The 59,753-nt window shown below is 38.9% G+C and overlaps 5 protein-coding genes across 23 annotated transcripts; 1 reads left to right on the top strand and 4 right to left on the bottom strand.

Annotated features, from left to right (window-relative positions):
• Positions 1–2,662: 2,662 nt before the first annotated feature.
• Positions 2,663–33,910, top strand: cast (calpastatin). 18 transcript variants are annotated; one of them, XM_026168565.1, is made up of 37 exons: positions 2,667–3,051; positions 4,565–4,654; positions 19,518–19,586; positions 21,940–22,053; positions 22,417–22,497; positions 22,895–23,005; positions 23,594–23,740; positions 24,102–24,146; positions 24,230–24,331; positions 24,499–24,579; positions 25,216–25,254; positions 25,919–26,002; positions 26,183–26,254; positions 26,351–26,470; positions 26,659–26,781; positions 26,855–26,959; positions 27,078–27,194; positions 27,413–27,523; positions 27,602–27,670; positions 27,820–27,936; positions 28,064–28,168; positions 28,264–28,380; positions 28,506–28,616; positions 28,778–28,891; positions 29,079–29,153; positions 29,279–29,383; positions 29,596–29,712; positions 29,844–29,954; positions 30,041–30,148; positions 30,247–30,351; positions 30,451–30,543; positions 30,977–31,021; positions 31,116–31,253; positions 31,606–31,692; positions 31,963–31,992; positions 32,262–32,368; positions 32,473–33,910. In XM_026168565.1, exons 1-36 carry the CDS (start codon positions 2,992–2,994, stop codon positions 32,358–32,360), a joined length of 3,417 nt encoding a protein of 1,138 aa, XP_026024350.1. In that variant the 5' UTR covers positions 2,667–2,991; the 3' UTR covers positions 32,361–32,368; positions 32,473–33,910. The 18 variants fall into 18 exon arrangements, with proteins under 18 accessions (XP_026024368.1, XP_026024350.1, XP_026024361.1 ...); XM_026168567.1 differs by lacking the exon at positions 2,667–3,051 and adding an exon at positions 3,726–3,831; XM_026168566.1 differs by lacking the exon at positions 31,963–31,992 and having other exon boundaries at positions 2,668–3,051.
• A 104-nt stretch (positions 33,911–34,014) lies between these two features.
• Positions 34,015–36,464, bottom strand: cd8a (CD8a molecule). The gene is made up of 6 exons (XM_026166445.1): positions 36,201–36,464; positions 35,765–36,085; positions 35,573–35,671; positions 35,359–35,469; positions 35,158–35,197; positions 34,015–34,718 (listed from the first exon to the last, which is right to left on the bottom strand). Exons 1-6 carry the CDS (start codon positions 36,247–36,249, stop codon positions 34,667–34,669), a joined length of 672 nt encoding a protein of 223 aa, XP_026022230.1. The 5' UTR covers positions 36,250–36,464; the 3' UTR covers positions 34,015–34,666.
• A 5,232-nt stretch (positions 36,465–41,696) lies between these two features.
• Positions 41,697–46,293, bottom strand: cd8b (cd8 beta). The gene is made up of 7 exons (XM_026166446.1): positions 46,099–46,293; positions 44,712–45,068; positions 42,987–43,070; positions 42,737–42,826; positions 42,516–42,549; positions 42,306–42,352; positions 41,697–42,225 (listed from the first exon to the last, which is right to left on the bottom strand). The coding sequence occupies exons 1-6, from the start codon at positions 46,151–46,153 to the stop codon at positions 42,334–42,336; spliced, it is 639 nt and encodes a 212-aa protein (XP_026022231.1). The 5' UTR covers positions 46,154–46,293; the 3' UTR covers positions 41,697–42,225; positions 42,306–42,333.
• A 2,607-nt stretch (positions 46,294–48,900) lies between these two features.
• On the bottom strand, positions 48,901–55,219 carry zmat1 (zinc finger matrin-type 1). Of its 2 annotated transcripts, XM_026168586.1 has the most exons (8): positions 54,165–54,194; positions 53,145–53,220; positions 52,493–52,599; positions 52,312–52,383; positions 51,949–52,084; positions 51,553–51,840; positions 50,868–50,958; positions 48,901–50,475 (listed from the first exon to the last, which is right to left on the bottom strand). In XM_026168586.1, exons 1-8 carry the CDS (start codon positions 54,183–54,185, stop codon positions 49,509–49,511), a joined length of 1,758 nt encoding a protein of 585 aa, XP_026024371.1. In that variant the 5' UTR covers positions 54,186–54,194; the 3' UTR covers positions 48,901–49,508. The 2 variants fall into 2 exon arrangements, with proteins under 2 accessions (XP_026024371.1, XP_026024370.1); XM_026168585.1 differs by lacking the exons at positions 53,145–53,220; positions 54,165–54,194 and adding an exon at positions 54,857–55,219.
• Positions 55,220–55,377: 158 nt separating this feature from the next.
• gnrh2 (gonadotropin-releasing hormone 2) lies at positions 55,378–57,538 on the bottom strand. The gene is made up of 4 exons (XM_026166447.1): positions 56,764–57,538; positions 56,038–56,183; positions 55,849–55,932; positions 55,378–55,587 (listed from the first exon to the last, which is right to left on the bottom strand). Exons 2-4 carry the CDS (start codon positions 56,170–56,172, stop codon positions 55,549–55,551), a joined length of 258 nt encoding a protein of 85 aa, XP_026022232.1. The 5' UTR covers positions 56,173–56,183; positions 56,764–57,538; the 3' UTR covers positions 55,378–55,548.
• Between the last annotated feature and the right edge of the window lie 2,215 nt (positions 57,539–59,753).

A 59,753-nucleotide genomic window follows, 5' to 3' on the forward strand; every position in this document is an offset into this window, starting at 1 on the left:
TCATGTGTTGGTCAGATTATTGCTTAGCTGAAGTAATAGTGCGACATTTTTACACAGACATGCTGTGCAGACAAAAGCTAATAAGACCTGTAATACTGCCCTGTAAATGTACTACTGAACATCCCAAAATGTAATGTAATCTGTAATGATGATTTTCAGATAAAGCTCTTGGCCGAAACAAAAGTTTACCTATGTTAGTTTGGTTTCTAGGAGATACTGCGGTGTTGTGTTGCTATTAGGAGAAAACACTACAAGTGCAATTTAACTAGTCATCACTGAGAAATGTCCCCAGCCACATTTTGCAATCTGAACCTTGCTTTGTGCAGGCAATGTTGCACTATTTTGACGCAATGTTTGGCGTAATCTTTTAGCTATTGTAAATGAATATAAGAAAACCTAAACTGTTAACCAAAGCAAAGGTTAAGATTTTGATTAAATCATTCACGTCCCCAAAGTTCAATCAACGCTGCACAAATGCCATGTGCTATCAGAGGGTGCTGTGAAATTCTCTTTCTGGTGTCAGACAGATTGAGATTGATAGAGTGAGGAAACAGTTGATTGATGTGGGGGTGTGATGGAGTTTAAACTGTTATCGGGACGTGCAGGTGTCAAACGGACTTTGTCTCTAAAGGCCATCAGAGTGTTGTTCGGACATGTTAGTCAGTCACGTCACTTCAGGGATGTCAGCACTGAAAAACAGAGATGCGGGAAGCATAGATTTACAGGAAGTAGATAAAATGTGGAAAAGGCTTGGTGCTGACGGGTAGATTAGACAGGAAGTGCAACTCATTGGGGTGCAATCGTCTTTGTAGACTTCTTTGGTGTCTTATCTAGTGGTCTCTTTTAATTTACAGAAGAAGATGTCAGTCAAATCGTCTGTTCTGATAGTTTCTCATTTTTTAAAGTAAACAATTTCATAAACACAAAAGCAGTCCTGAAAAAAATTACCCTGTAATGATCCATACATTTAAAACGAAATGTTTTGAATTGATGTGTCACAGACATGAACATATTAGGTATGGAGAACAATCTCGCATTAATCTGCAAAAAATTCAACATCTAGCACGTCAGAAAATGTGCTATTAGGAGTCGCTGGAGAAAGCAAATAGATAAAAGAGACTACAGAATATCCAATTCAGGCTCATTTAATCTAATCTGCATGTCCGCTGCATACAAAATTTTGTTTATGCCAGTATGTATCTATGTATGTATTGTTGACAGTTTTAACGTTATCATTACTGCCTATTATGGAAAAACAACTCTCAAAGAAGGATATATATTTATATTATACATTAGAGAAGTGCATTCAACAGATCATCTTTAAACGGTCTTCATCTTGTGTGATATTTCATTTGCAGTGTGATCAGTAACCTTCTTAATGCTACGACCAACTTAGTGCTTAAAGGGTGGAAAAAAGCTGACATAGCTAAACCCTAGTGAGTTGGTGCTTGTGTAAACAAAATATTTTTCCATGCTGTCACGTCATTGAAGGAGCCCCATCACCTGATATTTACTGAACATGACTGAGTGTTGGTTTGCACATTTGCCCTACATGTGAAGCACCCCAGTTTGTGCCAAAAAGTGTTTGCCTTTATTTAAACTGTTGTAAATGACTTGTTGACCTATGAGCAGTCACACACATCCTTTATGAATAATATCAAGTCATTGTGAGCCAGAAAGAATATTCATGTCAAGTTAAAAGATGCAGCAGTTTTTTGCAACATGATTTTGTCCTTTATTTATACAGATAAGAAGTGCCACTGACACTTCTTTTCAAGGTTTGGCCAACAGGGAAGCAGAAATTCCCAAAAATATATTATCACAGTTCTATAAAGAATTTTAATGGCCAAAAAACACTGAATTTATTATAATGTAGATTTTGAAAAAGAGTCTTAAAGATACTTTCTACATCTCTTTATTTTATATATAATCCCTTCATAAAACATGATGACTACATGCTATCTAGAAGAAAATATGGAGTTTTTTTTTTCTAAAGAGAACTTTTTGGCACAAAACCGTAAAAGGGACACAAATCTCACGGAGGATTGCCTCGTGAAGGCCATGCGGTGTCTGCCGATTCAAATTCAAACGAGATTCTTTCAGAGCAATCAAAATAAGCCTTTGTTCTTTCCCCCCCCCTGAAAATGTTGTCTGTTAAATGTTTTATGTTCACTCGGGTGAAGGCCAAAACCAAAACCTCTTGTCAAACATTCGCATTATTCATTATACTGAAAGCGTTGCAGCGTTTTCAAAATAAGAGCATTACTTATAATATGATTAAATGCAATTATAAGTAAATAAATTTTAACACTGGACATTTTTTCTGTCACGTAGAAACTAGATCAGAATGGACAACCAGTAACATCGCCATAGAAAAGGCTAATTTCGTCACTGAACACTGTATTCAAACCTGCTGTTGCTGCTGTTGTTTCGTGTTGACCCAGACTGTACTCGGTTTAGCCAGCAGAGGGCAGCATTGTGTCAAGAAAAACATCTTGCTGGGAAGGGAAAAATAACCAGGGGTGAGTCAACTCTTCCTGGAGCTGTGGGGCGTTTCCTCTCACACACCCAAACTGAAGCGAATGTGTTGGATACTTGTTTAAAATGCAAAAGAATACATTTGTGAATGCCAACCGATCCCAGTTATTTCCGCTGAACACTGAGTTTTCCCATTCACGTGATCAAATTAGAGTTTTGTGTGTACTTTGGTAACTTTTGGCTTAGTTTCTGAACCAGTCTGCACTATAAATCCTAAAAAGCAGCAGACCAACGAGACCTTACATGCTTACGCGATTAAATAAACTCCACGTTGAGAAATTTTCTGGTTTTGCCAACTACTTTAATCATCAAGGACGAAAGCTCTTTCAGCGGGAGGGGCAGCCTAATTAAAACCAAAGGCTGTGTGTCAGTCTGTAGAGTTTGATTTCCCAAACAGAACTGAGGGCACTAACGAAACTTTGAATAGAAGTTCATCCATTTAGATTTTTGAAGATGCCACATAAGAAGAGAAGCCATGGCCATCATAAAGCTACAAAGGAAGCAAAGGACGAGGTAGGATTTTTCCGTTTTTTAGAGACATGCGGAATTCAGTTAATGTGTTTAAAGATGTAAACATCTCCGATATATCACAGCTGATTATTCTTAGACAAAGCTGCAGAAGTGTTGATACTGATTTAACCTGATAAACTGCATCCCATTGCCATATATGTGCTCAAGCGAGAAACTGTTCTGCACATGTTAGAGCTTGGCTGTGTCATCGTTTGCAGAGGAATTGCTCAGGGCTCGTTGATTTATTTATAATGTCAGTAATTGGTTTTACTCGGCGTCGCGAATGATTTGCCGGTGCCAAATGCCTATAAGGCTTTCATGTCATCTTTTGTAACTATGGGCTATTGCGTAAAGCCCCCCTTGGTAGCGCGCACCACTGAGCCAGAAACAAGCACAATAGAGATCTACGAAGTTCCTTCTTTGGAAATAAAACCGTGTGTGTGTGTGGTGATGTGAGTCAGTGGGGTGGTTTAATGCCAGGCCTACAGGTTAATGCTGGATTGTTTTTGTTTATGCGAACCAGAAAATTTCACTGGAAAAAAAAATTAGAGAGTGAAATTCTTTTGTAATCTCTCTGAGTCAGAAATTGCACCCCGGACAGAAGTGTGTGGCGATAATTTGGTGTCTGCTGGGAGTGGCGCTCTGTTCGGCAAGGTATGAGAAAAGATATCTGTCAGTGAAGACAGGAGAGAGCGGCATTGTAGCAGAGTGGAAGTTTTATTTCGGACAGTTGTTTTCACCTCCTGCTCTCTCATGGCGTATGCGGCATACTGGAGCAGTACTGTGAGTACATCGCCCTCTTTTTTCCCCTTCACCTTCTTCTCCCTCTTTCTTTTATTTGAGCCTCTGGCATTAGCACTTTCAAAGTAAATCTTGGCACCCTTTTAGACGCCAGGTGTGCTTTTATTGCAGAAAACCCGAACAGCTAGTCTGAAAGTGTAGGAGCGGTTCTGGATGCTCTGTGGGCTGTACAAGATATTGTTAGAACCGAAATAAAGTGCTGAAAAGACTTCGCCCACTTTTTGTCAAACACTATTCATACATGAGGGCGTGTGGCTGTTTAAACGGCCTTCAGCCCTCACGTTTCACATCTGGATTATCTCCAGTTATTGTGTCTCGGTACTGTTGCATATCAATAATGAACATTTTAGCATGTTAACTAATGCAATTAATGAGCTGGTGTTACCTTGCTTACATACCTTAATGCTACAAACTATGAAAATCTATTTGAGCAGAACTTTTTCACAGTTAAGAATATTACAAAAATGTTACAAAAAAAAGAAAAAGAGGAAAAGCTAGAAAATAAGGCACCAACACAGTAACACAATAGACTGAAATCACTGCTTCCTGTCCAGAAGTTGTGTTTAATTTAATGCCAACAACTGACTCACCCTAAAAGCCCTAACAAACTGTTGTGTGTGTGTGTGTGTGTGTGTGTGTGTGTGTGTGTGTGTGTGTGTGTGTGTGTGTGTGTGTGTGTGTGTGTGTGTGTGTGTGTGTGTGTGTGTGTTTGTAGCATGGAAAAGCAGATCCTTGCACAGCCGAAGTCAAAAAGAGTAGACAGACTTCAGCCTTCTATCCCACTGCAGGGTCCTACTATGGCAAGGTACTGACTTCATTTTCTCCTGAATGACACAATGCCTTCAGCAATGTTCTGCAGCTCAAGGTTAAAACAGGGCGGGGATGCAGTCAGCTACTTTGCTCCATGTAAACCTCACAGGATACATTAAAAGATAGGGGCTGCTGTGTGATTTTTGTCTCTCAACACTGCCCAGTAACTGAGAGTGGATACAAGTAGAAGTGTAGCTGTAAAAAAGAATCACCGCTGAACCCACTGGCCTGTTAATGTAGATGCAAACAAGTAGGTGACAATATTTACAGTTTGAATTTTCAGCTGCAGTTGCTATCAGAGCCTCAAAATTAGACTGTGATCTTTCCAGACATTTTGAATATTTCACATCTATCTTATCTTTGTTTTTCTTTGTGGGTCAAGCGTTGGAGTTGCAGGATGGATGGGAACAAAACTCAACTCTTTGTGTTTGTCTCCCTCTGCTGAGGGCAGTGCTGCTTTTGGCTGCAGATGTTTAAGGACTGCATGTCTTTTTTGTTACCCAAAAATCAGGAGACACAATGAGCGTGCACGCTTATTTAACCTGCTACATAAATAAAAAAAAATGTACATGTTTGTGATTGTTAAGAGTAATTTACTGTGACTGACAACTTTAGGAATCACACGTGAAGCCATTTATCAAGGATCACTTTTACCTGTAATAACTTTTAAGTATCTTTAGCTGCAGCACAATATAAATTCTGTTATTCTTGTTTTCTAAAAAAAGAAAAGAAAAACAAAATACAGGCTTCTGTCGACATCTGATCATGGTCCATACATTTGATGCAGCTCGACAGGAGGAGCTTATAGGTGACTGAAGTGCAGCGTGGATCTAAATATAAAGATGAATGCCACTTTGGTCACAGGGAGTCCAGTTACCCACTTTATGCTCTCTTACACCAGCACGTTGGTGACAACATCTGCTATTTTGTTTTCTGACACAGTTAAATATGTTGAGCATACTGCTATCTGCTGATTCTCTGATAACCTCAGTCTAGGTGAAAAAGAGTTTTTAAAAAAAAAGACTACCACATGCCACACAACCGCTGCAGGTTCACACCAGTTTTTGTGAGGTTATGGGAACGGATAGTTTGCTTCACATGGCCGATGAGCTAGTTTTGCAGGTTTGATCAGTTGACACTTTGAAAGAGATATGTCAGTCTCAGAGGGAGTGTGTAATGAGTTATGGACAGCCTGTGTGTCTCTGTGCATGCACCATCATTGCACAATATGATCCTGGAGACACCTCATATCTCCCTGAGTACTTTCCCAATAATATATTAGGTACAATAATATAAATATTCACAGGTACAGATGGTCTCTAGCTCATAGTGTTTGTTGATTTAATCTGTTTTTAATAGTGTCAGATGGTATGCATTTACAATGTTATGTCCTTTTTAAAAAAACAAAGAGGTGATGGGGTTTCTCAGGCGAGAGTGTTATCATCAGTATCGCATTGCATTGTTGAAAACAAGCGGCTTATCCTCAAAGTGTGCTTTGTGCATAAAGGGCCGATTCACCACTTGTAGCTTTTTGCAGATCAAATAGGAGTGTCAGTTTCTGTCTGTTTGATTTAAAGTGATTAGTGGTAGGGTGCGTGATTGTCATATTTTTCCAAGGTGTGCCGTTAAAACGCTCAAAAAGTGAAAGGCTTGCCTGTCAAACTGATTCCATCACAGTGATTCACTCAGGGGCTGCACTGTTTGCACACCCCACCCAAGAACTACCCAGAGAGACAGATAAACTCACACTTTACAGGTGAGGTACAGCCCCATAGGTATGGATGGGATTGCACTTTCATTGGTTTTCATCACCTTTGCAACTTAATTGCCTTCCGATGTTTCTCAGTTTACTTTTCATGTTTTCCACAGTTCTTCTGGGATAATTCTTATTAATAAAGTTAAAAAAAGGGACCACACTGGTGAAGTTTCAGAAGCCCAACACCCGTGTTTCATGCTTCAGTCATGTGTTCACAGAGACACTCCCTACATTCCTCTTTAACACACCTTGTTTGTTGCTCAGGCCGTGGTGCAGAGAGACATGATGAAATCTCTTCTGTTGTCATTAGACAGGTTTTCTTTGGCTCAACTAGATGTTGAGATTAGCCTGCATCTAATCAGTATCTCTTCCTGCTATTATCCTTCGCAGATTTTATTACTGCAATGCAGAAAAGAATTGAAGATTTCAGCTTCGGCCTCTTCTGTCATGGAAAATAGCTGACACAGGCAGAATATAAAAGTTGGTCTCTTGTTTTATATATGCAGTGTGGATAGACGTATGCGCCCATGTGTGCTCAAGGCTCGTGCACTATCATATATCTAAATGTGTTCTTGCTAATGTGTAACTTGAACATTGTCCCAAATAAAACCGGTTCTGTTTTAGGTATGCTGAGTAAATTTTTTAACACCACTGCGTGCATATCTTCTTGCATGTGTGCCCCCGTGTGCGTTAAAGGATCTATTTCCCCAAGCAGAAGCTTACATGTTGCCCCCCTTTTAAGTGGGTGTCAGCCCATGGTCAGCTCACTTCCTAGTATAGCCCGGAGAGTTACGCCCCTCCCGGTTGTGACTTCCACATCAGATCCTCTTCTCCCTGACTACGCCCAGTTTAGTCCTTCTGCCCTCCCCTTTTCTCTGTCTGGGTCCATTCCCCGTTTGATGCAGGGAAACATGCTGCAAGCCGACAGACAAGGCAGAGGCTGACACACGCGCGCACACACACACTCACACAAACGACACGTTCAGCCAACATGGGTCAGATACTGAGCTGGATCCGAGGCCCACGGGACACCCCGGCTCTGCAGGATGTGGCAGTGGAGGAGCAGGTGTGTAGTAAAAGTGTGTCTGTGTGCTTGTGTAATGGTTTGTGCTGAGTAACAAAAGTATCCACGTGTGTTTTGTTTTGTTTGTGACCCCCATCTCTATAGATATAAAAGCATGTCTGCTGTTACTGTTTTGTTAGCTGTCCTAGTCTTTTGTGTACTGTATGTTTAACAAAGGACTTATAAGGGAAACTCACACAAGGAGGAAAACTGTCTTGGAGCCAGTCCAAATCCAGCCACACGCTCTCTCTGCTGGAATGTCTGAGGCTCCCGGTCAGCCTCTGTGAGTTCAGTGTTCTTACTGTAGTGGGATATTAAACCAAGGCTGCAGGAAGGCCTCCAGTATTTGCTATGAGGTGCTTAAACCATCAAACTACATGGGAAACTGATAGACTCCTATAAGTGATAATGGTTGTTTTGAAGGATATACCAGTTTTTTCTTTGTGAAGGCTCCCACCCCAAATAGCATTCTCCTGTGATAATCCAAAGCTGCAGATGGAGCTGTCTGAAAGGGTGTGTTTAGCTGGAATGAGCTTAAGTGCTCTGTTTTTTATTTGGACAAGTTAAAGTTGAATGCAATGTAGGTCATATGCTGCAGGCTTTTGTTAAATTTTCACTCGTCTGGCAGAGAATGTGATTGCATGCTGATGTGTGACAGTTCAGCATTGGCTGTCCTCATGTCAGTGCTCTGTTATCAGGGCTGTGTTCGTTTGCTCTGAGTCATTTTATGTGTTAAAGGTCAAAGAATAAATGTGTCCCAGGAGGCTGACTGCACACAGATAGCCTTTGGACTTCTGGTCAGACCATTTTTGTTGTGTTGCATTTTCCCAGCTCTGGGCTGCAGAGATCACCCTCCCTTGGGGTCTGGCAGCATTATCATAAAACTTAACAGGAAATGGCCACTGGGAAAATATATCTTGCCTGCACATGCATAACCATTACAACAAAGTCAAAGACAAAAAGGCATAAACAGGCAGGAGGGGATACTGTGCAAGTTAGTCATGACATACCTGTTTTTACATGGTGTGGTACATTAGAGGGCTTTACAACTATAGCGCGAACTTATATCTTTAAATTAAACTAAACAGAAACTGATGGCTCACTTTCAGTCCATTGTTTAGTCACTCGGCTCACTGCTGTACTGTTCTGGTTCACGCTCACAGAGCTTTGTCTTGTTGTCCTTGGCTGCAACGTGTAGCCGAACATGCTATAAATACCTGCTTCATACCTGCTCTCAGTAGATGGACAAAGATAAAGAGACAATAGTGTTGGAAATGAAAAACAGAGCTAAAAAGAGATTTCTGGACTGGCATTTTTCAAGCTTGTATCTGCTTTGTCAAAGAAAAAGTTTGATCTACAAACAACTGTTATCATACACATTCTTTATTTTTAAATAAGGAATGTCGATGATGAATTACCTATTTTAAAAAAAAGAACTGGGAACTCTTTTTCTGAGACATATTATTAGTTGGAAAATCTAACCCTGCTGGTAGGAACGCTGTGTAATGAATCATGCATGTGGCTACTAGTGCTTGATAAACAAAACTAAGACCCAATGAAAAGTGTCACTTCATAGAACCGCTATAAGGCACCTTTAAATACAATATCATGCTGTTTCCTGTTGCCTGAAGTTACCTGTGTTACTGTTGTATTATTCATATTAGCTTGGCTTAAGCAGTATTTGTTATTCTAGGTTTTTGACTTTTATCCTCTTGAGACGTCTCAGCCTCCGTATGTATTTTTCATCTTTAAGTTCGATGTAGTCATGTGAAATGATCCCCTCGGTTTTACGGTTGGGCATTTGAACAGTGAGTTACACTGTACGGTTCAGTTATGAAGGACTATAGCACTGTGTGCAACCAGAATACAAAGTACTGAGCAATCACTGAGACAGTGAGACACAACTGACTCATGTTATTAAATCACAGTCTGATGTCAAGCGTGCACCTATCTGCCCCCACTGTCAGAAAATGCTGACACTCAAATTTCCATCTTTCATGTTTTAATATTCAGCAAATCACAAACAGTTCAACTAAGGTGGTTACTAATGACATCATGACACACAGTGCCCGATTGCTTCAGTTCATACGTCATAACCACCTCTGACTGCCTTCTGAAGCCACACCTCAAAAAGATCATTTCAGACCACGGTACTAAAGCCCAGTTTGCACTGGAGTGGAGGAACACACTGTGTATGAGACCATATATATACACAGAAACTTTGTTGACACATATCCTGCTCAGCTAAATCAGCCTTCCATTTCCTGTTGAGTTTGTTGTTGTTTATCCCGTTGGTAGGTACGGTGCTACTTTCCATCACTCCTCAAAACTCGTGCCTTCAGATTTGACACTGTGCTCTCAGTTTGGCTTGACACCTCATCTAAATGTTGCTCGCTGAATTTTGTTATGTCCGTTTTGGTATACCCGTCCTCCTGTCTGTTTACTGCAATGCTCGAGCAACAGCCTGTACTTGGAGCCAGATGACATTTGTCCGGATAAGTAATGTGAAGGCAGCAGACTCACGATTGCTGGAAACTGTAATGTGATGCAATGATTGAGATTCTCAGTATCGCTCCTCATAAACACGCAGGAGAGGTAAAAATGTTAGCAGGCATGCTATAATTATTGGTAATTGCTGACAAGTCCCAACTAAATCGTGTTATTGTAGTTCTTGTTCTTATTCTGTCATGTGGCTGACAGAGTCGAGCTGTTTCCTCTGGATAGGCTCTAGCCCTCCATGACCCTGAAGTGGATGGCTGGATAGATTGATGACATAATGTGGAAATGCAGCTAAGCAAGAGACATTTATAGCTTAGTCGTTTTTGTGGTGATGATATTTCTATTTGTATCTGGCTAATCTGTCTGAAAATCTAGTTATAGTATAGTATAGCATCATTGCATGGCTAACACACAAGTTTAAATTCATGGTAGAACCTGATAAGCTAATGCAGAAGTAATTTTAGCTGAAGCAAACAAACCTGTGCTGAAGATGATACAAGTCTGAAACTGAAGCTCAGCTCGCTAAAATAGCCTCAATCTGGACACTTGATTTAGCACACTTCCTGTACCTAATAATCGGTGGTTTGTTGGCAGTCACAACAAGCTAACATATTATTTTTTAAAAATATTATTACAAATATTTCTCTACTTTTCCTAGAAATAAAGCAACTTTGAGCAGATGTAATGTTTTCCCTGAAGCTTTTTTGCTTCACTTTTTTTAAACTGTCCCTATTGATGTCTCTGTAACTGAAATGTTTCACAGTAAGTGTGGCTCGCTTTACAACTGGAAGTCCGGTGAATGCTGCTCTAGTCTGCATGTTGAAGTATCTTTGGACAAGACACTAAATCCCAAGTTATGTGTGCGAGTGTGTGTGTGTGTAAATGTTAGACAAGGTGCTGTGGTATGAAGCTTGTAGTAAAATGATTTGTGTGCTCCGAGTAGAAGTGTGCTATTTAAGCAGTAACCACTGGTTGCTAGCATTGACCACTTGTCATGCTTCTGGCTGGGAGCAAAGTGTGTTTCTCAGATTTACCTCGGTCAAACTTGCAGGCTGTTGCTCCTGAAAACACTGCTGCCAAAACAATGAGCTAAAAGGAGATGCAAAACTGTTGTGTTTGGTTAGGTTAATCTCAACAAAAGCAAATGCATCCTTTTGATTTGACTTCACTGTGTTTATTTAAAAAATATACGATTAGGGTTTGTCAAGTTCCTCAGGCCACTCCTCTGCATTTTTTTCTGGCTGTTTGTGCACAGTCAGCACAACACTCACTGTTTTCCATTTGCACTTTTAAGTGCTTCCTTGTATCTGGTTCAAACTGAGCGCACAGATTGTGTATGGCTGCTCCTGCTCCTAATCAGACCTGATTCACACGCTCTTTCATAACAGCTAGAACTTTCTGGCAAAACACGTTTCTACTAGTCTAATCTCTCTGCAGAGTTCCAATTGATTTGACTGCAAACTTTTGCCAATGTAAATATCCCACATTAGTCTTTGCTTAAAGTCTTAGTTTGCATGCAGCCTCCCACCAAGTTTGCCTGTAAACTTCTATGAACAGAGCCCACCTTTTATACTAGAAACCTCCAGCTTCTAGGTTTACCATTTCTATTGGTTGATCTCCATGAAAGGGTGTGTCTAATGTTGTCAATAAAGACAGCTGTTACCAGGGGTTGCAAACTAAGGCATTTGGATTCAACACGAGCATGTTATCTTTCAGAAAAGGGGGCAGGCTCTGGTGTGTTTTTGGAGTCAGTCAGGCGAAAACTGTTAAGTGATTTATTTTGAAGGGTCCCAGGACAGACACAAGAATTTCTGCCAGGGCAGGAGACATCAGGAGTCTGTCTGCTTGTTCTTATAAAGACATTTTAAAAGAAACATGGTTGAAGCCAAGCCGATAAAAACCAGACTATAGCTCTCGAAGAATACAGCGATATGTCATGATCATGCTTACGCTCTGCTGTTTATCTTCATTCGAGCTGATTATCCTGGTGCTTGATTGTCAGCTGGCTTCGGCTGATATTTAACCAAGTCTGTTGAAGCTTGTGTCAAAGCAGCTTCCACATAGAATATTTCCTATAATCCTTTTCTAGCACATCTATAATAACATTAAATTTCATGCCAAGTCTAAATGCAAAGTATTTAGAGCTGTTTGAGTTCCCATTTTAACCGCAGCGTTAAAGTACTGGGACTGAACAAACACGACACGCATACAGGCCGACATTGTGTCCAAACAACAGTCTGCAAGCTAACAGGCATGCACAACGGTTTCAGATGACACACATGAACACAATGCTCCTTTTTAAGTTTCATCTATGTGCTTTTGGTGTTTTGTGACACGAGGGGGCGCTGCTCCCCAGAGCACTCGCCTCTTAACGCGTTTGACATGTTTTTCGGTGTGGAGTGCTTGAAGAAGTTAACATAATAAGGATAAAGTTTAGAAGTTATTGACCTTTCAGCCAATCAACGCTGCCACTGCTGAAAGGTCCTGTTTAAAGAAAGGGGAAGCGTTAAATGCCCCTCTCTCTTGTCCCCCCCCCCCCCCCCCCCCAATTCCTTTGTAACCTCTGGCTGGTATTTCCTGTCTGTTCCGTTGTTCGGGGCCTTTTTTGACGACCTGTGATGGAAACAAACATGTCTGAACATCACTGCTCTTGCCCTTTAAACTTTGTCGTTCTCCCCCATTTTAATGTTCCTCTCTGTCTGCCTTAGGGTGTGGTTTGAGCTGCATGTGATGGATCCTCCTCCCTCCCTCTCCTCTTTTCTGCCTTTGTTGTAGCTTTGCATTCTAGATTCCAAAGTTGTGAGTCTACCCGACACACCCAGACTCCTGCCAAAGCACTGCTGCAGAAAATCTACTTTCCTTCGTCACCCCTCAACTCTTTCTCTCTTCTTCACCTCTTCCGGCTTGATGCAGGCTATCGCGTGCTGAGCTGCATCATGCGTCTTCACCTAGCCCAGCCCGACCCAAAGCTTGTTCAGTTTTCCTGGCACCCATCGAGCAGTGGGTGGGGCTTCATGTGTTCAACTGCCCAATCCGACCGAGCCTGCTCTGCCATGTTGGATGAAGGGGTGGAGCCTGATGCAGCGGCGTCTTGTTGTGCTGATTCAAAGAGGGCGGAGTAGCAAGTTTTTCACTGCTGGGTGTGTGTATGTGTTTACATGTGTGCGTGTGCATGACATAAAGTTCGAACTAAAGTGTTCCTAAAGCAGGGGTCTTAGGTTAAGCAGCCTGAAGAGAGCCTCTTGGTAGTATTCACAGCAACATTTAAAGAGGATACACACTCACAGTCTGACCTATGGTATGTATCTGGATGGTATTTCCCTTTATGCTTGCTCTTTTGTAAATGCTTGCGTGGAGAAGCTTCCTGTTTGATACCTGTCACATCACTTTGGTGGCTGGTGTGTAGCAGAACGTTTGTTCAGATCAGCATTTGACAGTTTATCGCTCATGTGATCCTTCATGTTGTGGTAAGATCAGCGTGCTTCCCTTTAAGCCTCAAATTATGGAACTAAAGGACTAAAGATTTTTGTGTTAGTCTCTCTCAAATGGGCCTTGAGAGCAGTTGTTGCTAGTGTAACAAAAACTTTGTTCCAAGTAAACGTGAACGACCAGCAATCAAATGTTTCATTACTATTTATGTATGTGGCATTCAAGGTTGACACCTGGCTCTTTATGGCTTTATATCATCTTTTTGTGCTCTCCATACTGGGTTTTCTCACTGTAAACGTGTGATACAATAATCCTGATGGGAAAATGCAGTACAAACACTGAAGCACAAGGGTTGGTTTGTTTGTCTTGTATGATTAGGATTTTGTTTGGCTGCAGTTGTAATTTTGCCATGGTTGTCCTGTTTCTTGTCCTCGCCTGATGTGACAGTTAAATGCGTCACCACCTCATCAGAACAGGTTGCCTTTTAAAGTACGTTTAGTCAACGCCATTACTCCTGATTTCACCCAGCTCTCTTGAAATCTGCCCTCCAGCAATAATGCTCCTCCTGCTGCAGCTCTGTGCTAAAACTGAAACGCTTAACTTTCACACTATTGCTCCACTTTCTTTCCTTGTTATGCAGCTGACTGCAGCTTTCGTCATTTCCACCACTGGTCAGACGTGAGCCACTTATCACTATTGACCTTTTTTCCACAAGTTGCCAGTGCTATTTTAAAACAGAAAGCTGAGGAGTCGTTTCCAGCCATTTTCACATATGCGTGTCTGTGGTGTGTTGGGTGGGGCCAGCATTAGTCATCAGTTTTCATAAGAGGGCAAAGCTACTGCTTCAGTCCCTGTTGTTTGGTAGGGCCTGGATATATGTACTGCATTGTTCCTTGACCAGTGACAAATGCACAATATGGGGTGCAGTCTTGGCGTTTCATGCCTGCGTGTGTTTTTCTATCATTCATATCTGACAGCAGACAAAGACTTGAGCAATAAACCTCAAGCTGACAGGCAGTTTCCTGTCGTGCTAAATTGAAAGACTACCAAAACCTGTTGGTTTCAGATGGCAGTGCGCCGCCCTTGCCACACTGTCACTGCTGGCCCAAGTCATGTGACAGAAATGGTGTGGATCTAAAGTGCTGCATCTATTTTGGACACACTCACTTAAACTATGCCCAGCACTGCGTCTAGCTCTCTCAGAATGACCATGATGTTACTGGTGTCCCGTTATCAACTACGTCAGGCAGTGTCCTCGCTGCTTACCCAGTGGCTCTATCTATGGACATGCACGGCATGTCAGTGTTTGCATACGTCATGTGTCTTACATGGAATAAAAGATTCAACAACATATGTTCACATATCACGATCTTTATATGCACTGTTGTGTTTCAGACTACAACTGCACCGAATCCCAGTCTACTGTATGTACTGTATGTGTCTGACAAAATCAATATGTCCTTTGCAAAGCAGATCCATGCTAACTATTGAGTCTTTTCCACGCTTCGACTAAATTTGGAACCCTGCATCATTTTTATGACACGCCCCCCCCCCCCCTCTTCTTTTACTGTCTTGTGCATTTCTGTGCTGCATAACAGAAACACAGAGTGCTGTTTAAGAAGACAACATCACAAGCTGCAGAAGTTAGTTCACTGTCACGGGTTCAACCAAAGAAGGTCTCATAAAGTTTGTATTATCTGCACAGTTTTCATATATGATGCGTGCAAAGGTTATTTCTGCTCTATTGGCTTTTTTATCAAACTTGTATACCTGTTGTGTGTATAAAGAATGAGCCAAAACTTAAGGCTGGACAGAATGGCAAGTGACATCTTGCATACTGTCAGTTCTACTATTGAGTGCATCTTCTGATAAAGGCACTATTGATCATTTGGACCTTTTAAGTTTTGCTATGCAGTATGCTCCACGTATACAGCTTATAACTCACCTCCATCAACTTCACTTTACTTTCACACAGTCCAATATGTACTCAGATCAATACAATAAATACTTTATCAAGACGGCAGAGATTTCCTAAGAGTGGATGTTAGGCCTCTTCCGGTTGTTTGGTAAAATTAGTAAATACCTCCCAAAAAATTATTCTGAAACTATAACCCAGAAAAAATGTGGCCAGCATCTGCAATCGTGTTTGGGCCACATTTGACACTGCCTGACCTCATGGCACCATAAGGCAGCTTCAAATGAGCCACAGGTCGACCAAATACCGAGCACATCTGGAAGACTCAGCACCTGCTATAAACCACGTCAAGCACGGCTCATGACATTTATGCAACACCTGGTCTGTAGAAAACAACTGTGTCTACTATGTTTGATCCAAATGTGTCTGCTCTGTGGGAAGACTTGTTGCTACTTCCTTTTTTTCTGTGGTGCGTTGTGGTTTGTGTTAACCAAGAAAGTGGTCCTTTCCCCCCACTCGTTGTCGAATAAGAGTGAACACAATTGGGTTTTCTTTGTCAAGAGGTTCTGAAACAATATTGATTCTATCATGTCAATATGCATCAAAATTTAAAAGGGAAAAACTCCAGCTCTTTGAGTCAATGGCGTGAAAAATTAGGGCAGTTTTAAAGTCGAAAGTGGGTTTAACCCAGTACCTAATGCGTGTACGTGTACTTGCAGTGTGCGTCTGCTGCTGCCGTAGTCATGAGGAATGTAGGAATGCAGAAGTCTGGAGTCACTACAGACTTCCTGAGAGTTTGGGTTGGTCTCAGGTGAACACAGAGGTTACACACAAACATTTGTTTTTAATTTACCTAAATCAGTGAGTAGGACTAATCCACAAAATGTTTCATGCTTCAGGTTTTATTTTATTTGAGTTAAAGTTGATGATTTTTTTTTTTTTTTAACCTTTCTGATTCCTAACCGTAGTGCAGGTTTCTGCCCTCGTCATCTTTGTTCACTTTTATTTTACAATAGAAATCCTTTCTTTCTTTCTTTTGTAGCATCTTCCAGTGTTGGCTTCCTTTTAAGAGGATATTTCTTTTATCTCTTTAATAAATGTTTTCAAGATCGTCTGATATTGACACTGTAAACATACTGATGAGCTCAACTATTTACTACTTAATGTTTCAGTGTATTGCTTCTTTTAATCGATTGGAAATGAACTAAGAGCTCTGTCTGTTTGCCTACTGTACAATTATAAAAGCGGGTCGTGCTTCCTGGCCTTTGTCAAGTGGCATCTGTCGGTGTTGTCGGAGTTCTGCAGTGGTGATGAGTCACCTATTTGCGTGTGGTTTTGAAGAATAGTTTCAACAGAGAATCCCTCATGAGGTAAATGCAAAAGCGCATGAACATGATTCTAATTTATACAGTGATATGGAAATATGTCATTTGTTCTGATCCGTACAGTGTTACTCTTTGTTGTAACTCACAAATCTGTTATAGGGTTTGCCATAATGTACGCTTCTGCAAAAGAAAGTTTTGATGAAGTAATGATGTCATTCATGTGGTCAGTATGATTACTCTGATGACACATCAAAATACCTTTTGTAGATAAGAAGGGGGAAGTCAATACTGTGATTGCCTAAACATCTTTAATCAAATGGAATTAGAGGTGCTTTTCACTGTTTCTTTAAATTATTCCTGTGTTGAATCAAACACTGCAGGCACATTAAAAAAACTAAATAAAAGCTAGCGCCACTAGAATGGCTTGAGTGTGTCTATTAGTTCTAGAAGTTTTCAGCAATCTCTTGTGCTCTATAGATGTTTGCAAATTCTGCTTCCAGAACAGATCACTGCCATGAGAATACAAGGCTTCAAATATCCAATGCTACTTTTATCATTTTGTCATGAAAATCCAAGCTTGTGGAGTTGTTGTCTCACATGCAGCAAAATGCGCCTGACACATCATGCAGTACAGCTCATCTGTTTCTTGGTTATTTAAGTAACTTGGCAACGTTCAGTATTTACAGTGGTAACGGGATCAACACAACTTCCCCTTGGCTGCTTGTGACCTCACTTCCTCCTCTGTGCCACTTCCTTTTTATTCTCGATCTAAATAATATGAAGTTGACTCTTAAAGCTGTCGGTTCATATCTGAAAAGTGTGAAAGGCAGAAGGCATGTGACTTGTGTGTGCTAATCCCGACCTGGATTATGACTTTGTGAGCCCGTGTGACTATTTGAGCGCGTGAGGAAATCATTGATTATGCCAAGTTGCAATCATTACTAACTCAGAGTTCACCTAATGCAGATGATTCACATGTCCTCTGTCTCTGTATGTTATTTACCTTGACTGTCATTCACAAGCATACATATGTGCTTTACCTCCATCCTACCTGTGTAGCTGTAAAAGAGGACGCATAGCTGGTTAACTCGCTCAGAAGCTTACGTGTGATTAGAAGTAGCATAATAACTGGAAGATATAGTTGGGGGGTTTCCCCACAGAATTGTATCTGTTAATCTGTTATGGATACTTCTGTACACTTCTCTTATTCTTTTATTATTATCATTATTATTATTATTATGAACAAATGGAAAAAAAACCAGTAATGCTCGCCGACAGGCTGGGCTGGGTCTGAGTCTACAATGATACAACTGCATACAATATATGGAGCTGAATGTGAAACGGACAGCAGTATTAAACAGGGTGGAGGTTCACTGCTCTGTATTCACACCTTCAAAAGAGCTGGGCTGGGCTCTGCAGCAAACTGTGCTCCACCTGGAGATCAGTATATGCTTCTAAAATACTGGACTACGTGCGCAACATGTATAATTGTTAACAAAAGAAAGTTTATTTTTGTACACGGTTGCATATTTTAGACTAAAAGCACAATCTTCACAATATTGTGAAGCTTATTACAGGTAGAATCAAGGCGTCTGGATGAGCCTCACATTTAATGACTGCACAAACAGGAAAAACAGTCCAGGGGAGCAGTGCTACTGTCTCCGCTCTACGTTACGAGGTTGTGCTGATATATTACCTGTAGCTTTCTGGAGCCTGTGCGAGTAGACGCAAAGAGTGCGATTTAGATGACCCCGAGAGTTGGCTTTACAGAGTCCATCTCCAAATGTGACTGGGCTGATCGGGTCAGATTCCAATCCCAGTGCATTCTGCTTGCAGTAACACCTTTTCATTGACGTGCGATCCTTATCCAGATAAAGGTCACATGTTTTACAGGGGGAAACTGAGTAGTAGTGTAAGGCTTTACTTCTTGTACATTTTTGTAGTTTAAAAAAACAAAACAAAATGAAACATTATTTGCTTCTGAAGGCCTGTATATTTCTCTCAAATGTATTAAGAACAATGATCTTTATGACATTCTACCTTGCAGAAGGATTTCCAGTACTGTAAAAAAACAGGCTAATAACTGATCAATATTTCAGATGACAGTTTTAAATGATAAACTACTGCCGTGCACCCACAGATAAACCATGGGTCCTGCAACTATCATTCCAGGAAAGTTTGCTTTGATTAGTACACATGATAAAAAGTAATAATATCCCATGCGTTGTAACACGGCTTCTATAGATTGTTTTATTACAGCTCAGCTATGGGGAATTTAAGACAAAGATCAAAGCATCAGTGATACAGTATGACTAATTGTTTCTATGTGAAGAAGTGCAGTGCAGAACAAATATGACTTCCATCCAGTATGCATGTGTGTGAATACTGGCTGCATGTCTTCAGCCACGGGAGGCAAAGGCCGATCTCTCCTGGTTCCTTAAGCAGAAAAATGTGAGCTATGTTAGCGTTCAGCTTGCACTGGATGCCACTGGCTGGAGATGTGAATCCTGCATTCTTCTTGTCAGTTTCTAAGGTGACCACAGACGACAGTCTCGTTGACGCACTGCTGTCAAACAGTCCCACCGCACAGTCAGGAATGTAGGACTTGAATCAAACACTTCTGACTGCTGTGTGATGGGTGTGTTTGTGAGCAGTTTACAGTCCTGCATTTCTCCCCATGTTTGTTTTCAACTTGAAAAGGAGACTGTATTAACCTGAACCTGTAACGATTACGATTTCAGCTTTATCCAGAAATAAGTCTTCTGGAACGTTTTGTTTTCCAAAAATATTGCTGTTGTGAAATCAACATGTTGCTGGGTGGTTTCTTGTGTTCCCTGCACATATTTGACTTCTGTCTCTTTCTCTCTGCAGTCGCAGTCCAGCCAGACAACACCCAAACCGGCAGCTCAGGTCTCTACTGGAAAGCCTGCACAGTTTGAGGTATTAGACATTCCCCTGTAATGCTGTTTAACTTCTTCTTCTCCTCCCTCAGTCTGTCAAAAGACACTCATTTGTTGACTGCCAGTTTGACCCCTGACCCCCCAGCATTTTCTGTTGTTCTAGCATTGTTACTTTCTTTCCTGTTCCAGCACAGCTCTTTGATTAATAGCAAAAAGAACATTTTCCTTTTCCTTCCTTCAAACTCAAGGCAGGTAACACCCTGTTTAACCCATTAATGCTGCTCGCAAACCAAGGTTGTCAAACTGCTGCTTGAATGCTGACTGGAATATTCTCCAGGGAAGACTACGGTAATGGAAATGTTAAAAGACTTTATCAGTATTTCAATCAGGAACTCATAAATTAAGTGGAATGTAACTATATTAGCATGTATATGAACTCTATTGGTAGAAAAAATGTTGCAAACATCAGCATTTTGTTGGTAAACGGTTTCCAGGTTTGCATGATTGCACAGCACATATATTTAATGACTTAAAAAAAAGAAGAATTGGGATGAGGTGGGTGCTTTGGAGAGACCATTTGAGAAGCTTAATGTTAACTTGTCTTATTCATTCCAAACAACAATTGTGTCAATCTTCTAGCTGTTGACTTGAGATTAAGTTGAATTTTTTATTATTACTTCATGCAATGTACGAGTACCACCGGCACCATAACAGCTCTGGAGTGTGTTGCTTCAGGACCATGCTCAACAGCAGATATAGTATTTTAGGAAAGCAGTTACTCCTCCAAGCATACTCTTGTGGCCAAATAGTTCATCTTTGTCTCATAGAGTCTCATTTATCCCATAAAACCTTTCTCCAGAAGGCATTTAGCTTGTCCATGACAACTACATAAATTTCACATCACCGTGGACAATAACACTGGTGTCACAGCAGTTTCCAGCTGAAGGCAGGCTTGAGCCTGTTGGTTCACAGGTTGTTCCTTAACATCCTGCTCCATTCCCTTTCATCTGGAGGTGACAGTTTGGGTCTTCTTCCACAACATGACAAAGTAGTGACATATCCGATCAAACTAAATGACCACAATATTGATGCTTATGATGAGTGTACGTAAACTTCTGACCATAACTGTATTTTATATAAAGTGTACTTCATTAAACACTTTTAATGACTATTTTTTTTTCAAAGTAATAGTACACTCCATTGCCTGTCATTTATCTCTTTTACTTGCATACAAATAATGTTTGAACAGAGCCATAGTGCCAGCCTGAATTGTTTTCACACATCTTTCAGCAGCGGGGCTTAGACGGTGTATAGTTTGGTGCCCGGCTTGTAGAGATAAGGTTTAGTCGGATATTTAGAAGTGAGAGAATTACATGGTTTTATTTTAGACCTATTCACACACTGAGCTTATATTACTCAGTCATTAACCTTCACTGTAAGTATCTCATTGCCCTGCTTCCTTCTTTTTGCTTTGCCACAGTAAAGTACAACTGCCTGTGTTTCAGTGTCCATGTGCAATGGGAAAGATAATCTACTGTGCTATAAAAAAAATATGTCCCTGCAGAATGTATGGTAATTACTATTAGCCAGTTTCTTGTCACATAAAAACACAACTATAATGTTCACCTATTAACCTTACAAATATGGAATCTTACTTGTGTGTTGCTTTTTCTGCAAGTTTAACGACTTTCAGAAAAAGCAGGTTATAATGGAAGCAAAAAAGGCTGAAAGATTTACTACATCTCAATTTGGATACTTTTGTTACCACAATTCCCTGTAGTACACGTAATGGCATAGCAGTGTTGCAAGTTGTGCAATTACCTGAAATGACAATCACATTTGACTGGGATTGTCATGCTAGCCATGGCATCTTGTGAACATTTTTAACTTATTAAGTCCCTGATTGCACATAATAATACATTCTTCTACAGTGAGCATGACAGTTTAACACACATAAATGCCAAACAATACAACAGCACGTGAAACGATAATGCTGCTAGCCAGCTTGCTAGCAGTCGCATCAGTATTTCTGCTGAGGATTTGTCCTTTTGGCTTAAATCAGTTGGTGATGCCTTCCTTTAAGCAATAGAAGGTATAAAACATGGAACCACAGTCACATTACCAGCTGATGTGCGGAGCTACGTTATGAAACGGAGTATTGTTGCAATCACCAACATATCTAATTGCTCACCATCCTCAAGCGTAACCAAGAAGATGTCATTTTAAGATATCAGGCTAAGATATATTACAGTAGGTTTCACAGTCTCTGTGGCTGTCTTGACGATAAGTTAACTAGCTTTCATGTGCAAAGCCAAGCACACAGGCAATTCTAGCATCCATAGAGCTGTAAAAAATTGCAGTTGATCAACTTCTCCTCACCTGGTGCATTGCAGACGCCAACATCGGGATCTGGAATGGCTACAAAGCCTGGGGCGGTTACCACGACAACAGGAGGAAGCTCTAATGTTGCAACAGCAGGGAAAGCGGCACCTAAAGCCAAACCAGAGGTAGATAAACTCTGGCGGGTATGAATAAAAGTGGTGGAGGCTTTCAGCGCTTTGGCGTGACATAACATGAATCTCTGCTTCTTTCTTTTGGCCTCAGCACCTCATGTGTGCTCATCACTAGTCATCTCTTTACGCGCTTCATCTTTGGTCATCACCGTTACGCAACATCTTACCTGTCTGTCTGTGACGTCTTTCTGGCACGGCCGTTCACTCATCTTGCATCAGAAGCTGGACTGTCACCGTGCCACCATAAAAGATCTGATATGACCTGCATGGGATGAATGCTCCTCACAAACTGTGACACTAACTTAAAGAATAACTGTCTCTTTTCACTTTCTTTAAACACATGCTTCTCGATTGTAGACTAACACTACGCTGGCCGGTGCTACTGTTATTGACATGTCGTTTGCAGAGGCGAGTGGCGCTACTAGAGAGGTGTTAAAGGTAATGCCATCATGGCCAAAACTCTAGCTAGTGCTTTTTCTTTGCTTTAATCCAACAATCTTTTAAATGATAATGTTTTTTGTATTATTTTATTAGAAATTTTGTGAACTGTGTGTGAGGTATTTGAATATTTCATGAATGCAAATAAATCCCCAAAGTTCAAGGTGATTAAGGCATGAAAAAGCTCCAGCATCTGAACCCTTACTGATCACTGGTCATCAGTCTCAGCCCTCATATTATTTTGAGATCTTTTGGGTAACTGTGACTGAGCTGACCAGTGATCAGTGTAAATGTTCTTCTGCTTCGTTTTCACTAACACTTTAAAAATTTACACTGTGTCAGTACATCTACTGGCTTCCTTGTGTTTTTGAGTAATCATTTGGCGACATGTTTGTAGACTGCACCTGTCTCCCAAGCCAAAGTCGCACCTACAATTCCTCCCACTGCTGGCACTGCAGCAGCCACTTCTGTGCCCGCTCCTAAAGAGTCACCTAAGGACACGGCTAAGGTATAAGCCTGACTACTAATGCCACTCTGAGTCTTCACTGCCTCCATGACTCTTGGGGTGTATCTTTCAAGGCCTACTTGCCTTTCGCTCTTCTTTTTTTCTTCCTTGTAGTCTTATCAGGTTTTTTGGGGTTGTGCTTACTTGAGACTGTCCAGATACCTTATTAGCTTTAGGGGTTTCTTGGAATGCCTTGGAATTCCTTTTCGGATTTTTATTTTTTATTTTTTTGAAGAACAAGGACTTTCATTCTTTACACTGCAGCTCTTTGCTCAGCATGCCTCTGCTCGTTGTTGCATTTCGTCATAGTCGACGCCCGTCCATTTGCAACATCGCATGCATCATCACTCCGAGTCAGTGAGGAAAAAACAAATGAAGAGGAGAGGCATACAGTTTACTCGTGTCCCTTCTGACCCCAGTTTCATTGCACAACACTTCTAGATGAAAGAAGTTGGTGGAGGCTTTCTTTTCCTCAAGTGACTTCCTGTCTTTCATTTGTTTCTTTGGGTGTTTTGCATGTATGTAGCAGATCTGCACTTTTACTTGACATGAACTTGGCCTGTAATAGAATCAAATCTTGTTGCATTTTAGAGTGCCACTGCTGCCACAGCAGTCAAAGCTGATGTTCCTAAAGTTGATCCTGCTAAAACATCAAAGCCAGCTGCAGCAGGCACAGCTGCGGCTGGAAATGTGTCTGTGCAAGGCAAAAAGGAAGAAGCTAAATCAGCGCAAACAAAGGTAGATGTTCCTGAAGCCAAACATGGCAGAGGCTGTGTGTCAACTCTGCCCTCCGTATACTCTGCACAGTGATGATTTTGCATTCAATTCAATTCATCCTCTCGGTCTCTGTGTTTAATGAATGGATGAGGATGTTGTGATGAGGTGTTGTCATGGCTAGCAGGAATTTTTCACACCAATCAAACATTTTTTTTCTGGAAATTCTAAAGAAGAAAAGTCATTTCATTAAAGCAATTAACTAAGAAAGAGTTGGAATTTCTTTTTTTTATGGCTGATAATTTCATGATGCCTTACTCCTAATAGCACAATGGATATATTGTGTTGTTAAGGTCTGTGGCCTGATTCTGGATCTGTGTTGCAGGTTCAGGCGGAGGTTACATCCACAGCAGCTAAAGGAGCCCAACAGGTAAAGACTTAATGTAGCAGTGCTAGTTTCCTTTAAAAAGCATGTCGCTTGCGCTTGTGTGCTGAGCTGTGTTGCATGCGCAGGCACCTCCAGTGGATGCAATCGACGAGCTGGCCAACATACTACCATCAACTGATCCGTTCGCTCGCCCAGAGCCTGTGTTCACGGGGCCAGAGGTCAAAGAGGTATAGCATAGCCACAGTGTGCAAGCATACATGTTGGAGTGTGTGTGTGTGTGTGTGTGTGTGTGTGTGTGTGTGTGTGTGTGTGTGTGTGTGTGTGTATGCTTTAGAAAGTGAGCAGCAAGCTGCATGGGCCTTTAGTGTGTAACCGTGTAATGCATGTGTCACAGCATGACATCACCTCTGAGAAAGGTCAGAAGTGTGGAGAAAGGGACGACACACTGCCTCCAAACTACAGATTCAAAAATACGGTCAGTGTGCACCACTTTCCACTGCTTTCTAAACTTTCTACCCAACCTCACCTTGTTTTTTGCTTTTGCGTGCTTCGCTGACAAATTCGTAGGGACTACTTTATGTTGGTAGGAAACTGTCACTTTTAGCTTATGTTCTTTAGACAAAGTTGCTTTACGGGCATGACTTTGACACCAAATTAAAGCTTTAGGACTGATAACTTGTTAGTATGAAGCAAGAGTGGCTGACTCCTGCATCTGGAAGGATATTTGATCCAGATTAGTCTGAGGTTTTCATGTGAAAATCAAGAGGATATGTCTTAGCCTTTTCCTATTCCTGAGACTATGGCAGGAAATGTCCAATTTGACCTTGCAATATAAAATCTTGCCAAAATCTCAAATCCAGATTACATCCAAAATGTAATTGCTTTAAAGAAAAACCAAGCTCCATTTCTTTTTTGGTAACATTTTCATGCAAATCCATCAGCAATGTATTAAAAAATGATCCTGTTAAACAAAAAGAAGCAAACAAACCAAACCAATCAACAATTACTACTGGCATGTTTATTACTTAGAATTAGAAGGCCTTTTCAGATCTTAAATGATTTCACCATTTTATTTTTCTTACCAAGTGTAAAACTACTTTATACTTTCTAGGGTGGAGCTCCTGCAGATGCTAAACCTGTGGATGTCCCTGTAAGTAAAGCTTTTCAAACTCCTGCTATCAGTTCTTTGTAGTCCAGATAACTCACACATGCAGGAAGTGCTGTTTCCACTGTATAATCTACCCGTTCCTGGGTGGAGAATGTGTTGGGTGTTGTCCTAAGAAACCACCTTCTCCGTTTGAGCTTGTTGGCTCCTGTCCGACCAAACCCAAACACTCACAAATATATGTGCCCTGTCACATGCACACTTACATTGCGCACAGTGATACACCAGTTAAACCGAGGAATGTGTTCATAGTTACTCACAGTCACTAACACACCCACATTTGCATCATAGCCGACTCCCACTTTGGCCTCCTGGCATCGAAGAAGCTTTTTTGGTTCAGTGTCTCACCAAGTCTTTCTGTTCTTTCTTCCTGTGTGAGTTTAATGGTTTCAATTTTGTGTTGGTCATATTTTTGTGGAGTCAACACGATTTGTGTCACCTGCATCTCTTTAGAGAGAGTATTTGAGTTTTTGGCGTCTGTGGAATGTAAAGGGTGTGTCTGTACTTTTCCTTCACTGTTGGTACAAGTCTGGTTTGCATTATTTTGCCTTTTGATTTGGTCACTCATGCCCTCTAGTGGAACTTTGGAGCAATTCTTTCTGACTGAGTTATTTTAGGTTGGTGTAACGCACAGTATTTTTCATTTCAGAAACCACTGAGCACAGACGCGGCCCTTGATTCCCTTTCAGCTGATTTTAAATCAACTGGTCAGCCTGGACCCAAGAAACAAGAGGTCAGTCTTTAAGCATGAAGCACTTAGCTGCTACTTCCATTTGATGTATGTGCTGCACACTCCTAGTATGGCACCTGTGCTGTAGACTGCATTGGCTCCAATAATATCATTTTTGTCTTAAAGGTCTAAAAAGTCTCATTGTGTTTTTTTTTTTTTCATCTTCATCCATAAAATAAATAGCAAAAGGCACATGTTGAGACTATAAGTGCCTCTTCTGCTGGCCCTGCGAACTTTGCACCTCCTCCTGTGAAGGTAAATTTACATTTTTAAGTCCCTGATGTGTCATTACAGCAGAGTCTGGCTGCAGAGGCTGATGCCTTTTCGTCCTTGCTGTCCCTTTTGTTGCAGAAAGCTGAAACTCCTGCAGCAGTTCCTCCTATGGCGGCTCCTCCAGCTGATAAAAAAGCTAAGATGGAGAAAGTCTCAGATGACTTCTCACTGGAGGCTGGACTCTCTTCTTCCAGCACGGTACTTTTACTGTAATGGTTACTTACAGATCTTAGCTCTGTCTTAAAATGTTTTAATAAGTAAATTTCTTATGGCTGTTAAAGTTAAAGCCAAAATTTTACTACACTGAAAATAAACCTGATTAAAGTTGCATTGTTATTCTGCATGGATCAGTGAAAACTAAAACATTTGTCTGTTTGCTCTTGTAGAAAGCGGTATCTCCTGCGGTTGCTCCTGCTGATAAGAAAGCCAAGATGGATAAAACCACTCCCGATGTCTCTGTCAAGGCTGGATTGGATACCAAAGCAGGCACCAAGCCCAAGACCAGTGAGGTGAGATGCAGGAGATGAGGTTAAACAACACGGGTGTCATTAGCTTGTCATAAACGCCATGTTCTCTCTTCAGGGTGACTCCATGTCTCTGGATGCTCTCGGTGCTCTGTGTGACACACTACCAAAAGATGCACCAAAACCTGAACCCCCCAAACTCAGACCTCAGGACATTGTATCGGTAAGAGGCACAAACAGCTGCACTGTCTTAAGCAGCAACTCTGCAGTCACTTTAGTTCAGTTACACATAAGATTCATTGCTAGACGATGTCTCACTTTGTCCCCCTTACTTTCTACAGGAGGGAAAAGTGAAGAACGAGAAGGGTGTACGTGTAGGAGAGAGGGAGGACACGCTTCCTCCAGATTACAGGTTCAAAGAGGAAGACCTCAAAAAACTGCCTCCTCCAAAACCCGAGGTGAGCCCAGAGTGAATTCATTTAACGATGAGCTCCATTGATGATAGATTTTTGAGGCCAGTGTTGATACTGATATTTAAAAAGTTACAGATTTTATAGGTTTGTTTTCTTTGTATGCACATAACATCACATTTTGTGAGGGTAATATCAGGAATCTTGAAGAATGTCAAATATCTTCTCTTTCTTTACGTCATATCTGCCCGACCCGACCCTTGCAGCCCAAGATGGACGCTGATGATGCTCTGGACATTTTGTCTGGGGACTTCAGTACTGCTTCAACAGCTCCTGCTGTCCAGGCTCCTCTCTGCTCCTCAGCTGCTCCTCTGCAGGTAAGCTCTGTCTCGATCAGTGACGCCACTGTATAAAATCTAATATCCAGTTTTAATGGTGCTTTGTGATTGCTGCAGAAATCTCCCGCTCCTCCCACTGATAAGAAAGCCAAGGTGGAGGCTGGACTCTCAGCAACTACTGCTAAGGTACAGCAGAACTTCTTCCAATCATTTTTTTTAAAGAGATCTGTAAAATAACAGTGTACATCATGGCATAAGTTATATACTGAGTGAAATAGCAAGATTTATTTTGAGTTGGGCTTTTTCTTTACTGCCATCTGTGTTGTGTGGTGTAGAAAGTGGAATCAGCTGCAGCTCCTCCTGCGGCTGGGCCCGGTGCTCCTTCTGCTGAGAAGAAAGCACAAGAACACAAACCTGCTGCTGGGAAGGACGCCAAACCAGAGACCGACAAGGTTTGACATAAGATGTTTGAAGTCATTTTTCTTCTTTTTTGCCCTTCTTCCTGTTCTTGTTTCACTTCATATTCTTTAGACAGACATTTTATTTTTAATAGTTTGATAAATCCTGTTCTGTCTTCAGGGTGGCTCCATGTCTCTGGATGCTCTCAGTGCTCTGGGCGACACATTACCAGCAGATGCACCAAAACCTGAATCCCCCAAACTCAAACCTAAAGATATCGTCTCTGTAAGAGTGAAGCTACACCCTAGCATTAAATTCACAGCTTTTGATAACTTTTTTTTTTTCCACCAGGTGATTTTGTTCTCTTTCTCTATGTACAGGAGGGCAAAGTGAAGGCGGAGAAGGGTGTACGTGTTGGAGAGCGAGACGACACTCTTCCACCAGCTTACAGGTTTAAAGATAAAGACCCCAAAAAACTGCCACCTCCAAAACCCGAGGTGAGACTGAAGGAAATTTACTTTATGGGTTAAACTTCAGCACATTAAGCTTATGAAACTCGTAGATCTACAACTGTTGAACATTTAGTAACTTGATTTAAGCTTTACTTTGTCTCCTCCCGCAGCCCAAGATGGACGCTGCTGATGCTCTGGACATTTTGTCTGGAGACTTCAGTTCTTCATCAGCTCCTGCTGTCCAGGCTCCTGTCGTCTGCTCCTCAGCTCCTCCTACACAGGTACACTGTGAATCAGTTATTTGTTCCTGCACATAAACAGCGCACGTATCTCTAAAAATGAAAAGCCTCCATCTTTTTTTTGGAGTCCCTACAAAATTCCACAAAATATAAAACTGCATCGTTTCAGTGCTTTGTTTCAAACTCTTATCTCTGCTTTTCAGGCAAAAGTAGAGGATTTGTCAGCTCTTGATGTACTCTCTGGAGAGTTTGTGGCTTCATCTAAGGCTTCTGGAGTTCATGCACCAGTCCCTCCTCCATCAAAGAAGCCACCAGAGGTAAACTTGTTGGTGTGAATGCGGGTTTTTGCATAAACTATTTTTTTTCCTTCCATAGAGGATTTCCCTGCCAAGCAAATAAATAAATATTATTTTGTTTTTATTTTTGCCACCATGGCTGTCATTGTGCCCTTTTACATTCATGTCTTTGTTTTCACTCCTTTTTTCCATCTCTGCGTTTCTGCAGAAAACAGTCTGTCCCGTGGAACAACCTAAAAAAGTCGATGTAAGCGCACAACAGACAAAGCCCAAAATTGAGAAGGTAACTGTGAGGAATCAAAAGTCTTCTGATTTCTTTTGGCTTTAGTTCTTCATTTATCATTCAGAGCTGTATAACATGCCTTGTCTAAAACTGGCCTATGAAGTTCCTCTTCTCTCACCCCTCAGGGTGACTCCATCTCTCTGGATGCTCTCAGTGCTCTCAGCGAAACACTGCCAACAGAAGCACCAAAGCCAGAGTCTCCAAAACTCAGACCTGAGGATATTGTCTCGGTATGTGGTGCCTAAAAACATATAGTGTTGTTTTGTTATGAGTGACATATTTTATTCCAGTAATGGTATACCAGTACAACTGAATTATCCGTGCACATATTTGGGTTTTTTTTAAACACTTGTCCTGTTTAGAACCCTTTAAAAAAAATCTGTATTTAGGAGAAACAGAGTGTCTGGACCAGCCAGTCATTCACCCTTTTCCCCTTTTTCAGGAGGGCAAAGTCAAAAAGGAGAAGGGTGTGCGTGTAGGAGAGAGGGAGGATACACTTCCTCCAGATTACAGATTTAAAGAGGAAGATCTCAAAAAACTGCCTGCCCCCAAACCTGAGGTGAGCCCAGGGCAAATCTATTTCTAAGCAACAAAAGTTAGATATTTATTAATGGATAAAAAGCCATAAAGAATATGTACATTTAGTAATTGAAATAACGGCTTATTTTCTCTCTTTATCTTCTCCTGTAGCCCAAGATAAATACTGATGATGCTATGGATATTTTGTCTGGAGACTTCAGCTCTTCGGCCGCTCCTGCTGTCCAGGCTCCTGTCGTCTGCTCGTCAGCTCCTCCTACACAGGTACCAATCACGAAAAGCAATAGTATTAATTTCAAGTTGAGTATTATCGATTTTAAGCATAGGATTGTATTCTGTCTCCCCCTCAGGCCTCTGCAGACGCTGCTCTTAAGTCCTTGGCCGGAGACTTGGTTGCCTCCAGCGCTGCACCGGCAGTGAAGTCAGAACCTCGTATTCCTACACAAACAAAGCCACAGGTAAAGGCTCAAGTGTTTCTCATCTACTTATACTCTTTATACAACTATCTGCAGCTACATCAAAATCATATTTTTTTCTGGGGTTTTTGCACATTCAGCTGGAAGCTGGAGCAGACAATGCCCTTGATGCTCTGTCAGACACCTTGGGGGATATCAAACCTGTTCCTCAGCCCGCCCCAGGTCCTGTTAAAGATCCCGTCAAGGTAGCCAGCATGGTTTAAAAAAATAATAGAAATAATTTAAAATAATAATAAAAAATCTGCATGCCACTTCAGCTGTTTTGATTTGCCTTGTTGTTGCAGGAGAAAACGATTGCTGAGGAGAAGCTTATTAAAATGGGAGAGAGAGATGACACACTACCACCAGAGTATCGACCCACTGAGGAAGACCGTAAGGTAACCTGACAGCCTTTGAAATGAGATCCTAAAAGTGAAGTACATTCACTTAGCAGTCCATCAATTTCTCTACCAATCCATGCATTTACTCAGTACAACTTTCCTACTTTAAAGATGTGAACATATAGAGTGTTCTTCCTCTTGATAGTCTGCTGCAAGCTGGGTTGGGTAATGAGAATTACATTAAATATTGTGAAGTAATAACAATACAAAACATGATCAGGGACACTATTCATTCATTTAACTGTATTTTTCAGTCGGTGTGTAATATTGTGAAAACAGAAGTCTTTTACATTATATAATCTTGTTATTAGTCCACTAGTCCATCCATACACTACTGAAGACTGCAACATGTGACAGGGACATTTATAAAGTGTAGTATAGCATTTGTTGCTTTATTGAGAGTCTAAACTTCATGAATTTCATTTTAAAGAAAATGGAAGAAGCAAAGAAAAAAGCTGCCAACATCCCCAAAGAGGTCAGTTCCTCACACAATATTTCTAAAATAAAATAAACATTAATGATATATGTGAAAGATGACAATAAAGCATTCCCTTTTTAACACTCTGTAGAAGAGTATGGATGACACAACAGCCTTAGAAATGCTGTCCAGTGACTTCTCTGATGCACCCAAGCCTGATGCACCGGTCACCTCGTGTGCTGCCACAACAAAGTTGGAACCTCCTGCGCTGGACTCAGCTCCTCTGAAGGTAGTGGAGAAATAAAACCTACCATTTCTACTCCTTCTAGCTAAATTCCATCAAGGTGTGAGACATGTGCCTGTCTCACCTTAACTGAGCGTTGTGAGGTTTGACTCATAGTTGGTGACGACCATAATCCTAATCTTTGCTCATCCTGAAAAAGGAACAATGAGCTCATACCAGGGAGAGCCACCTAATAGGCTGTGATTGCGACTATCACTGATGATTACTTACAGTGTTAAAAATGGTCCTTACTTAGTTGTTTTATACCATCTTTGTACCTGAAACCACTTCTAGAAAATGCTTTCTTATGATCTTCTTGAGTTTATTAACTGTTTTTTATTTATTCTTGCTTTTCTAGCCGATGGCTGGTCCTGTTCTGGAGTCCCTGTCTGATACCCTGCTTCCAGATCCAGTAAAAGGCAAATCTAAAACAGACAAACCAAAGGTAAAAATCTATATGACTATTTAGAAGTGTTTAAATATTACACTTTACTATAAGAAACAGGACCAAATGTACATCTTTTTCTTGGAAGCTTCTAAGAAAAACGCTTCTGACTAAACTGCACTTCAGAAGAATGATTGCAGAACATTTATTTCTCATTGGTACATGGCGCCCCCTATAGGTTTCCTTTCTAGCTGTTACTGTGTCTGTGCTCACTACGTCATGGAGCAGTGTGAGTTGTAGAGCCTAATCAAGGTGTCGACTTTGTTACAGGGAAAGAGCAAGTCAAAGTCAAAATCTAAAGTAAGCAAATCGTCTGCTGCATGAAGACCTAATTTAGGCTGAATAAGCAACGTATCTGACACACTGGATCTGTGCACTTATAACTGAGCCAAAGTCTCACAGCAGAAGCAGTTATTGAATTCTAATTTCTGCAGGGGCCTCCACATAGTGGCATGTGACAAGCTGCTCACGCTCCTCACGCTGCTTTGCCTGATGTTGATTTCAGCCTGTAATACTGCAAAGGCATGAATTCTTTATCATTTTTAATACTTATTTGTTAAAAACATCAGAAACAACAAGCAGAGGAACCATCTGCCCCTGGCCAGCTATCAGCTCAGAGAAGCTCAGACGTTGTGCCAACTTCTACAAAGAAGGGAGCCAAGAGCTAGGTCACATGGTAAGATCTGTCATATTTAAGTGATTTAAAAAAAAAAAAACCCTGAATATTAGAAGGATAGATATCAAGTCTTTAAACTGACTGCTGAATATCACTTGTTACAGGTTGTCGCTTTAAATCTGTCCTCCAGGCCACGTGGATGCATCGGTGAGGGAGCTGCTCTCTGGATAACGATTCTATTTTTGTAAATTGTTAAGAATGTATATTGGAGTCAAGAAAAAAACCTACACATACCCATAACATTTACGCAATGCACACACATAGAAGCACAAACGGACATGCACGCACACTTAAACACCTATCTGCTTTACAGTTCAAAGATAAGAAGTTTTGTTTTGGGCTTTTTGGGGTTTTTTAGAGAATATAAAAGAGACTTTTAAAAACTGGATGGAAATGAAAGACGTGAAACTGTGGGAAAACGTTTTTGGGTGCCAAGAATCACGCATGTACATCACAGTTGACAGGTGGGTTTTTTTTTGTTTCGTCTTTTTCTTTTTCCTACAGCAAAACACTTCTATTACAACACCGGTGACCTAAACCTGCTGGTGTTGTGACATTAGTTGGAGCAGTGGAGACTGTCAACTTGTGTGAGTGCAGTATGGAGTAGGTGTATAGCACCGGGAAGTTTTGTGCAATCCAGATGTACACACACACAAAAAGTTTTTCGATCATGATTGGACACCATTACATAAGACACTAGTGTACAGCTTAGTTCGCTTATATTTTAAACAATACATAGTTTACATTATTGAATATGTGGATTTCCCAGGAGGTGTTCTAATTAATTCTGTATTGGAGAGCTTTTTGCAAATGCCTCACATTTAAACAGAGCAATATCTGTCAAGTAGGTCTTTTTCTGTGTTTTTGGGTTTGCAGAAAGGAAAAAAAAAAGACGTTCAAAAGTGCACTTATTGAAGCAGGATGTTTACAAGCTTTGTAAACTGCCGTTGTTTGTGAGCTGTAAAAGAGTTTTGCTCTACGTAACACAACACTGTAATTTGCAAAGGGCTACTGCTTTCAATTGTAAAGTTAGTCACTATAATTCCACCCTTTTTTTTGTAGAGTTAAGCCAAGATATGAGATGTATAAGGGGAAATGCTAACTAAATTGAAAAAAATAAATACATAAATAAATCATGCAGTATCATTTTATTATTATTTTACCTTAAAAGAGAAACAAAAGATAACATTAACTGACTTAATATGCTGGAGAAAATAACTAAATATTGTAGGAAAGGTGAACAAACAATGTGTTTGTAAAGGTGCAAGGGGAAATGTGTATGTATTAAAGTGCGTGGGAGTGTAATCTCCTATGAAAGAATTTTTTTATCCGCTCTTGACTTGTGGTTTTGCGCTCTGCTTACAGTTGTAGCACTCCACTTCCTTTAGACTCAAGGGGGGGGGGCTTAAAAAACAAATGTCTTTTGCTCAAATCTACTTTGGTGCCAAGACCCTGAATGACTGATGGGAATCCAAATGAGTGGGTTTGATGTGTGGAAAAATAAAATCTAATAAAGTCAAATACAGTTCATTGAAGAAGGAATGCTTGTCTGAGTGGTTTTATTTTTTTATTTTATTTTGTACAGCGTTTTTTGTTGAAAATAGAAACGAGAATTTTTTTTTTTTTTTTTTTTTCTTTGAGGATGTGCAACGGTTAAAAGCAAAAACAAAAGAACGTGCCATATTTGTTCTTTTCAGTATTACTCTACAGTCTTAAAAACATGTGAATGAATAAAATCAAATGCTTTTCGAGTAAGTGTAATTTTAAACAAGCCATAGAAAAAAATCTGCTTTAAATTGTTTTGATGACTAAATGCGAGTGCAGCAATTCAAATAGTGTGTGCAGAATGCAAAACAAAAGCACACTGTTATTGCTTTTAAAACTTCCCAAAAAATTTAATAAAAAATATTTAAATTCAAAAGAATTATATACAATTATTGCTCACAGTTCAGAAACAAAAATGAATTCTTCTCAGGATCATCTTCAGCCGTACCCGTAACCATAAGAATTGATGTGGATTTGCAAAATAAACTCTTTAAACCACACAATTATCATTAAAAGGGTTCAATCTACCTGTGACAAAACAGTGTTGTTAGCCATCAAGCCACATGAAAATTATAACTCAATGTTGGCAATAAAAGGCTTTCCATTTATGCGCTGAATACACAACCACTTTAAAACCATCTCATATTTTCACAAACAAAGAAAATGTTTTAGGCTGACTTTAGCAAATAGGATGAGAAGATGCAGCAATAGCGTTAAAGAAAAAAAGAAGTGTCTGAAATTTCACCATTTAGATTAAACATATCGGCCGGGCATCACTTCTTTTGCAGGAGGTGCCGTTCGAGGTCTAAATTTTAAAAGACAAAAACAGATGTAAATTTAGATGATTAATACAAATAATAATTAGTAACCTTTGTCTTTTTTAATGTAAAAAGGGACTGTTTTCTTCAAATAGACTGCAAGTGTAATTGGAAATAGGGAGAAAAAACACATTCAACAACAATCATAATATACTATGGGTATAGGTATTTAATTTTGTTATTCAAATATTAATATTATATAATACGTTTTTTTCAAAAATAAAATATTAATGAAAATAAGAAGAAAGAAAATTGCTGAACAATATTAACAAAATAAAGTCTAAAATGTCATTTTTGCTGTCTGGGTGTGGTTCCTGATGTTGGACTAATAACTAAGTATTCCTCATTTATTCATGGACTGTATTCCTAGACTAAAATGGAACAATAATGTTAAATGTAAAAAAAATAAATAAAGGAATAACTTACCTTCTTTTGTGATGGTGTGGGCATCTCCGTGTCCTTATCCCTACATGCAATTGAAATGATTTAAACTTGAGGTGAAAATATAGATTTTACAATAGTTTTCAGCTTTCCAAGTGCAGAAAATGACAGAATTTTATATATTATTCAGTTCCAAATTTTATGCACATGAAGATCATGTAGATTTCATATTGAAGATGCACTTACGATTGCAGTACAATATGGTGACGATGAGGAGCAGAAGAAAAAGGCCACAGCCACCAGAAAGAGCTCCCAGCATTATTGGACTACAATTAAAAGCAGAACTGGACTCCCCTTCTGAAAATGAACCATCCTTGTTTACCAACTTTTTCTACTCACAGAATTTTAAACATGAATATGATAAATGTTATAACACATCACTGTGATTTTGAACACTTGCCTCCTACTGTCTTGCCTTCACAATCACAGGTTACAATTTTGGGCACACTCGGTTTGGTGGTGCATGTTGGTGGTGCTTCAGTTTTATCTTCAGTTTTATCTAAAAAAGAAAGAAGAAGTCAAAGTTATGTGTAAACTTACTAAAACAATAAACAAAACAATAAATTAAACCAAACAAAGAAACATAACTTACCTGCAGATATTTGTGTTGTGTCTCCAAACACCAGTGTATTACCTTGGATAAGTGACGCACAGCCATATAGGCCAGCGTCGTTTTTTTTGAAGGACTTCAGTGATAGACGATCATTTGCGTGAGTGTAGAGCTCATTAAAGTTTTTTGCTAAGGCCTTTTCTATGCCAGTTTTGCTGAAAGACCCAATGAATTCCATGTTATTGCTTAGAACTCGAAACCAGACAATCATGCTGGCCCCTGGTGTGTCTTTAGCTGTACAGCTGATATCAATCTTATCCCCTTCCTTTGCTCTTTGGTCTTTGAAAGTCCCTGAAGTGAATTCTAAAAGATTTTATAAAATGAGAGAAGAAAAAAAACATTCTGTGTCTGCGAACAATACACAATAAACAAAAAAACAAACAAATCAGATAATACTTAATAATTAAGTTCAACTTACTCTGACATGACACCACAATCACCAGAATCAGAAGCCATTTTTGGTCCATTTTAATCTTGCAGACGAGAATAGGAGCTAAACACGTCCTTTTCGTGTTTATTGAAGTCTGCTGGGAGATAATTCAGCGTGATATGAAACCCCGCCCCAGCTGTAACCTTCTTTTCTGCTCTGTCAAATGGGACCATTGCAGCAGAGTCTTGCAGAGACCTCCTGCAACACGATCGTGGTCTGCACAATGTTTGTAACCCACCCGATCTGCACTTCACTCCTCTACCTCTGGTTTGAAGCATTGAACACCACTACTTCATCCACAAACTATTGGCACACAAATGCAGCAGGGCGCAGTATGTAGGCTGAAAATGGATGAGATAGGAAGTGAAAACGATGCACAACAAACATAGTTCACGCAACTCTACACCAAATTCTGCACAAATTAAATGGTGCATTATACCAAACTTTTCTTTGTTGAAGTTTCATCATGAACTCCTAACAGTCACTTTGTCATTGCTATGTAATTTGAATTTGACCTGCCTTTGGTGAATGATTGCTGAAATTTAAACATTCAAAGATTGCAAACATTGCTATATTTTAATCTCTCAGATTAAACTAGTTTAGAGAAATATAACAGTTTAGTTAAGAGTAAAACAGAAAGCATCAGGGTCTCTCAGAGGCCTTTTCTAAGACTTCACATTATCTTACATCTTACACCCCAGTTTTTAACATCACCATGTTCTGAAATACGGGCAAAAAGCCTTGAAACTGTAACAAGCACAAGATATAACACAAATATAACGTCAATAAATTAATTTTAAAAAATAAAATAAAATATACTATTATTATATAAACTAATATTCACTTTAGTGATTTCCCATCTTCTCAAGTTCTGGATAAAGATTGTTGTCCTCTTCGATTTATAATCACTGTGAATGTTATATTTAAGATTTAAGATTTATATACTTTATACTCGACTAATTTATGACAATTTCCAATATTTTCATTGTTCCAAATTATTTAAAAGTACTGTATTGCACAGGCAAACACCCCTAAAATCCAATGTTAGGCATGCGATTGCGCAGTGTTACAACGCTTCCACAAGACCGATATTTACACCATTAGATGGCAGCAAAATGACTTAGCGCCATGTTGCTGTCAGTGCACTGAATCCTTGAACAAAATCACAAAACATACTTCTGAGCGTCCCAAAAAGCTGATTCTGTTCATCTGGACGTAGCGTTTTAAGTGGGAGAAACGTTTCGTCAACAGTACCTTTGCACAATTACTGAAACTAGTCCCCTGAATGAACAATGGGCTGTGAGGTCAGGATCTGATCAACTCACAGCCCAGTCCAGATGAACAGAATCAACTTTTTGGGATTTATTTACCTGAATGATTAAGCATCCATCAAGACATACTTCTGAGCAAAGACACAAACTTATGTAAAATAATTTGAAGTATTAGTCAAACCTGAATAATTCATTTTATTACAGGTGTACACCTGCTGAAACAAGTAATGGAAAATATGTTCAGTGACATTGGTCTGAATGGTAAATGGACTGGTTCGTAGTGCTTTTCTACTCTTCTTGAGCACTCAGAGCGCTTTATTTAACTTGCCTCTTTCATCCATTCACACATATTCATACAAGTACTTCTTCTATTGGATGGAGGGTACAGCGCATGATTTTAATCTTGTGAAAAATGAACAAAGTAACATTTAAAAAAAAAATGTTTTTATTGTTTTGTTATGCTGTGCATGAGCAACAGCATGAAGTCATTCTTAAAGATAATGGCTATCAGGTCTTTTTTTTCGGTCTTGGGGAACTTGGGGGACTGAAAATTTAAAGGAAACCGCTTGTGAGCTAACAAAAGATACTACAATTTTCATTATGGGAAAAGACAGGAATTTGAATTCATTAAATTTCTAGAATATTCATTTCAAAGAGTGTTCCTACCTGCTTCAGTTTAAATCTTATCAGTTTTATTCACAGTTTATAAAGCTATATTGAGCTAACAACTCTAGCAAAAGGAAAGAAGAACGTAGCAACCATAAAGCGTTACAGCTTGTATCATTTCAAGTGAAATGTTGTCTAAGAGCTGTACGGAAGTGAAACCCCCTTCAGATAAACTGAGTAGAGCAACAGCTGCTATGGCGCAACTCGAAGCCCTTTTTCCGGTTCAGTGCTGGAAAATAAATGCAGCAATTTGGTAATGGGCACTGAGTGCTGACATTTTGCGCTTTTGTGGGTGATCTGTTCCATGGGTGGGAGGAGACAGAAAGAATGAAAAAGAGGGGGGAGTGAGAGTAATAAGAGGACACAGTTTTGTTTGGTTTGTTAATCTCATTTAGCGTCTTTCTTTCTTTCTTTCTTTCTTTCTTTCTTTCTTTCTTTCTTTCTTTCTTTCTTTCTTTCTTTCTTTCTTTCTTTCTTTCTGTCTGTCTGTCTTTTTTGTCTTTCTTTCAACTGTTACAATAATTCCTCGAAATTCAGATTGTCATTGACCCTATTTTTGCTTTCAATAAGTCACTTTTATATTTATTACAAATTAAATCAAGTTTCAGTCTTGCATTGTTTTCAGCAAATAGGGGATTCTGTTGATGCATTGTATCAAAGGGAAGACCCAGTCAAAAAGCACACAATTAGCCCACTTCACCTTTCCATCTCTCTGTTTCAGGGTTGAGTCACTCACAAACACACCTGCATGGGCTTCCCTATCTTAGTCACACAGGGGATCTCCAACCTGAAACCTGAGCGTGTGTGTGTGTGATTATGTGGTGGGTGACCAGGGGAAGCCAGTGAAAAAAAAAAGGTACTCAGCACAATAATGCTGAATATCCTTGTGTTCTGAAAATGCCACCTTCATTACCAGTAAACACATTTGAATAGTATTTTTTTGTTCACTTTGGCTCAGTTATCATTGCTCTGCTGCTCAACTGGCTGGTCTGGTTTCAAGCATTATAGAAAAAGGAGTAAAGTGGAAACCAAGAGCATCAAGAGGATTGGAGTAAGTAGAAATGGAGCGCTCTAAAAGACTTCAAAGTTAAAGTGATTTGGTCAGAATTTTTTTCATAATTTGTGGATAATGCTTCCTGTTACGACTTTCATTTTGCTTTACTTTGTTGGCTTTTGCTAAGTAAACTGTCTAAATATTGCAAAGTAAGAAGTTACATCTCCTTGATACTGATATCTCAAAAAGGTCTACGCTGTGTGCTTTTTACAAGCAGCACAAATTTGTCCTGAATGGGCTAAATTTACACTCAGGCCATTTTACATATAAAATGTTTCTCTATCTGAAGACGTGATATATTTACATATACTGTTTGGGATTTTTTGGGAAGGAAGCTGAAATAGTTTATACAAATGTGACAAATTGGAAATAATACGTGTACGTGTCTTCTTACTAAAGAGCTTGGAATAATTTTGTTTGTTGCACTTTTCAATAGAGTTTTGAAAATAGTGCACAACACTTTCTGTACACATGAAAGGATAAAGCTCAATTTTTCTGTGTATTGACTCTTATTACATGCATGAAACTGTACTTAATATTAGAAAACTGCAGTTTCAATTTTAGTTTATCCTAATTGTGTCACAATGTGCATATTACCTATATTTAATTAAATAATATATAAATATGTGGCTTTTATGTATTTTGTATCTGTAGCAAGACGTAACATGAGATAATAGTTATGGATTTCACCGCAAACAGTTGAGTGTATAGCACTGCCACATCATTAGATTAAAAATTGCATGCTGTTATAGTTTATGGCTGTTACAATATTTAAGAAGAAAAGTACTGGATTAAATTCCCTTTTTTGGGATGTAAGCACTTGTTTTCCATGATTTATGCTGCCCCCCCCACCAAAAAAAAAATTTAATCCAAAAAATTAATCGTGTGTATTTTCAGATAACCGGAAGAAGATGGATGGATGAATGGACGTTTACAAGACTTCACAAAGACATTGTTATTTTGCAGGTCAAACATTATACAAACATTATCATTTGCAAACAAGTTTGTTTTGTTTTTTTAAAAAGTAAATGTAAAAAATGTATGTCTGATTTGACTCTACTATTACAGGAAACAAATGAAGGAGACATCAGAAAACTGAAAAATAACAGAAAAATAATGTTTACAGTTCATCATATCTGTGAGCATTTAGTTTCAACTGTGTCTCAATGTTTAAAATAAATCTATCTAGAAACAGAAAGCTGAAGAAATCCATTCTTTTTAGCATACATCACATAACTTAATGAATTTACTTACATATGATAATAACGTGTAAGGGTTCTATAAGTTTTTAATACATGTTAAAATTAAAAGCAAATACAAACAACAAACTCTACAAAGATTACAATATTAAGTTTTCTACCCAATGAGTTGGCGCACCTTTATGATTTGTGTTGCTGTGTCTTAAGATTATCTCATACTTACATTTTTGCTTTTCTTAAGGTGGCAGTGTACTGTGACCTTGGTCTACTTGGCTTTGACTGTGAAGCAGTAATACTTTTGCATAGTGCTGATACAGGATGTGTTTTTAAAAGTCTTCTCAACCAGTGTTACCTCAGTTTACAAGAATTCAAACGCATTCCTTAATTTTCTTGTATAATAGTTCTTGTATTTCCATTTATTAAATGTGTAACATCCTCAGCCAGTGTAAATCCATTTGGTCAATGAAATGTCTTCCAAAAACTCTTAAGAAGGTTTTCATGCATTTATTTATTTATTTTACTGCATTAATTTAGAAACTTTTTACTTTGTCTTTCGCTTACTGCTCCTCTTTCTCCGTCAGTGCTTGTGGTTCAGTCTGTGGTACTTTTTGTGGTCTTTTTGTTTCAGGGACTAGACGAATAGCTCAAAGCTGAGCGAAGCGATAGCATCTCAGTGAACATAGTTCGGTATATCCTCGTGCTCCAGCACACAGGAAAGAGCTGCGTACATTCCCTGCGACCCAATCAACCGCGAACTTAGTTGTGTCTTTGCACTTCTCAATCACCCAGGTGTAACTGGGTTGGTTTGCGTATGTGTGTGTGTGTATCTGTATGCATGCACACAAGGGTGAATAAGGAAGCAAGAGACTTACACTTACTATGAAATGACTTTGTAGCCTGTAATTTAACATTATACAGCAAAGCTTGTTGCCACATACATGGCAGTTCAAGAGAAACTGAATATGATGCAAGTTTACACATCAAAAGTAAAAGAAGACACCAAACCCTGTCACTCACCTACTCAACTTCCGCTAAGCACAATATTGACAATGGAAGTACAACGCCCACTTTCAAACCTCTATGCCCTCTCCACAGACAGGCACAGACATCTAAGACGAACAACGCAACAAAGCCAGAACGTCTTATCTGTTCCTATCACTGGAAAACATGCACAGTGCTTGACCTGTAGCTTCAGGACAGGAAGCATTTCTGCTATTGCAAAATACCTCCTGAGTATCATTGCTTTCTAGGCAATGCTGCATTTTGGATAATTAGATCACTCATAACCACCATAAATGACTGAAATGATACAGTTTTATTGTTTAAACACAAGCATGCTCACAGAAATACCGACATGACAGTGCTTTTTGTTCTGTGTCTAAACTGCTGCAATAACGTGAAAAACACAAAGAAGTACAGAAGAAAGCAAAGAACGCAGAAAACTGCACAATTACTCTATGTCTATTTGTGTACTTTGTGATGTTTGCATCAAAATAAATGATTACAGTTCACAGCACATTAATACCTGATGAATTGAAAACCACACTGATAAATTACGCTAAATGCAGCTCACTGATTAGAGGCAGAAAGAAAGATTATAGATACAAAACACAACATGGGTCTTTAAACTTTATGTTACATTATGCATTATTACATGCGTTATGTTACATGGCTGCTGCTGCTGTTGAAAAAGCAAATTTTTCTTCTTGCTGAGAGTTCATTGAAGCGTAAATAAACTCGAGATGTTGTTAGAAGACCTGATATTAGGGGTGAATCATGCCTTTCGTGGCCGGAGAGAACACTCAAACAAAGCACTTCAGTCACTGCAATCAAAGAAGCAATATTTGTTAATTTTCATTAGTTTCAATAACCATAGACAACATTTAACATATGTAATACTTACCTTAAAAATACATGAGACGCAGGTTTTTTTAGAACGTCTGCCTTTTCCTTAATAGAGAAAACAGAAGACGGAGATTAAAGCATCATCCGTGCATATGGTGGCAGAATCAGAGTTTAAAAATACTGTAAAGAATTTTGATTTTTCTTGTGCATATGGATGAAAAATAAAATGAAAGACAAAAACAGTTGTTTTTACTAATGTTGTATTTACTTTGCAAAGTGGTGGTGACACTTTCTTGGCAGTCCTGTAAGTGAGAATGTTGTTGAAGAAAAAAGGAAACATTTTAGAAATAAAACATTACTATATCACAAAATTTGATTTTCTCAACCTTTATTAGCACAATTTAATCCATTTCTGGTCGTGTCTTTCTGGAACCTTTGTCCGGCTGTTTTGTTGACTTCACAGTATTTAATGTATTAAACGCTACTCACGGCTGAAGTAACGCAGCGTGCAGAGAACAGCCAGAGCCAAGCCTCCAAGAAGTCCGACAAGAGGCCAAAGAATCATAGAGCCACAGCCTCCTGGAACAAAGGAATAATGGAGTACATGTTTCTTCCCCCCAATGGAGTCATGATATAATCAATCATTAATCAATTTTCATTTTGCAAGAAAATGTTCAATTATGCACTGCTGCAAACAATTTAAAGTCCTTTTTATTCTTTTTATTCTATAATAACTTACCCTTGGAGTCGCCTGTATTGCAACGACAGGTTGGTTTGGATGGTGGTTTGGGTTTTGGCTTAGGAGGTGGTGTTGGTGGGGTCTCTGTCAAATAAAGACCAAAGAAAGGTAAATGGACTGGTTCTTGTAGAACGCTTTTCTGCTCTAGTTCTGCTGTAATTCAGCGTTTTATACAACATATCTCTGTCACATAGAGGCACTTTTTTCTTTAAGTGTTTTTCTAACCAAAATTTACACTCTGACGAACACAACTCAAGGTTCAAGTATCCTTCTTAACATGTAGATGGGTTAAGCCAGGGATCGAATCACCAGCCTTCCGATTAGGAGATGACTTGCCTGATCGCCTGAGCCAAAGCCACCCAGAAGCACCATTAAGAAAAGTAAAAAGCAACTTTTTTCTAAAAAAAAAAAAAAAAAGTTGTTGTTGCAGCAATTCTCTACCAAGTTTCTAATTGGCAAAGAGAAGAAACAATTGACATGATTATTAACAGAATCGCCCTCCATCTGTACATCTGTTGAGCCAGCGAACAGTTTTTCAGCATTTTATTTTCTTATTTGTAGTTAGAATTTACCCATTTGGCCTATTGAATGTGTACCAATATCTTCTGTTTGCCCGTGCTGTGAGAAAGTTTTACTGCTTAAGCCTCGTTCAGAAAGACAAGTAAGGCAGCATCAGCTAGGCAAAGAGAAGCAGAAAGCCAGGATACAAAAGAACTTCTCAACGTTTACTTGTGTCAAAGACACCAGTTTGGTTTCCAAAATGCAAATATGCATTGATTTGCAAATGATTTAAACCTTATGTCATACCAAATGTGGAAACAGAATTTTTTATGATTTGAAAAATATACACTCATTTTGATTGTGATGCCATAAACACCTTTAAAAAAGGTTTTCTTTCTCTGGTGCAGCTTTAAGCGATAAACAGTGTTCACTCACTGTCAGAAGTGTTTCTGGAGTCCGTGCAGTGATTTCCATGAAACATCCATTTTTAACACAATAACTCCAGAGTGCATGAACATCACGGGCATTCCATACCCCTTTCACGTCTGTACAAAGATTTCCGTGCATTCCCTGAATCTTTTGATATTAAGTTCTCTAGATGATAAAATCGACAAATTTGAATTTTCCTCAGATACTTAGAAATTCTACCTTGACTACATATGTAGTCACACACGCTTTCAGAGAGTCGTGAAAGCTCCATCTTTTACTCCTTATGGACATTGGAATGCTTTTTCATACCCAATTTTATTAAAAAAAAACAAAAACAAAACATGATTACTTGTGGCATGCTCCCCCAGGTATCTTTAAACATTCTATAGCTGCTTCTCCTGGAAAAACGATCATATATATTTAAAAAAACAACAACAAAAAATCTAAATGAAGGTCTGTCAGAAAGTGATATTCTTTCTTTGTAAATGAGTAGCAAATCACTGCATACTGTTTTAGTTCACATTTTTGCAGGGCACCTTCACCGTTTTAAAAATGGTGTTGAATTCGACTGATACACCAAGGTAAGTGCGCCACACTTTTAAAGCTGTCCAGTGAGTCCGCAGAATATTAGACATTTTTTGTATTAAAGTAGGAGTCCTAATATGTTGGATTTACACACCAAAGCCTTAAATCATCCATCAGCTTGACCTGCCTCTTCAAAATCAGATGGATATTTTGAAAATTTCACATTTAGCCTGATATTTAACTGTGACAGGAAGCACTTAGAATACAAACCTCCTGGCAGTAGAAGAGTCCCAGGCTTCCATACTTCATTAAGATTTTTTTCCTTCAAGACACAAGAATAAATCCCTCTGTCTTCTTTCGTCACATTGATGATACGGAGCGCAAAAGACTTACTGCCCCTCTTACTGAGTTTAAAACGTGTTTTGTCCACGTTATCTCCATAGAGAGTACGGTCAGCATTGTTGCATCTGCCTAGAAAGTGGACTTTGCTACTCATGTCACTGTGGAACCAGAAGACTAAGTCACAAGCCATGCTGCCACAATCACAATCAATGGTCTCACTGCTTGGGATCTTAGGGTAACGAACGCTGACTTCTTCTTCCAGCAGCTTCTGTTTTAAATCTTGACCTAGGAAAAAGAGCGACATTTAAGATTTCAGCAACACATTTGTAGCACATTCAAAAACTCCTCCGAAATTATTTTTGAGTTACTATATAACAAGCTGCCTCGCCCATTCGTTGCAAAGGTTTATGGCCAATCCTCCCGTAAAGATGTGCAGTTAATTAAGGAAAAGGAATACTAATACGTGTAATAATACATGCAAGTTGTCACGCTTCCTACATAGCGAAAGCCAGTATAAATCCAACTGGCAATATAAAATATGAAAATATGAAGAAATCTCCTGTATATATTTCAAACTCTTAACAGTGACATTTTGGATTTGCTGTATGGTGGATTTAGCATTTAGGTGATATTTTACAAGAGGCCTATGTGGTAAAACATCTTTTCGCATTTTACAATCATTTTCTACTTTCTATGTTTTCAAGTCAAATGCACAGGCCTGTGTTATGAAATAGTGTTATGAAATATATAAACATACACAGCAAGTCAAACACTGTGTTTGTATGAAAGGTTAAGACTTACTGGCTCTTGCTTCATGCTGTTCTTGCAAAAATAAATGAAATACAAGTGCTGTGTTACATTCAAGACTAATTTAGTTTACATGTGTCACAATACGACACAAATCTGATTTATTTCAATCTCCCCAGTAGAGTGATGCAAATATAAAAAAGACGATGATGATGAAAAACTACAGGGGAATGCTGCAATGTTACCCTTAAAGTATAGAAGCAAAACTCAAAGGCTGATAATTAACGTAATAACATAGCCGTATCAATAATCTATACTTTCATATGTATCATGTCTAAGTGTTAAACCAACAAACCAAAGCTCACTTCTTTGACTCTTAAAGCCACATTTCATTCTTTATCACATGCTATGGCAATGACTGTATTTAATAAATGTACATTTTAAGATAAAAATCAGACGATTATCAGTTGAACTTGAAAACAACAACATCCCTCGGTAAGCTACCTGACTTTGCAACAGCAAGAACGTTTGTGTCTTATGAGATTAAAGACAAAGCTGATGGTCTTACCAGATGTCCAAAGTGGTCCTGTCAACAATAGCCATGCCAGTGACAGAAAGAACATTTTGTCAGGCCGTCGCTGTGTATCCGTATCTGTGTGTAACTTGTGTGCTAGCTGAGGGAGGTTGCTAATACTTTCTCGTCTTGATATCTATCTGTCATAGATGATGGGAGGAACTATGCTGACAGGGCCCTGAGGCTTGAATGCAACACCCTAAAATGATACAGAGGGCCTATCAGATACGGTATAACAGCATTACACCAGTCACTGGGACTTTAACGTACACGCTCTAAAACCCCAAATGCCTAATACAGATAAGGATCAGCACAAGTGCTGCATCAAAATAAACCTATTGATGCCATTCTTTATTCTGTTCAACTAACAGAGCCCAACAATGACAGCTGTTACTATTATGTTAAGTCTGTTATTTAAAAAAAAGAAAAAAGAAAACGTATTCATCCCCAACATTCATAGAGGCGTAAAGTGAATGTTTCACAGCTGAAAATGTGGTGTTGTCTCACATTATGTCCCACATAAACAAAAGCAATTAAAAAATGTTGCATATTTCCAGAGCAGCAGTTTGCAGTGCTGTGGTCTCTGCCCAGGTGCATGACCTAGAGTTCAGCAGAGCCACACATACAGAGCTTCATGCACAGAACAAAAAGGGAATATAAACATATGGCACCTAAACTCTGTAACGAAATAATTGCATACGAGGATTAACAATACAAAATACATTTAAATATTCAATGGAGTGTGTAAGGCAACTTCAGTATTCCACCTGCCATAAAGTTCTTAAAGACTCGCATGAAACAAACATTAAAGTCAAAACCAGTGAAGTTTGTGCCTGTGCAAGTAATTTTGCATTACCTTTTTCTTCTTTGAAAAGTGCACATATAGTTTTATATTATAATCAGTTCTTAAGTAAATATATCTCATATTATCTGACTTGTTTGATATTCACATTTTTACTATCCAACCCCTTACATACAAGCATTTAACAGTTACAGACCCCTGGCTGTGTAAAAACAGCAGACTATGTTCATTATGTCCCACTGCACCAGCATCATTGTTAAGGGGACTCATTATTAAGTTTAATCAGGCAGTTACAGGCACATTGCTTGAAACAGAAAAATAAGCCAGTTAGAGCTGCAACCATCAGTTATTTTCATGATTGCTTAAAAAAACAACAACCACTGATTGATTTTATATTTAAAATTACAGAAAATCATTACAGATATAGTATTTAAACTTTATATATGTACACATACATCACACACAGGACACCTATGCATTTCCAAATGTGGAGCCATTGTATGTTTGGCTTTTCACAATGAATTTTTATTTTTTGCATTTTGTGACAAGATACATCAACATCTACTCCATAAACTCAAATCTATGCCTCACGTTGAAGACTATGAGTTTCACTGACATTCAGAGATAAAAACCTGATTTGAAGCACTTTTCCCTACATCAAGACAGTATCTCTGCAATGTTTGATGTGTAATTTTTAAAGTTGCCATTCTGACAAAGAGAGGACTTTTGAAATCTCTTTTTCACAGACGTCCTTTTCACACTTGCTCGATAACAGTGATGATCCTTTAAATCATGTGGTGTTTGTGGATCTTTTGTGCGTTCGTAAAGGGTAAGGGTACAGAACGGTCTGGTGGGGATCTTAAAGTGAGAGGATGTGGGAACCCTAAAGTTCTACGGGGGTTGTACACTCAGGCGAGGAACAAGATTCTTTGAAAACAGATCTCAGGGGTCTTCAGATGTGCGCTCTTCACACATCGCTGAGCTATAAAGCCTTTGTTGGTCTCTCCACTTCAATGCTTTACGTCAAATGCTGCCAAGCTCTGGTTTTACTTGCCTGCTCTGCTATTTCTTTCTTAATTTTTTTACTTTAGTATTCTTTGAGAAGTCATCCATAAAAAATACAGAGATGTAGCAGTGTCATTCTCATTACCAGAGCTTTAAAGATAATTAATGTCAAGACCATAGTTCAGAAGATTATTTACAGCATCTGCAGGACTTCTGCACTAAACCATTTCAACTTTTGTGTCACTTCTATGATCCACATTTTTTCTTTGCGCCAGCAATCCAATCAACATCTAACTTAATAACGACTGACATTCAAAACACAATGGGAAGTTATTTCACGCATGTTGATTTAAAAGTTTTTCTTTATAAACTTTTCAGATAAATTCACACTCACTCCTCGTTTGACCACTACCAACTACTTTCATATCTAGGCTCATACATATAGCTCTCAATGAACATTTAACAATACAGCCCACAAGCAAACGAAAAGATAAAAACACAAAATTGTTTTTCTTGAGTAGATGTGATGTACCAAGAGCATCAGAGGAACAGTGGCTCGGCCAATCAAAGTATTTTGATAACTCATTTCAGATACCTTAAGATTTACTTAAAAGAACATTTGTGTAGATGCATGTAAATAAAAATGACAGTAGGGATTTGGAGTGTAAGTGGCCCACTTTATAGCTCATAGTTTAACAGTAGGTGATACTGTTTCCCTTTGGAGTTTCCTTTAACTACTAACTTTGTTCAGTTTGCACATTGCTCTTCAACCTGAATTCTGAGGTTATGTAAAGAGTTGTCCTCATTTGAACGTCTGCACCTGTATGACCGCAAATGTGTTTTCTGGTTGTATAAATACAATCATAAAACATACACATGTACACAGTGCACTGCAGACTAATGAAGTGTTAAATCTGCTGTGGTGCAACACATGTGCCAGGCAGTATTTGTTGTATTTTTATCATTTCATAATACGTCTTACACTGAACTTCTGTACAGCACGTTGTCAGTGGCTTTATTTCAACTTTTGTGCCTGAGAGTGAGAACACACAGAGAGCTTCTGAAGTAATGAAATGAATAAGCTTCTGACATCTATGAGCTTTTATTTTCAGTACTGATGAAATGGATGAAGCTCAACAGTGCCAACCAGAGACTGCTAAAGGGATGACAATCTATCAAGTCCATGCCAGATGCACGCATCCATAATCAAATTTACCTTAGTGATGAGTTAAGAGTACTTCATAAACAAACAGTGCTAAACATTACAGCCATCAACTCACTGTACACACAAACCAAACTTATTATAAAGTGTCATAGTATAAAATTAATGCTGAATCTCCTCCAGATACAAACGAAATACATTCATTTCTTATACACATACAAATTGACTCTACATGGCTAGCCAGCTAGCAAACTTGTATAAGAAAACACTTTTCGGTTATTAGAGCAGATATAGAAAAGGCCTTTGCTACCTGCTGACAGGATTTTTTAAAAATCATTTTAATATAGCTTATTATTATTTTCAATGTCATGCTTATAATAAATGTTTGCCAAAAGTAGTCCAGAATACTGTTCACTTCAGCTGCTCCTGCAGAGTTTAACACCCCAGAATCGAGTCGTCCCACAGCTTTTCCTCCTCTGTCCTAGTGTCTGCTTTCTCTTTTGCCTTCTTCTTCTCTTTTCTGTATTTAGGTTTAATGGACTCATCCTCTTCACCCTCCCTTTGCTTAACATTCATTTCAGTCTGAATATGCAGTTCAGTCTCTTTGCTATTCTTCATCATGACTTCTGGCTTTAATTTGTCCATAACTTGATCTCCTCTTTCCACTTTAAAGTTTTCCTTAAGGGATTTTCTTTCTTTTCGTCTCCACTTGCCATGAATTTTTGACTTTTTCCTGCTCCTCTCCTCCTCCGACTCAACAGATTGCTCTCTTCTTCTCTCCTCTGAGTCATCATCTCTTTCCCTCCTCTGGCGTTTCCTCCTCCTCTCCTCATCCCTTCCTCTCCTCACTCTCTCCGTATGGGATGTTTTAATCTGCCTCTTTTCTCTGTGCCTATATTCACTATGATCACTGTCACTTTCACTACTGCTGGAGGAGGAATACGAGGAGGAGGAGTAAGATAATGAGGTAGTACAGGAGGAAGAGCTTGACCTTCTCTGCCTTCTTCTCATGGGCCAACTAGTGAGCGGTGGAGGACCTGAGTTACGAAGAACTGGAGGAGGATAGTTGTAGTTTGAGGCACGTGATGGCAAGGGTGGGCCCTGAAACGATGAACACCCCATTTGAAGTGGAGAGTAATGACCAGAGTGGGACTGATGAGGAGAAATGGAGGTAGGAAGGAGGTTGGACACAGGTTTATTTAGTTCCACCATATTCTTCCTATTTATTACTTCCCGTTCTTCAGCTTCATCTTCCTTTTGCATGGTATCCTGAGGGAGGACCTGATTAGTCTTAGGAGTGATTCCACGAGCCTTCTGAACCTGAATGTAATCAGCCAGTTCATCTGCAAATGTGCTGTACAGTTTTTGCTGGGATTTGCATAGATCGATGACCTTCTTCTCCCTGAGCAAGAACACATAAACTTGAATTAGGCTGCTATTCAATCAGATAAATGGTGATGAAAAACCTACAAATTATAGCCTTAGTAAACCACAGAGGCATTCTGAGGTTCCTGCTTGAAAATGACATGCCCAAAATGAATTCATTATCTCTCTACAATTACAAACTCCCTGTAAACCAACTTGGTATCTAAATTAAGCTAACACTTGATTTGTGTCAGGTTGTTACAGGTTGCAATTCCTTTGTATATTTATAACAGTGTTATTTTCATATTATTTAGTGTCATCACAAATAATTACTTCTTGCCAAAGGTAAGCTGAAGTGCAATGTAGTAAATATTACACTTTAAGAAAACAGTGACACAGTGAAAGTTGACATTGTCTTCTTAAACTTACTTTATCTGGTGTTTGTTTCCCTGCATGTGGTCCTGGTACATCTCCACAGAGTTAAATTGCATACTACACATCTGACACATCAAGGAACTGCCTGGAGAAAAAGATTAGAAAGAAGAGAGATTTTTTTTAAAAATCCAACAACTTTCAACGGGCCAATAAAGATTTAGTAAAGTCATTTTTCTACTGTTTTACAAATTCTGGTTTTCTCCAAATCATTCATGCCATCTCCACAAAGAGATGCTGTAGCGCTTAAAGCTGAAAATAAAAAACAGGAAACTGCTTTATTAAACTTTCTGACATTCTGGCTCACCTGATTCAATCCCCTCGAGTCAGACTTATCAGATTAAAGTCAGATTATTGTTATAATAATAAATAATAACAAAACCACAGAATTATAGCTAATCAGACTATCTGAATCACATCCATACTTACTGTAATAATGCTACAAAGCCAACTTCTATTTGATTATCTCCTATTCACCCACCTGTGCTGGGATAAATCTTCACTGCTGATGTAGATGTTTCAACTAGATTTTTCACTTTTCCCTTCAGAACTTCCTGTTTCTTTTTCCCTTTCTTGTTAATGTTTCTGTCCTGGTTTCAGGCTGCTGTGGTGATTTTTATTAAATTCCTGAAGGATTTAACGCTCTTTGTATTATCCTGTTTGCTCAAAGGCAAAAAGTTACCTTGCTCTACATTGTGTCCTAGCTGTTTGAGCAGCTCCTGTCTGGCCTGATTCCTCTGGTGTTTGCGTCCACTGTAGTGCTGCAAGGCTACATGGAGATTCGTGAAGGAGGCAGTACACAGGGCACAGTACTTGTTGGGATCCTTCAAATCAACCTCTGTGCTACATGTAGCACTGGTGACTGCTGGATCCAAATCATGCTCCACAACACCCTCTGAGGATGGTTTTTGCTGAGACTTATCAGGATCCTGTTGGAGACCTGATGAAGCACGCACTTCTGTAGACTTCTCTATAAAATGACAGTGAAATCATGATGTCAACATATCTTCCTTACTGTGTGTAAATATCAAAATCTACATCAAGAAAATGCTTTTTGCATCACAGAGCTCAAACTTGCCTGATAGGTGAAGACTTTGTTTACGAAGATTTTTTGTATGGACTTTGCCTTCATAGTGTGATCTTGCCACCACAGGTGAGCTAAATACCATGTTGCAAAGCTCACAGAAATGATCTTTATCATTACTCATCGTCTGCTGCAAAAAACAAACAAAAACTATAAACTACTTATTTTATGAATACAAGATTGCTTTCATATACCCCTCATATTCTTTTGAGAGGGATATTATTAAAGCACTAATACTGTAGCTCTGATATTCTTCACTATTGGATGCTTACATTAGTTTGTCCTCACTCAGTTCTCATGATTACAGACAAGAGACTCCATCTGACAGAAAAAGAAAACTTAAACTTGGCCACTAACCTGGGCGCCTGTTGACTTTTCTGCTTTTTTGGTCTGCAGGTACAGCTTGAGTTTCTGAGCGTGTTTCTTTCCCTGCAGTTGGACAACATGTGAGACATTATTAGAAAATATTTTACTTATGGCAGGTCTAATTAAAGTTGTACTACGGTGCTATGATTTGTGCCTGGAGGATAAAACACACCTCATAGTGAGACAGCCGCTGTGACTTAAACAGCAGCACAGCCTCACACACATGGCAGTAACTGTCTGTAAGGAGACACTTCAGTAGCGCCTCTTCAGCTTTGTTTCCTGTGCGGCAGAATACATGAAAACTTATTTAAACATGAAGCACAAACGAAACACTATTAAATTATTAAATTCACATAAGAGAAAAGTTTGTCCAATACAACTTCCATTTTCTCAGTACACAGAAAAAAAGGCTGAATCTTTAACTTTCACACAACCTTTATTGGATCATATATTAACCTATCTAATGGTTCTTTTTCAAAACAAACTAATTTGTTTTGTAATTTGTTAATTTATACAATATGCTTTGCCTTAGTGTGGCAAATCTCATTCAACATTTACAATGATTTTAATATGACCTGCTAATTCTACAAAGGTCTACACAACTGGGGAGTTGTGAATATAACCACTTAAATACATATTTCTATTAAAACGTTCCCCTTATGGAAAAGTTTATTTATCATTTATGAGGGAAAAGTAAGATACACTTTTATTTTTTTTAATCTTCTAAAACTATTTCCGCTCAACACACACTTCCTAAAGTAGCATGCAACACACATGTTGACACATACTGCATATTATATTGATAGCCCATAACAAATTGTTACTTGATTTCTTCCATTCTGCAGATTCTGGTTGAGATGCAATAGCTGATTCACTAGTGGTGCATTCAGTGCCAATTAACTAAAAGTAGACGTAAAAAAAAGAAAAAAAATATGTGACAACTTAAATACCCACACATAAAACAAAAAAGTTAAACTAATTCCTAAATAAATAAAAAATAGATGACAAATTACCCTTTTGTTGCAATACCTGTTTAGTGATTTACTTTTAAAAAGTACAGTTTAGTGATGACACTCACGCATGTGGATTAAATATTAAGTTTTACAAGCAAAGAAATAACTTGTCTGCTCGGATATTTTGATAAAGTGTGGCCCAGAAACAACATTAAACCACACTGAATGAGCATGATGTTTCTGTGTTATTTCAACAACCTAACTGTTCAGCCAGTCTTGTATTGCTCATATTTTCAAAACTTTGAAGGACATTTTGCAACACAGAAATATGAAATTTATTAAAGTGAAATCAACGAGTACAGTGCTGATACCAGTAAATAACAATGTTTAGGCAAGATTATTGATGTTGTAGGCTGTACTGAACTAATCATAGGACATGATGACTGGTGGAGACTGAATTTCTGTTAGAAGAACTAAAATTGTTAACTACTTTACTTCAGTAGTTTTTTTAAATTAAAAAAATAACTTATTTAAAATATCTGCGTTTGTCTCAAATGTAAACACATGCACTTGCAGAGGTGCTTATCATGAAAAAATTTTCTAATTGAAATTACGGGACAGTCTGATATACTTATAAATACTGAAAATTACTATGAAAAAGAAAATAAGGCAATCAAAGGTGATGAGGGTTTACTTTTAAAGTGCTGAGTATCAACACTGGCATCCTACATGAAGTGCTGTGAAGCACATATAAAGGACCTCAGGACAATTAAACACTAAAAGGTGTTTAAATGCAAGAAATAAAAGACTGAAACAAGTACTCTATATGTACTCACTCTGATGCTCCTGAAGAATTTATGTGCACTGATATATTTCAAATATTGTACTTACCAAATGACTTTCCATTTCCATTTATTATCCTTTCACCTTGAGAACACTGTTTTAGTTTACTAATGAGTTTAACCGGCACAAAAAAGGTGGATGCCAACTTTAAGTTTTAGCCTCAATGATGCTTCAGGTGCTAAGGTTTGCAGTCCTTAATATTGTTTTTTTTTTTTTTTTTTTTTAATGGCGACATTTCAGACTAAGTTTACAATTAGACTAGCTTTCCCATGTAGGATGAAATAAATTATGTCATCCACTTAACAGTTTATGGCTTCTGCTGCTAAAACCGGTTAGTCGACGAATCGGTTAGCATTAACTACCGGTATATGGAATCATTTAAAGGGACTGTTTCGTTTCGTGTGGGGGTCGAACTTGCTGGTACTAGCTCTGAGACAAACAACATAAGGAAAAGTACCCTAACTGTTCATGGTTTAATCATCAAGCTGGGCCAAGGGTAAGAGGGAGATTTTCGGGGCGATAGTTTCTACTATCCTCCTCGTAGAGACCGCTATAAAATTCTGAAAGCCCCTCACGTTAAAGCAGATTAACGTTAGGCAGCCGACGTTAGCAAATTTAGCTAAGCAGCTAACGAGCTCACTAGAATAATGAGCTGGCTAGCCACATAGCAGAAAAGCTAACAAAGGCGCAGCAGGTAGGGTGCCATACGGCTGAATTTTCACATTCTGAAGACAACTCACCTTCAACCTGGGTACTATCTATTTTATTGTTTATTACTTTGTCAGCACCTGTGACAGAAGTCGCGTTAGGGATACTGGCAATGTTATTTTGAGAGTCTGACTCCGCAGTTAGCGAAGTACAGCCACTTGTGTCGTCCATCTTTTTTTCCCTACCTGAACGTGCATGCGCAGTAGTATTGTAGTCCTGGTACAGGAAAGCTAGTTTTAATAACTTACATCCTCCGTATTTTTTCGTCTTGTGTATTTTAAAGACTTGTTTTCATGAAAATCCTTTAACGAATAATCAGAAACGGCAATGGGAAAATCTCTCTGTTATGCTCAAATGATTTACTTCTTCTATCGAAATATCTAAAATCACGACTCTGCGCATGCACAGCAGGACCCGGATCCTTAGTATGTAAATGGAACTGATTCATATTTATGTATTTGCTACTTTTTTATCATCTAAGAAATCAGTGTTTTCTCTCTATGCCTTATATTCATATCATTAGCTGCACCAAAAATGAAGAAAAAAAAACAAGTTAATATCAAAATAGATATTTTATTCTGGGACATCATTTTCACATCGAAAAAAACAAGACAAATTTACTGACAAACATTACAAACAGCAAGGCCAGATGATCACAAAATCACGTCAAGGCAGAAATACAAAGGAAGTGGGTTACTATAGAAAAGCCGTCTCTGGAAAGATGTCACTTTCTCTTCTGAAGCTCTCTGGCTAAGGCATCCAGCTGTGGAAAGAATTTAGTATGGCATTAGACTAATACACAGAAATCAATACAGGCTACACACAGATATGCACACTATGGCTGGATAAGCACAACTTCACTAATATGTGTATGTCAGTCAAGAATTTTCAGTCAATGTCAGTCAGATTTCAGAGTAGACAAAATCTCATGATCATATGATCATAAGAAATATACTGATGGCAAGACATTGTGATTCAAGTACCATTAAACATGCTACTGTTCATCTCTGCTTTTCTCACTTACAAGAATGTTTCTCAGGATACTCCTCCTCTGGGGTCTCAGGTAGCTGCATTCCCCTGCTTCACACAGCTTAATCTCCTCTGAAATCTAAGAAGCAAAACAGATTGAGGTTAAGGGATAAAGGGTATCTTCATTCTCAACAGAAACTACTCAGTGATTGGTTAAATTATTCACACAAACACTTATCCCAACCTCTGATGTGCCAAAGGAGTCCAGCTCCCTTTTTCCTCCAGGATACCAACCATGGGACCAGTGCTGGGCAAAGGACAGCTGAGCCCCCACACAGAGAAGCAGCCCCAAGAGCAAAGCCAGTCGAGACACACACATGATATTCCCACCTAGAAGAATGGACATAGAGTTAGTTTGAAAAATATTTGAAGAACACATTCTTTATTGAGAATTTCCTGCAATAAAAGCTAAAAAGAAAAGTGTTGTTAGCTGCAATAAAGTTAATTTTAAGATCTGAGCTAAAACATTTCAGTGCAAACTTGCTATATTATTATGGATGCTGGCTATCATTTCAGGCAAACATCCAAATTTTTCACTGCATTTGGAAAACTTTTACATAACATCACTTTAAGCCAGGGGTGTCAAACGTAAGACCCGCAGACCAGAATCAGCCCTGCAAAGACTCCAATCGCGGCCCACTGGATGGCTCTGGAAAACGTGAAGGAACACATACATTTTTGAACTTTTTACTGCATTTTCACAAATTTTACAGCTTTTCCCACTCATAAAGAAAAATGAGTTTGACATCCCTGCTTTCGGCGCTTCTATCATTTACTCAATTTTGAGTACAATATTCTAGTTGTCCTTTGTCATTCTGAAAGTAAATATTGAAAGTATCAGATCTTGAATCGAATAATAGTTTTAGATAAACTACTAAAACTGGGCAGAAATGTAGTCATTTGTCCTTACCTTAGTCTTAGATTTCACAGCTTTATCAGTCCAAGTTTCCCTCAGTGTACCTGCAGGGGTTCACTTCAAAATGTTCTTTTCCTTTGGTGGATTTAGTGCTAAAATCAGCTTGCGGTACAACCGAGGTGTTTTACTGAAGAGATTCTCTGCTCCCTCTTTCTTCCCCTCAATATATAGACCAATCCCCCAGCACACATCATTGTCTTCCTTATTCTTCCCCGCCCATTTTTGACCCCTTTGACTCCCTCTTCTTCTAAGGGGTCAAATGAATCATCCATGGGGACGAGACGTACATGCGGTCCGACCAATTCCAATTATCATCTGTAAACAGCACTGACACCCATCTATACCACCAATATCCTCTTCTACACTATGTCAATTTAAATAAGACATTCAAGTCATTATTAGTGAGATCCATCATCATTCTGTCACAGTCAGTGCTCATTGAGGATAAACCTTATACACGGTCAGCTTGCTTTCATTACTGGCTCTCAACAGGGAGGGCCTTTTAAGTAAGAATGCTTAGCCATACAATGTCTGAAGCTTCAATTTCCTACTTTTTACACCAGTATTGACCACAATGAACCACCACACGTTTTCTCTCTGACCTTGCTGACACCTCAGGGGGATCTGATAGGAAGAGGAACAAATACACTGGATTCCTGACCAATCCACAGGTGACATTATTGTCAATTAGAGGAGAAAAGGTATTTATGTTTCAGTTCACACCCAGGAAGTAACTGCATATGTTGCTACAGATGTAACATAACTCATTAGACATAATCAGTCAGTGGTAGATGCTACAACAGGCCAAGCTGACCATTAATAAAATCAGTACATTTTGATGTAAAAATTTAACCTTAATGGCCAATTCGTTTTCCCATTGCCTTATTCATCAAATACTATAATTAACTTAGAGGGCTAAGTTTGGTCATTATTAATGTATTTTTTTCACCCTACGAAGCAGAAATGAAACCATTTTCACTAAAGGTATTTCCTTTACATATTTGTGTGTATTATTGTAGGGTTCTTGCAATATGAGGCAACTGATATGAGGTGGCTGATGTGATTATATATATATAAATAAAATTGAATCTCATGTTGGCGCGTAAGTGAAACTAGCCCCGTTTAAAAATGGATATCTGCAGATTAGGCTCGACAGTGAAAGGTTTGTTGCTAAACATCCAGTTCTTTCAGTAGGTGTTGCAGACTTTGTGTTAACATTTTGACTTAAAGCTGCCTCTTAAATCACAGCATTTTTCAGCTCTTGATATAAAATTAGGAATTTCTTGTCAGTGTCAATAAAAATAAATACTGTACCCATCACACCGAGTAATATTAGGGTTAAGGGTTAACTCAGTACTAACACTACCAAAAATAGTCGCTTTCCATTCTTTATACCTTTCAATACTTCAACAACACCAGTGAATGAATGGTGCAAAGGGTTCGATATTGACTGGAAATCTTTCAAGAGCAGGAGTGCCTGATCCTTAAGGTAACCACAACCCATAGTCAATTATTTGGCACCACAGCACCAGCATTAGTTATTGAGAGGTGAGCTGTACATGTGTGTCAGATCATCGTGACTTTAAAGAAGCAGAGAAAACGTGGACGCACAAATTGTACTTAGAGATGGGATGTATGCTGACAAGAGGTTAAAATCTCAAGCACTTTATTAGGTTTGAACAGTATCTTGCTTAGAAAGGCCATTTGGCATTATATAATTATATATAATTTTATCATATATAATTATATATACATATATTCAAATGTTGAATAACAAAAAAAACACAAGAAACAAACTTAGGCAAAATAAAAAATAGGATTTGCTTAAGACAATCATACCAAATTAAAAAATGGCCGAAACACATCTGTAATACATTTGAAAATGGTCCCGATACAGTTCAATATACATCTTTAAAAAAAAATTACAGGAGGGAATAGAAAATAAAATAAGCAAGGCAGCAGACAGGAATGAATTATAAATAACCTTACATTATGTACAAAAGCGGAGAGGGTGTTGACCACTGGGAGGAATGGTTCAAGAGGGAAAGTGAAGGATAAAAAGGAAGCAACAAGTGAGCGGAGATGAATAGGAGACAAAGAGAAGGTGATGAGAAGAGAAAAGTTGGGCAACAGTTTTCTGCTGTCTCCCTTTCTAGAAATGGAGACCGTGGATTGAGTTTCATAAGGGCATTCAAAACGCTCCAGTGGGGGAAAACTCCTGGAATAAAGGGATAAAACAAGGGTAACTGGTTTCCCTTGGTGGTAAAGGATGCAAATCCTATTTCTGTGTTTTAGTTCTACATTCGGGGTACCAACACTTGATTACTAGTCATGGATCCCACGTTCAGCTGATATGGAATGAAATTAAAATACTATGCATTTGAAAAAAAATAAAATAAAGGTGTCAATGTTAGTTTGATGTACACAAGCACGAAATCCACAAATATACAACTACAGGGAATGTGAAAGAATAACTGACCCACACTTGGTTCTGGCTCCCTCAATTTGTCACACAAAAAGGATTTGTCATTGGTCAACAGGTGAAACATGAGGAAATGCATGCGAGTTAAGAAAACTCCAGGGATGATTCATTTGTTTTGAAAACCTACCCGTGAGGCACTTCATCAGTTCACTTATAATAACAAAATTAACAAAATATTGGGTCTCACAGTTTGGCACAGTGTCATGTTTTGTGGTCAAATTGCAGTGAGACATGATCACATGATTGAAACGTGCACAACAAACCCCTGTAATTTAAGAACAGACAGTAACGCTAAGCATCCCCTCTTCTATAACCTGATGAAACACCCAGTGAGTGTCAATGTAAATAAATGAAAAACATAATGGAACCTAACCAATCGTGTTAGCACTTGTGATGCTTTGGAACAAAAAGACCTGAAATGAAGAACATGACCCACTCACAGCCAACAGTGATTTGAGTGACTGGTCAGCTTAGCTGTCCGCTACTTTTAAGTAATCAGCCT

This window comes from Astatotilapia calliptera, chromosome 5, assembly GCF_900246225.1.
Source record: "Astatotilapia calliptera chromosome 5, fAstCal1.2, whole genome shotgun sequence".
Classification (NCBI taxonomy): Eukaryota; Metazoa; Chordata; class Actinopteri; order Cichliformes; family Cichlidae; genus Astatotilapia; species Astatotilapia calliptera.

Excerpts from the sequence above, each read along its gene's own strand:
- cast (XM_026168565.1), top strand. The coding sequence starts at position 2,992 with ATGCCACATAAGAAGAGAAGCCATGGCCATCATAAAGCTACAAAGGAA. Across the intron at positions 26,255-26,350 it reads TTGCACCTCCTCCTGTGAAG|AAAGCTGAAACTCCTGCAGC; the intron begins GTAAATTTACAT and ends CTTTTGTTGCAG. Across the intron at positions 31,254-31,605 it reads TGGACTCAGCTCCTCTGAAG|CCGATGGCTGGTCCTGTTCT; the intron begins GTAGTGGAGAAA and ends TTGCTTTTCTAG.
- cd8a (XM_026166445.1), bottom strand. The coding sequence starts at position 36,249 with ATGGACCAAAAATGGCTTCTGATTCTGGTGATTGTGGTGTCATGTCAG. Across the intron at positions 36,086-36,200 it reads GATTGTGGTGTCATGTCAGA|AATTCACTTCAGGGACTTTC; the intron begins GTAAGTTGAACT and ends AAAATCTTTTAG. Across the intron at positions 35,672-35,764 it reads CACAACACAAATATCTGCAG|ATAAAACTGAAGATAAAACT; the intron begins GTAAGTTATGTT and ends TTTCTTTTTTAG.
- cd8b (XM_026166446.1), bottom strand. The coding sequence starts at position 46,153 with ATGTTCTTTCTGTCACTGGCATGGCTATTGTTGACAGGACCACTTTGG. Across the intron at positions 42,827-42,986 it reads CAATACAGGCGACTCCAAGG|GAGGCTGTGGCTCTATGATT; the intron begins GTAAGTTATTAT and ends CCTTTGTTCCAG. Across the intron at positions 42,550-42,736 it reads CACGCTGCGTTACTTCAGCC|GACTGCCAAGAAAGTGTCAC; the intron begins GTGAGTAGCGTT and ends TCTCACTTACAG.
- zmat1 (XM_026168585.1), bottom strand. The coding sequence starts at position 54,995 with ATGGACGACACAAGTGGCTGTACTTCGCTAACTGCGGAGTCAGACTCT. Across the intron at positions 52,600-54,856 it reads AGATAGTACCCAGGTTGAAG|GAAACAAAGCTGAAGAGGCG; the intron begins GTGAGTTGTCTT and ends TCTGCCGCACAG. Across the intron at positions 50,476-50,867 it reads GGAAACAAACACCAGATAAA|GGAGAAGAAGGTCATCGATC; the intron begins GTAAGTTTAAGA and ends GTTCTTGCTCAG.
- gnrh2 (XM_026166447.1), bottom strand. The coding sequence starts at position 56,172 with ATGTGTGTGTCTCGACTGGCTTTGCTCTTGGGGCTGCTTCTCTGTGTG. Across the intron at positions 55,933-56,037 it reads ACTCCTTTGGCACATCAGAG|ATTTCAGAGGAGATTAAGCT; the intron begins GTTGGGATAAGT and ends TTTGCTTCTTAG. Across the intron at positions 55,588-55,848 it reads GTATCCTGAGAAACATTCTT|CTGGATGCCTTAGCCAGAGA; the intron begins GTAAGTGAGAAA and ends TTCTTTCCACAG.